The following is a 72,089-nucleotide window of genomic DNA, read 5'->3' as shown; positions in this document are numbered from 1 at the left end:
AGCCTTCGTCGCACACATTCCACCTAGCGACTTTCCCTAATAATGAAAACAATATTCACAGTTATTCCTAAAAATGAGAAACCACAACAACTTTAAAAAAAAAATCAAATCAATAAAAAAAAGGTTTTTGGCTAAAAATTGAAAACTTGATCCATGTCGTTTGAGGTGTTTTTTGGTGCAAAGAAAAGAGAAAAAAAAATTTTTGAAAGAGGTTTGAAATGATAAAAAAAAATTAAGGAATTTATAATCTAAAAAAAAAAAGAAGGCTAAAACGATGTTGTTTCAACCTATGACTCCTTTTAACCCAATTAGTTGGTTCAACTGGATCGGTTTTGATCGGACCATTGACCAGTCCGGTTTAGACAAAAAATATTTTTTGAATTTATTTATTATATTATTTATGTCATTTTAAATTTTATTATTGTTATTTATACATGTTTAAAACTCTTAAATTTGTTAGAATAAATATGTTGTTTTTTATAATAATAATTTATACCAATGAAAGTAAAATGAATAAATAAATAAAAATAAATAATGAGTAATAAAGTTTAAAATTTTTTATAGTTTTATTAAAAAAATTTAATTAAAATAAACCTTATAAAAATAACTATATAATAATAATAACAATAATAAGTTTATATAAAAATAATAAAATGATAAAAAAAATTTCCTACCTAGATGATAGAGGGAATAAAAATCATCTTTAAAAAAAATAATTTCACCTAGATGCTTGAGAATTTTTAAATAATAATAAAAAATAAAAATGTGTAAATAATATTAATAATAATAATGAATTTTTATAAAAAAAAATGAAAACTTTAATTAATTTTTGAAAATCATGAAAACCGAACTTGCTTCGAAAATCTGCTTATATGTTAAGAACTTTTAAAGATGTTCATGTTTTTTTTTAAACATAAACCCTCTAAACCCCCAAAATCTTAAAACCCCATAACCCCAAAATCTAAAAACCCTTTAAATCTTAAACCCTTAAACTCTAAGTTTCAAAATCCTAAAATCATAAAATATGAAAAACCTTAAAATCCAAATTTCAAAACCCAAAACCTTTGAAACCTTAAATTCGAAAAATTGAAATCCTAAACCCTAAATTTCAAAATCTTAGAACCTAAAACATTGAAACCCTAAACCTTCAAATTGAAACCTTAAACTTCTAAACCCTAAAATCGTAATCCTAAAAATTTCCAAACCTTTAAAACCCCAAAATTCAAAACCCTAAACCCTTAAAACCCTAAAACCTTAAATCTCAAACCCAAAAATCCAAAACCTTAAAATCTTGAAACCCTAAAATAATACCCTAAATAAAAAATTCATCAAACCCTAAACTAACCTAAACCCTAAAATCAACACACAACTTCAAATCATCACCAAACCTTTAGGCTCCATCTTAAACCCATACTTAAAACTATTATGAAACTCTAAAGATACGTATAAGAATCTCAAGTGGAGTAATTTGTTCCCAAATATTGCCTAGAATATGAGATATTTAGGAAGTTTTATTTTATTAAATGCAGTAATAATGTGTTTAAGAAAAAAATGAGATCTTAAATATAAATAGTCATACCTAAACTCTACTTAGATGTTGGGAAGTCAAGGTGATGTCATTATATTTAAGAACCTGATTTCAAATTTGCATTCATCACCTTGCATAACATCATTTGGCTTACATGCTTCTATTCATTATTATTTGTACTTGTTTCACATGTTCGCACCTTTAATTATCATTTGCTAACTAACTATACCTTCATTAGTTTTTTTGCACAAAAATATTTTTTTAAATGTAGTTTAAAAATGTGGAATTTTAAAATAAAATAAAAATAACATTTCAAAAGGAATAATTCTTAGTACTTTGCCTAGATGTTGGAGAGTCACCAACAATCATCTTTTACAAAAAGTGTTATTTTCATTTTAAAGAATGTTGTGATAAATTTTAAGGAAAAACAATTATTTTAAATTCTACCTGGATGTTGAAGAATTTTAAAGTAATTCTTTAACTTAAAGAATTACCTTATTTTTTTTAAAAAAAAATGAAAGGAATTATTATTAAATTTTAAATCGAAATCATTTTACCCAACATCGAAAATAACACATGATTAATTGATACCAATTTATGAGTGTTGTAGGGGTGCTAATATTTTCTCACACGTACCGACTCTCAAATCCAATCTTGTTTTTTATGAACCGACAATTGTCTTTTTAAGAAACTCTAAACCCATTTTTATAATTTTATTAAAAAGATAAACTTTTAGATGACTAATCATATCCTAAAAAATATTAGTGGTAACTTTCCTTTGTTTTCTCAATTTTTAAATCTTTACGTCTAGCGGCCCCAAATTCGTTATGACAAACCCTAAATCCCAAACTAAACCTCAAATCTTAAATCGTAAACCCCAAACCCTAAAAGCCAACCCTAGACCCATTCTTATACATTTGCATTCATTTTAATAGATTGTTATATGTATTAACATTCTTGAATTGTCATCCATGCACTTTTATCTATCATCACATTTTAATTGTCATACATATACTATGTATTATTATGTTCATACATATAATTTATATGGTTTATGAATAAAGTATTTTAAGAACATGTTTTAAAAATGGTAATAAGGTAATATTTTAAGTAAAAACAACCCTTGAGATCTGGCCTAAATATAAAAGAATTATCAATGATTATCAATGGTTATCATTTATACAAAATATTATCTTAATTTTGTAGGGCATCTTGTAAACTTCTAAAATTAAGGACATTTTTTTAAATTTTGCCTAAATATAGGAGAATGAAGGAGGCATTTTGATACTTAGGATTTTTTTCATCTTGTTCCAAAACAATCGATTTTATTTTTCAAGATTTCAAAACAATATAATGATTTGTTTGTAAAACATGAAATTCAAAGTGATTTATTTTCAAGAAATAATTTTGAAAGGAATAGAAAAAATTTAAAGAATTAATTTACAAACATTAAAGTTAAAACTATTTTTACAAAAACTTAAGAATAATATATAATTAATTGGTACCATTTTTTCTAACAAGCGCAGTGATGTGCTAATCTTTTTTCATGTGTAACTGAATTTTCAAATTCAATTTTATTTTCAAAGATCAAAATATTTTTTTAATAAATTTTAAACTTGTTTTTAATATTTTATTAAAATATTAAATTTTTTTGTGACTAATCACATTATAAAAAAAATTAATAACGACTCCTTAATTTTGATGTTTTCTTGATAAAAATGCTTTTTAATTGATTTCCCACATTTAGTGGTTGGGTTCACATACTTGTATGTCATGACAGACATTGAATCTCGAGTCAAATGATTCAATCATTGTATCATTCGAATCAATTTGTATTAATAGAAATATTTTAAAATAATATAAAAAATTATAATATATAAATATTTTTTTATGTGCATATTATGATATAAGAATTAAAAATATTTATTTATTACTTAAAAAATTTACAAACAAAACTAAGCTTATAAAGTTTTTTTAATGTTTAGTTTTTTAAAATGTGTTTTTTTTTTAATTTTTAACTTCCTTTGAAAAAAAAATTTTCTTTTAGTGAAAAAAATGAATGAATCAATAATTAGTATATAAAAAATCATATTGGTTTGACTCGGAATGATAAAAAAACTCAACAATCTCCATTTTTTTCATAAACTTGATAAATCAATTCAACTTTTTCCTACTTAATTGCATAAATAGTTCAAATATGGAAACAACTCGAATTAAGGGCCAGCTTATCAAATTGTTCAGTTTGACCGCGTAGGTCCGATTGAGTTTAATAATGATGTAATTACTAATTATGCACCAAATTAAAATTTTGTGATAGACCTTGTAGCCTACAAATAATCACCTAGTGGCTTACAAATAATCATTTTTAATCCTCAAAAAGACAATACTAAACTTAAAATTCTTAATACTTAAATAGATTATCTTGAAAATTGAACCCTTTGTAAATTGAAAATAAAAAATCCCAACAAAAAGTATTGTCAACTATTCTACTAGTTAGTTTCCTTGCCATTATAGATGGATGGAGCTATGACAAGTTCCGAAGTCATGTGCTACATTTACTTAGATTTAAGTCTTAAATTTACATAAAAAAAATGTTTACATTTATTGTATTTAAGTCAACTGTTCTTTATTTGATTTGGAAAAATTCGAAATGCTCTTCGGTTTTAATAGAGTGAATAAAAAATTAAAAAAATAAAAATATAGAAATTATTTTCTTTCACAAATTCCAAAAATCATGGGCTATATCTAATAAATATTAATATGTTACCCGTACTTCGGGTTAAGATTAATAATAAATACACGTTAAGATTAATAATATATATGTATTATTCTATTAGTGGTTTTGGAGTATTGAGGATTATATTTCTCTTACACAATACATTCATACATTAATTAATCAAATAATTAAATTGAGATAGATAAACACATAAGTGAGAAATATATTAAAAATAAAACATATTATCAAGAATTCTTAAGTACAATTATTAAGTGCATTAGAAGACTCTTTAGCACATATATTTTTAAAAAGTTGTAATTAAATATATACATGGATACTTGAATACATTAGATATTTTATAGTGAAGAATAAGAAATTTATATTGGTATATTGCTTAAATAATAATTCTTTAAGAGTTAGAATTTTACGATCTATTGATGATAATAATCTCACCTCAAGTATCATATCTTTGAAAAAAAAAAAAAGAAATTTGGTTCAACAACAAAAAAGTATTAAAGAGCAAAGCTCCAAAAGATTGCCCGCAAAAATTTTTAAAAAAAAATTTAAATCTTTTTTGTATCCACATAAACAAAAAAAAAAAAAGAAAAAAAATGCTTAATACATACATTTTTTTTTCAAGAAATCAATATACAATACCTAATGTTAAAACTTAAAAGTAAAATATGGCTTTTACTAAGAATAAGAGTCATATAAAAAAAAAAGAAATTTTATAAATAAAATGGGATAATTGACCTTACCTTCATAGTTGTTCGCATTTTAATGTGTATACATACATTAAAAGCTACCCCCTTATTTTCATTTTCTGTACACCTTATCAATGTAATAAATATAACTTGGAGGATAAATTTGGAAAGAACAAACTAAAGCTTCTCCATAAGCTTCTGTTGAAATAATCAATGTTCAAGTTGTCCCAAAGCTTTTCTCTCCCCCTTTCTCTTCGGGCTGCCGATCACCGGTGCTTACTCCTTGCTCTTCCACCAGCGGCAACTAAATTCTGCATGTACGGCATGTTTTCCCTAAACTTTTTTTATCGTGACTGTTGATCAATTCTTGATTTTCTTGATTTTGTGATGTTGGGGTTTTCATTGATTTACCCAATGATATTCAGCTCAAGAAAGTTTTTCTTCCTTAATCACTTTTAAAGTTTATTTTATTCAGTTAATAATAAATTCTCACTCTTTTTATATATATTTTTTTTCTTCTTATTGGGTTTTGTTTTAATTCACTTTTTAATGGGTCGTTTTTTTTTTTTTTTTTTTTTTGCATGTCTTCTTTAGCTTTTTTCTGATTCCTCTGGATCTTATCTTATAATGGGAGATATCCCCATCTTATAGTTCGGCTTTAATTTTATGAATTCACTGTGTACATTTTTTTAATTGTTCAAGAAAAACAGCCGTTGAGTTCTTTGTTAAAGAAAAAAAAAAGCCATGGCGTTGAACGGTGGGCCGAGATCGGCTTCTATGCTTCTGACTTCGTCATCTCAATCGTTTCTCTCCAAGTCAGCCAATAGAGGGTTTCATTCCAATGGAGTGAAGAGGATGGGGGGAGGCCATGCGCATGGCCATGATGAACCATATTACCTTCATACTAACGTTTGGGAATAAGATGTCTTTGCAGGCTGCCGATGTTCCAAACTTGGATGCGATAGCATCAGCGAGAGTTAATGGCCTCTGGACCCTATGGAAGTAGGTTTGGGTTGTGGGAGTGACACGGCACATCTTTCGCGGCTATGACCCGAGAGTATATTACCGAGGGCGAGGATCATTTAAGTCCATGGGGGCTGGGTTGGCAATGTCACCTGGAGATATTGCATTCAAGGTGTGTAACCTGGTTTAGCTCTCCTTTTTTCTTTTTTTTTTTCCCATTCATTCTTCACCTACACTTCTTAATACATTATTTGCTGGTACTATTTCTGTAATTGGACCATTTATTAAGCCTGCCTTGATACTATCCAAATACAAATAATTAATTTATGATTCAAGAATTTCAATATATTAGCTTAAAGCGTAATGTGGACATTAGTTTTGATATGAATGAAGAAAATTTTGGTCATAAGCTGTATTTTTATTTTCAGATTTAATATAAAATATTGATTAATAATTGTTGCCTGAGATGGTTCTATATGATTAAACTTACAGTTCCTTTCTCCTTACCAGATATGATCTAGCTTCTGACTTTATCACTTACATGACGGGCCGATCGTCTTAAAGATGATACTTATTCTTTTTTCCAACAAGTTAATATGCTATCGTTCCGTATATTTTCTTCAGAACACCTTGATGATTTTGTTTTTGTACATGATTACCCATTCCAATAATCTCTTTCCAGTCAAATTTTGCTACCTCGGATGAGAAAACTGGCATAATTACAAGTAGGAAAGCTGACAGGCATTTTGAAAAGACGGGCCTATACTTTGTGCTGCCCTGGATAGAATGAAGCTCCATTCTTTTCTTGAGTATGAAGTAAAGAGTTAAGTACAGATGTTTTTAATTGCTGTAATTGTCAATTTATGAAGTTATATTCTTCCACTTTGGTTCTGCTGGATATAAAAAAGTTTAGCTTACTCAACTAGGTTTTATTTTCACATAGCCATTTCGGTTATGGACTTTACTTTAATTGACAGTTTTGAACCTTGAAATGTCTTAGGCACAAATGCTTATAGTTGTTGGCTAGATGGTCATGAGAAGGTTTTGTTCTTTGTGAACTCTGTTAAGAATTGCTGGAAGCTTTAAGCCCTATTGTTCAATATGTAATACTAAGCCATGTACTCAATCACTTACAGGCATGCAACAGAACACCGATGTGGAGTTGTTGTTAAAGGACCAAGACTAAGTGGAAATATATCAGGAACCGACCCATTGAAGGACAACCGCTTACTTCTGGAAGCCAAGCCTTTAGATGATACTGATGAAGCAAGACACACAGCTGTAGTTGTTAATAAGTTATCCAGGGAGATATCGAAGATTTTGGTTTCTCACCCTTTGAGTGCAAAAAGGTTAGCAGAAGGGAAGAACATCTAACATTGTCCTTTTAAGATGTTGTGCTATCCGAATTGAGGTGTGTTGTCCTAAAACTTCCCAAATATATATTCATTTTACTTCTTTGAATGTGGAGAAAAAAATATCTGCATTTTTCATTTTGCTACTTGATGCTATGTTACTCACACTTGGGGATGAGTGTTGTTCTATATATTTTTTTATTTTTATAATCATTGATTCTAAAACTCTTAATTGAAAAACAACAAACCTTAATCCTTGCACGGTCTATATTTATTTTACTTCCCATGAATGTTAACAATTATATATTATTCTTACAGTAATATGTTGCTCCAGTGCAAAAAAAGCGAAGCGCGGGTAACCCCCTAGTTTAAGTGAAAGTCCTTTTTTTTTTTTATAATTTATTAATGAGATGCAAGAGCAACTTTAATGTCAACTAAACATTATAGTAGTGCACATTCACTAATGTCAAACATTGTAGTATTACATATTCAATAATGTTAAATCTATCTTTCGCTCATATTCTAACCACTGAATTTCAATGATCAATTTGTTCGTCTGTCGATTTTGCAAGCAAACAATCCAACTGGTTTGTTATACTTTATATCACGTATAGCGTAAAAACATAAATTTTAAAGAGTTTCTCAAGTCACACCTGATGCAATAGGCTCAGTCACCGACTCAATTGCAGCCAGACTTAGTCTATTAGCATATCGTTAAGAAAAAAAAAATCTACTTTTCATTAGAAATGAAAAGCATTCAAAGTGAAGAGATTGGCCCTAAATATATGATTAAATCATTTTCGACAAATAATAGGACGAACCCAACAGGTATATTATTCTTTATCTAAATTATTTCGGGAAAAAAAATCAATTAAAGCTTACAACAACCTTATACGGTACACATTGAATAATAAGAAAACTGACTATTTAAAATAATAATAATAATAACAAAATAGAACCCATTGACCATTGTTTATAAAATAGATCATAAATATATTACAATCACCTTCACGACAATCTCAACAATGACAGTATATGACAGTCTATCAATAAGAAAAACATATATGAAAAATATTTTTAAAATCTAAGACCATAAACCCAAAAGAAATCTAATGTTTAGAACAAAAACAAGGTCTAAAACCCAACAAATACACTAAGTGTACAAATAGAACTTCATAGTTCCAATACTTGCTTGTTTCTCTAAACACGTGTTGTATAGCTTGTCTCAGGTATGCAACTTGTCGAAACAATAGTAAAATAGATACAAACCATTTCACAACAATTAATGGGGCCTTCTTGGGTAGCAAATCACTCAACACAGGCTCAATCCTGTGTACAACATAAATTCATCGATGCATTAAACAAAACAAAAACATAATTAAGTAAAGTAATTTTAGAATTCAACTATTATGACAATTTTTGAAACCAAAATAGTCACAATGTAGTTTTATACCTCCTTTTGCAATGCTTTGCTGAATTTTTCTCTGCAGAGATGATTTGACATTGTTTTGGAAAGACACATTTTCAGATGAAATTCTACAAAATAACGAACACTTTTTATAAAATATAAGTATTCATGCAAACTAAACTAACTCAAACATTAAATTAAGACGTTGATGGTACAATGTGGAGATCCATGAGATTTTCATTTCCAACAGCTAGTGAGATTTTTTCATCAAGATTTGAGCCTGATAAGTTACCACAATGTTATAAACAGAACAAACAAATATCAAAGAAGAAAAAAATTGAATTTTCTTAAAAGCTATATCTAACTGTGTTCACTTGACTTTACTAAGGATGAACCCAATCAAGGAATAACATTTGGATACTTACCTCCCATTTCTTTGACATATGCCAATCTTTCTAAAATTTTATTAAAGAAAAACCCAAGTTTAATATCGTTACAAAAAAATAAAAAAATAAAAAACAAAATTGATTGAGAAAGACGAATTGAAAAACCTTTAAAAAATTGTTGCAAAAGTAAAGCATTAACTTTAAAGACACCATTAACAGCAAAAGTTAAGGGTCCAGAATCCCATTAATTGCACGTCAATTGCACAAACCCTTTTGGGATTTTTTAATGTATAAGGTATAGATTATGCATGCATCCATCCACTTATTTATTACTAAGAAATACATGGTGAGAGAGAGAAAAAAATGTTAGGCAAAGTGTGGAGAATAAGGAAGGAGACAAATCAAAGAATGGAAGAGTACTCAGAATAACTGAGGAATCATCCACTGCTGCTGGTATCGTTGGTAGGATGTCCAGCGTAGCTTGTGGTTTTGTCGAGCCACCTCCTCTCCCAGTAGCCTTCCATCGACACCTCGGCTTTCCAATTTCTATTTCATTTCCCTTCTCTCATTTATGTCTCTCTTTTTTTCTTTCCGACTCTATCGTCGACCCTGAACTTTTTTCTCTCTTTCTTTTTTTCTTTTATTTGGAAGCAAAATGAAATCTTTTACCACATGTCAAAGGAAAAAATGCATGAAGGTAAGTGTATACTCCACAAAAGGAAAAATACATATGTCTAACAGGTGTCAATCCTCCCTTTCAAATTCTCACAAATGAAAATTAAAATCTCCGAGATATCTTACATTAACCAAACAAAATAACCTGACCCATGCCTTACCTTGCAAAACTCAACAAACTCAAAATTCAAAACTCAAATTCAATCACTTTTGCTCCACAAAACTCATAACCCACCCAAAATAATAGTACACAAGTCATCCATTAATCCCATGAGGATCCTTTTAATGCAAGGGAGGATATGGAATGCTGCAAATGTTCGCCACGTGTCAGTTCTTATATTTCTATTTTTTTTTCTTTGGACGGCATGTCTCCCTTTTTTTACTTTCTTGTTTTTTAAATTTTTTTTATATATTTTACTTTACAATTAATTTTTATAGTAAGACCCACTATTTTTTATGAAACTCATTGTTTTTGTTTTTGCTTTTTGCAGTTATTTTTTATTTTTTAAAATATTTTATTTTTATGTCTTTCTAAATTTTCTTTATATATTTTATTATAAAATTAATTTTTAAGTGGGGCCATATTTTATTTTGGGCGGTACCATCTTTTTATATTTTATATTTTAAAATTTTTATATATTTTACTATAAATGCAATTTTATTTTATTTAATGAGGCCAATTGCTTTTTAATGACTGGACCATTTCTTTTTGTCTTTTTCAAGTTATTTTTTTATTTTTTAATATTTTATTTTTTTACTCTTTAATATATTTTATTATAAAAATTTTATTTTTAATAAAATTCAATAACAAAATACTATTGAGATTCTGCTAAGAGAATGTATTGATTAAACTTTGTGGCTTGAATATACTTTTTTAGAGCTTGGTATTTTGGTTTTAAAAGCATTTTTATGGATTTAGGAAAAGAAGTGTAGGTATTGAAAAAAGCAATAGAGGGATTTATAATATGAAGGATTGTTTGTTGGGATTTTGTCTATTCTGAGATATAATCCATTTCATAAAGAAAATTTAATATAGAGAAAGAAGATTTTTTAATCACAGAAAAAAAAAAGGAAAAGATAAACTAATGGAAGATCTAGAAGTGAAAAGTTATGAACTACTAATATCTACTAAATCCATGAAAAAGAAAATTCTTTTGGCTTTTCCTATCCCAATCAGTGTTAAAAATAAAAAAGAAAAAGAATTTTATATAGAGTTGTACTCTAATACCATTCTAACGGAGGGATCAATTGCCACATTAAAGAAATACCAAACATAAGCAGTCTATGGTTAGATATATAACAAAAGTATTCTAGCCAGTGTTCAAGACTTAGCACCCTCTTTGTATAACGTCGAACTAGTAGCTTGACCTTTATGGAGACATATATTTTACTATAATATCCTATTTCAGTAAGACCTTAGTATAGTAGCTTTTCTTTGAATTTTTTGGACAAATTTGTCTGAATGGTTAAGGTAAAGAGGTTTGAAAGGTTTTTTAGAGGTTTGAAATAACTTTCAAATTTGATACCTTTCCACTAAGTCTTAAACTTGGTATACTGGTAATGATATCAAAACTAATAACGAGGTCTTTCTATGGAAGTGGTGATCCTAAAATTCTTTGGGTTATTTATAACCTGAGAATATTTAGAGGCTAACAGTGGTTATTGATAAATTTGTAGAGAATACAATCTCATTAGCTATTTTGAAAAAGGTTTTTTGTTTTTTTCAAAGTGTTTTGGGTAATACAATGGGATTAGCTATGGTTTGAGTAGCACTTGTATGAAAAAAAACTATAACTGTTATAAGAAAAGAGTGTTTATGGGTGACAATCTATACTATGGCTAAAGGCATCTTTGGAGGTTAAAGGGTTTGGATTTTTTGGAGTTTTTAGATTGTCATGTACTCAAGATAATGATCATCTGAATAGTCATTTATATCTGACTTTGAGCTATCATCATCAAACTATTTGATCATAAACAATGATCTTTCATTTTGTTTATCATCAAAAGAGAAGACTGATTCAAGGTCTTCATTTGAAAGATTAATGCTAGAGATATTAGCAATATCCTATATCATCTTTACTGACTTCTTATTTGACTTATGGTAGGTCTTTACATAGTGTCCTAGTTTTCCACAAAAAAAACATCTTGTTCCTTTTTGCTTTGAGACTTTTTTCTTTATGTCAAACTTGAATTTTTGAAATCTCTTGGGCTTTTTTGTTGGTCTAAACAGCTTTTTATGTTTGAAAAAGTGGGAGCTTTTAGGAGATTTAAATTTTTTGAGGTATTTTTTTTCTTTTAGCTGCAAAGACATGTGAAATCCTTGGAAAAACATGTGATCTGTAATCCTGTATAGGAATAAAAACATGGTCTTTCCATTTTCCTGGAATTGTTTACCAAGTTTGCAATTTATTTGTGCTCTTTATAAATCTTATCCAGTGATTTCATCATTATTTTGTAAATATCACCAAAGTTCATGGTTCTGACATTAAGGGACTTGAGGTTGAGCTGAGTTTTTATCTGTTGGACAAGTTCTTTTAGAATAGAGTTGAGAAATGCTTACTTCAGGTTGACATTATCAAATCCACCAAGTATGTAGAAATACTAGGATACTTGTTAATAGTATCTGTCAAGATCTTTTTTATGAAGTGAATAGCATTTAAGTTTAAAAATTATTCTTTGATTTTTTTCAATCTATGGGTTTCTTATTCATAAAATATTACTGAAAATTGATATACAACTTCTATGAGTGTCAGGCATTAAAGAAACTGTAATTGTCTATATTCACCAATATTGTCCTAATAGTTTTTTAGGGTTTCAACCAATTTTGAAATAAATCTGATTAAAACCATATTCATAGTAACATTGGGAGTAAAATTTAACTTAACAAGTCCTTATGCTAGGAACTATTAAAATTTTGAAGGCCATTTTGAATGAAGAATTCATCAGTAGTGAACACTAAAAACTTTGATGTAGAATGAAAAACTGTGTGTGTGTTCGAAGAAGTTGTTGTTCAATGTCAATTACATCAGGGTTATGTATTTTTGGATTGTCATCTAGTACTTCAACTATTTGTTCTGTCATGAACATCTAAGGAAGTGTATCATCTGAATCCTTTAAATGAAATGACTCATGTAAATCTTTATCACTTTTCATTTAAGATTATGAATTATATCTATTGGGAAAGATATCTTCAATAAAAAATTAAGGAAGATCTTTTATGCCATTTGTTAGAGCATTTTACGTATAAGAGTGGTATTTGGAGTGGGTGATATCATGAGTTGTGTTAGAGATTTTGGTTCTGGTATTTTTGGTTCTAGTGTAAGGTTTGAAAAGGTAGCAATAAAGCTTGAGCTTGGTTTTGGTTTTGGGGGTTTAAGAAGTGGTAGTTCTGCCATTCTTTTGGGTTTTTGGTCAATTAACTATATTTCTCTAAATATGTGAATCCATTTTTCAATTGTACCAAAAAGAGGTTGGTCTGAAAAAGGAGTTTGGAATGGTTGTTCCGACATTGAGGTAAAGAATTATCTTAGTTGTGTAGAAGAAGGTTTATATTGAAAAGTGATGAAAAAGGTTTAGGAGGTGAGGTTAAAGGTGGGTTATATAATTGGTAAAGAGACAGAGTATAGACTTGGTAAGAGATATCTTGTATTCCAATGTTGATGGGAGTAAAGATACTATAACTGAAAACTACTTGTTGCTATTGTTTTTGACAGAGTTGATTTTGGAGATCAATAAGTTGGTTTTTGAGATTTTTCATTTCTTTTTCTATGAAAACATAAATAAAACCAGTGTTAGTTTCCTCCATGTATCAAAGTTCTCGATTTAAGGTTATTATCCTTGTTTGAATGTCAAGAATAATATTCTATAGATTTGTGAGGCTTTGATCAAAGTGGTGACTGACTTGTTCTAGCTTATTCTCTATCCTGTACAAATATGTATTCTATTGAATAGAGTTCTCTGTTTGCTAGTTTAAACTGCTTCTGCTTGAGCAATGCTTTTTTGGTTTCCATATTGATCTTTGTTAATGAGGTTTAAGATTTTTGGGATGTGTCTATATTGGTTCTTGTTAAATTCTTAAAAGAAAGGAAAATCTTAGTCATGAGACTATCCTTGTTGCATCATGTACATTTGGAGTAAATGTTGGTTTGAGTCTGGTTTTTGTGGAGGTTGGATTTTGTAAGGTTTGGAAAGTTTTTCTAGTTTTTAATCTTTTTAGGATAGATGACATAATAGTCAAATTTTCCTAAGGATTCACCAAGGAGATTAACTTTAGGGTCTTTTTTTTCATACTTTTCTTTCAGTTTTTACTGTGAAGACTTTTTCTTTTGCTTTTTTGCAAAATGATATCATTATCATCAAGAAACCTTTTGTATGTGTCTTTCTGACATCCTTTGCATCTGCAATCAATGTTTTAATAGCGATGTCCTTATGAAGATTGTATGTGTGTACAGGCTTTCCATCAGATTTTAAGTGTGTAACTAGAACATTTATCTTAGCTTGACAAGCTTGTATCATAAATTGTGTAGGAAAGATGGTAAGGGTAGCAGTCTTTTTTTCTTTGCTGTGATCAAACTCAATTGTCACAGCGCCACCTTGGTTTGTCTTATAGGTAAAACCAAAATGTTGGATTGGTTCATCATTTCTCCAAATCTTTTGGTAACTTGTTGTTCATGATTTTAGAAGTAGAGTGGTAAGTTCTTCATTAGAGATCTATTTTGGAATGTAAACATGTTTGGAATTTTTATCTGTAGCTTTTAGATTTACAAATATAGCATTATCAGAGTTAGATAGAAGTAAGTTTATGGCATGATCTTGGATTTTGTATATCATTTGGTAGTTAAAGGTTGCCTAGAATTCTTTCATCTCAGTTCCTACAATTTGTATTTAAACTTTTAAAACAGTTGCAGTATCGGATCATGAAAAGATATATGTTGTAGTTTGGGAAGATTGTGAAGAAGACAGTTCCTACAATAAGCGTCATATCAACTATGCCAAGTACTACGTATTTATAGTCTTTGAATTTTGTATCTAGCAAGGCCATCTTGGTACAATAGGAATCCCTCACCTTCATCTTTCTCAAAAAATCCCTTTATTCTTCTTTCAACAAATCCTCACTTTGGTGATGAATTTGACCTTCCTGATAAATTTCACAACATCCTAATTAAAAAAACTCTTTCTAGAGTTACTAAGATTAATTGCAACCAAATCTCTTGACCAGAAAACCTTACATCTCCTAGTCAAATACCAATCCAAGATACTCAAAAGATTTGCAAATATCTCCAATCAATCTCTTGGAATACACCCTGAATACCTTTTCATTCACCCCTTTAAATTTCTTAACCCATTTTGGTTCTTAAAAGAAACTATTTGTTTCATATGATACCTTTGTCACTTTTATTACATTGTGTAGAATTCCACTCTAGAAGCTCAAAAAACTCTTCCATTTTTTTCAATAGTTAACCATCAATCCAAAAAAAATACCAACATGGCACTATGACAATTAAGTTTGATCACAACAAAGGAAAAAAGACTCCTAACCCTACCATCTTTCCTGCACAATTCATGATACATGCCCGTCAAGCTAAGATAAATGTTTCAGTTAAACACTTCAAGTCTGATGGAAAACTTGTATATACATACAGATCTTCATAAGAACATTATTATTAGGACATTGATTGCAGATGCAAAGGATGATAGAAAGACACATACAGAAGCTTCTTTCATGATGATGATGATGATCATCTAAAAAAGCAAAAAAAAAAAAAAGTCTTCATAACAAAAACTGAAAGAAAGATATGAAAAAAAAAACCCTGAAGTTGATCTCCTTGGTGAACTCTTAGGAAAGTTTTACTATTATGTCATTTATCATAAAAAAGAAAAAAAACCAAAAAACTTCCCAAACCTTGCAAAATCCAAGCTCCATAAAATTTAGACTCAAAATAACCTTTACCTAAGGTGTGCATAATGCAACAAGGATAGTCTTATCACTTAGATTTTTCTCTTTTCCAAGAATTTGACAAGAACCAATACAAACATATCTTAAAAATCCCAAACCATACTGATAAAGATCAACATAGAAACCAAAAAAGTGTTGCTCAAGTAGAAGTAGTCTTAAACTGGCAAACAAAGAACTCTATTCAACAAAATGCATATCAGTATAGGATAGAAAATAAGCCACAATAAATTAGTTACCATTTTGATCAAAGCCTTACAAATCTACAGAATATTATTCTTGACATTCAAATAAGAATAATAACCTTAGATCAAAAACTTCGATACATGGTGAAAACCAACACTTATTTTACTTATGCTTTTACAGAAAGAGAAAAAAAATGAAAAGTCTCAAAAACCAACTTGTAGATCTCCAAAATCAGCTCTGTCAAAAACAATAGCAATAACAAGTAGCCTTTAATTACAGTATCTTCACTACTATCAACATTAGAATGCATGATACCTTTTACCAAGCCTATACTTCACCTCCTTCTTACCAACCAAACAACCCACCTTTGACCTCACCTCTTAAACATTTTTTCACCCCCTTTCAATATAAATCTCATTCTACACAACCAAGACAATTTTTTACCCCAATGTCAGAACAACCATTCCAAACACTATTTTTATACCAACCTCTCTTTCGTATGACTAAAAAATAGATTCACAGATTCAGAGAAAAATAGTCAGTTACCCAAAACCTAATAGAATGGTAGAACAACCAAACCCCCAAAACCAAAACTAACCTTAAGCTTTGTTTCTACCCTTTCAAACCTTACACCAAAACCAAAACCTCTGACACAACCCATGATATGACCCACTTCAAATACCACTCTTATACCTGAGATGCTCCAACAAATGGTATAGAAGAATCTTTCTCAAGTTTTCATTGAAGATATCTTTCCTAACAGATACAAATCAAAATCTCAAAAGAAAAATGATAAAGATTTAGACGAGTCATTTTATTCAAAGGATTCAGATGATACACTTCCATAAATCTTCATAACATAACTAATAGTTGAAATACCAGATAATAATCTAAAAGTACACAACCTTGATGTAATAGATGCTGAACAACAACCTCTTCTAACACACACACATGATTTTCTTTTACATTAAAGTTTTTTGTGTTCACTATTGATGACATTTCTCCTTCAAAATGGCCTTCAATATTCTAAAAGTTCCTAGCACGGGACTTGTTGAGTTAAATTCCACTCCTAATGTTACTATGAATATGATTTAAATCAAATTTGTTTCAAGACTAGTTGGAATCTTCAAAATTTTTAAGACAATATTGGTGAATACAGACAATTACAATTTCTTCAATGCCTAACACTCACAGAAGCTATATCTTAATTTTTAGCAATATTTTATGGACAAGAAACTCATAGATTGAAAAATATTAGAGCATAGTTTTTCAAACTTAAATTCTATTCACTTCATCCAAAAGATCTTGATAGGCACTATCAACAGTTCTCTCAATATTTCTACATATTTGATGAATTTGATGATGTCAACCTGAAGTAAGCATTTCTCAACTTTGTTCTAAAGAAACTTGCCCAACAGATAAGAACTCAACTCAACCATAAATCTTTTCATGTCAAAACCATAAACCTTAGTGATATTTACAAAATGATGATGAAATCACTAGATAAGATTTACAAAAAGCATAGATATATTGCAAACTTGGTAAATAATTCTAGGAAAATGGAAAAACCATGTTCTTCTTCCTCTACAAGTTTACAAATCAAATGTTCTTCCAAGGATTCCACATGTTTTTGTAGCCAAAAAAAAAAAAGAAATGCTTCAAAAAATTTAGACCTCCCAGAAGCTTCCACTTTTTTAGACACAAAAAGTTGTTTAGACCAATAGAAAAGCCCAAGAGATTCCAAAAATTCAAGTTTGGTAGAAAGAAAAAAGACTCAAAATGAAAAAAAACCAAATGTTTTTTTTCTGGAAAACTATGATACTACATAAAGAGCTGCCCCAAGTCAAACAAGAAGTCAATAAAGATGATACAAGATATTAAATCAATTTTCTTCCTTGATGATGAACAAAATGAAAGATCATTATGTATGATCAAACAGGTTAATGATGATGGCTCAAAATCAAATACAAATGACTATTCAGATGATCATTATCTTGATTACATAACAATCTAAAAACTCTAAAAAATTTATACCCTTCAACCTTTAAAGATGCCATTAGCCCCAATAGAGATCTTCATCCACAAACACTCTTCTTCCATAATAGTTACAGCTTTTTTTGATACATTGTTGCTTAAACCATAGCTAATACCATTGTGTTACCCAAAGCTCTTTGGTAAAAACAAAAAAACTTTTTTCAAAATAGTTGATGAGAATATATTCTCTATAAACTTTATCAATAACCTTGTTACCCTCCAAATATTCATAGGTTATCAAATAACCCAAAGAATTTTAGGATCACTATTTCCATAGAAAAACATTGTTAATGGTTTTGATGTCATTACTAGTATACCCAGTTTAAGACTCAGTGAAAAAAGTATCCTCCTAAATTTCCCTACAGAACTTCTTTCTTTTAAAAAAAACCTTAGTGGTGGTACCCTTCAAAACACATTGAAGAGCTATACAATCACCTTGACAAATGGACTCTTAAGCCTTTCTTTAATAACTGGTGAAGTGACTTGTTTCAAAGATTGGTAAATTTTGACCTCTATAATCTAGCTGAATTAGCCTAACTCCTAACAAATCCTTACTTGTAGAATTCAAAAGATGTTGCAAGAATAAAAAAAAATTTAAACATAAAATGTATGGCTAGCTATTTCAAAACTGTGACAAGGATCTTTCAGACTTTAAAAAATAATTATTTCAATGGGTAGACAATTGTATATCCATCCAGTACCTTGAAAATTTTTTAAAATAATGCTAATCCAATCAAAAATTCATTCATAGTGCTAAAACCAAAAGAAAATTGTTTGTTTCAGTCCAAATATGTTTAATTATGTATGATACTCTCCAGAAATGCTTTCCAAACTCCTTCAAAGACTTCAGGACAAGATGATAGCACATCAAGCTTTACTTTTATCAACTTCAACTTTGGCGTCAACTTTATGTCTACATTAAGTCATTTTTTAGTCAAGTCCACTTTTTTAAAGTTACTTTAATAAAGCAAAAAAAATATTACTTTTACTTTATTACAACTACTTTATTAAAGTTACTTTAAGTCAAGTTAATTACTTTATGTTTAGTCATGGATCAGGTGTTATTATTATAGGTCTTATTTTATTACTATTTACTTACTTTTTCTTGTATAAATTTGTAACTCTTTTCTTGAGAAGATAGAATCACCCAACTTCTCTAAGAAGTCACTTGTAAAAAATTCTCCATTATAAAATATGTTTGGCTAAAACCTCTCTTCTCTTTTAATGATTTCTTCCTCTTTCAATAGTTAGGTTTAGAATAGAATGAGTTTTTTATATTATGATTTGTAGTGATACAAGTTAAGTATGCTTTGTAGTTGCTATAATATTATGAATCCTCTGCATTAGAAAGCCTTGTAAAGTTGACAAACAGATTATTGATCCACTTAGCTAAAGAAAAGTTACTGTACTAAGGTCATAGTGAAATACATATCTTCATAAAAGTTAGGCCACTAGTTCAACGTTATACCAAGAGAGCACTAAGTCTTGAATACCAACTAGAATATTTTAGTTAGATGTCTGAACTATAAACTGCTTATATTTAGTATTACCTTGATCCGATAATCAATCCCCCCAAGGAGGTCTAGATAACATGTCTGAGAGAACATTATCCTTTCCTTTTATATGTGCTATGGTAAAGAAGTACTTTGAAAACCATTGAAAAAGTCTGAGCAAATATGCATTTGGCATGTTTTCTTTTGAAATTAACCATCTGGTCAAAGGCTAACATATTTAATTCTATGAGAAAAAGGTATCCAATAAAGTGAAATTCAAATTTTTGCATTTCATTCTTTACAACTAAAATCTCTTTTAACGTAAAGTGGTAATAAATTTTTGAATCTTTGAATCTACTGCTTTTATAACCACATATCTATCAAGTTCCATCTTTTTTTTTATAAGGATTGTTGATAAAAATTTATCGCTTGCATCATCTACAATATCTTTTTATCATCTGAAGGAATCTTTAAAGTTGAAAGTGACTACGATTTTATCTTTAACATCTAAACTGATTTTGTTTGCTTTTGGAACCACTTGGGAGGTTCTTTCTTCAACATTTATCTGAAAAGATGAGTAATCTGAACGAGATCAATGAGGAATTCATTCATGTAGTTGACTACACTGAGGAATTGTTGCACTTACTTTTTGTTAAGATTTATGAAAAAAATCTTCAAGTGACTTAGTAATAGGTGGTTGAGTAATATACTATCCATCTTTTAAATGTATGCCTAAGAAATCAATTTCTAAGGCACCAATGATCATTTTTTTCTTTGTGAGCATTATCTCATACCTTTGAATAATTATCTAAAACTTATCCAATAACTGTGTATAAGATATGATATCTAGAAATAACAATAAGATATCATCAATATAAATAAGTACATTATCAAGAATAAGAGCAAAAATCTTTGTCATTGCTTCTGAAATAGTAACGAAGCAACTTTTAGGCTAAAGGGCATAGCCGTCTATTGAAAATGGTGTTGTGGGATGCAAAACTCCGTTTTGTATATTGATGTATACCTAATTGCTAAAATCCTACCTTGAGATCAAACTTTGAGAAGACTTTAGCTTATTACAGGTTTTGCAAACAATGACTTTCTATTAGAAAGAAAAAATTTATCATATGCAAAAAAAACATTAAAACGCTTGTAGTTAATCACTAATCTTAATTTTTACGAACTTGTTCTAAATGTTTATTGACATAAAACACTTCACATACTCATGAAAAAGAAATTGATTCAATTAATCCTTGTGCTTGGAGTTGTGAATATTTTGCAATTGCTAGCTTCAAATGGTCTAAATTCATTCTTATGTGACTAGCTTTTGTAGGGTTGACATTTTTATCTTTTTTGAAGGGAAGAGAAATGAAAAATTAGGGTTTTGCCAGAGTGGGCTTTGACATTTCTTAAGGAATTCTGAATGACTTTCTGCATATGAAATCTAAATGAATTTCTGTTTAAATATTATTCCAATAATCTCCATCATGAATCCTTCACCTTCACATTCATCCTCCTAACCCTCAAAATCATTAATAAACCTTTTTCTTTACCTTCGCCTTTACCTAGTAGGTTACAAACCTTTTACCCTAGATGAAAGTCTCCAACCTATATTTCTAGTAAGAAATCTTCCTTATGAGATCCAACAAATGATTGCACAAAAAACCATTGAAAGCCATGCAAAAAATCTCATTGTCAAAATGCAAGCCGTACTTATCAGAAAAAAAATTGACCATGGAATCAAACCCATTGGGATACACCCTCAATACCTTTTTTTTCACCTCTTTTAGATACTTCATATTGGCAGACTATTCAAAGAAGCCTTAATTCTTTTATGGTATCCCTATCAGCTTTACACTATTACTATTAAGTTTAGTTCAGTAAAACTTACATGGGTTACTGTGGTACTAACCAATGCAAAATATTTAGAACCAGAAGACATCACACTTGGAAAATTCTTATGATGGTTCAACACCCTAAACAAATGGTTTAACTGCAACAAAAAAAAACATTCCACAATGCTACCATGTCATCTTTATATTTCACAGACCCTACTACATAACAGATGATGGATTTGCCATCTTTGAAAAACACTCAGACATCAGTGTATGCAATTTATACTTTTTGTACAAATTAATATTCCTATATGCTCATGAGTACAAACTATTACTCAAAAAACTTTGTAAAATAAACCAAATCTCCTAGATCCCTGCAGAATTTCCTTTTTTTAAAAAGAAACATTGGTAGTGGTACCCTCTATAATACATTCAAGAGCTATTCAGTCACCTTAGCGAATGGACTCCTCAACCTCCTTTCAATAACTGGTAAAGTAATCTATCTCAAAGATTGGTAAATTATAACCTTCACAATCCAACTAAATTAGCCCAACTCCTAACGAATCCTTACTAGTAGAATTCAAAAGAAGTTGTAAGAATAAAAGAAAGATTTAAACAAAGAATGTATAGCCAGCTGTTTCAAAACTGTGACAAGGATCCTTCAAACTTTGAAAAAGAATTATTTCAATAGGTAGACAACTTTTATCCATCCAATACCTTGAAGATTTTCCAAAATAATGCTAATCTAGTCAAAAATTCATTCAAGGTGCTGAAGTCAGAAGAAAATCCCCTGTTTCAATCCAATTATGTTTACTTATATATGATATTTTCTAGAGATGCTTTCCAAACTCCTTTAAAGACTCTAAGACAAGACGATGGCACATCAAGCTTTGCTTTTGTCAACATCAACTTTGACGTCAACTTTATGTCTATTTTAGTCATTTTTTAGTCAAGTTTACTTTTCTAAAGCTACTTTTATAAAGCTTTGATTAGTATTTGCTTACTTTTTCATTGTATAAATTTATAACTATTTTCTCAAGAAGACAAAATCGCTCAACTTCTCTAAGAAGTCACTTGTAAGAAATCTTCGCTTATAAAATATGTTTAGCTAAAACCTCTCTTTTCTTTTGGTGATTCATTCCTCCTTATTTAGTAGTTAGGTTTAGAATCAGAATAAGGTTTCTATATCATGGTTTGCAATGATACAAGTTAAGTATGCTCTACAGTTACTATAATATTATGGATCATTTACATCAAAAAGCCTTATAAAGTTAACAAACAGATCATTGATCTTCTTAGCCTAAAAAAGTTATTGTACCAAAATCTTACTGAAATAAGCTATCATAGTAAAAGGCATGTCTCCATAAAAGTTAGGCTACTAGTTTGACGTTATGCCAAGAGGGCACCAAGTCTTGAATACTGACTAGATTACCTTGGTTATATGTTTGAACTATTAACTTCTTATGTTTGGTATTACCTTAATGCAATAACCGAGCATGGGATCCATTTTTCTTTTTTGAACTTTTCAATATTATATGTTATATGTTTATTTCAATGCGGTTACAATTTTTTGTGAAACCTACATTTTTGTTTTGTGTTTTTTTTTTTTAATTTTTAAAATTTTTTCATATTTTTTTAACCATAGGCTTACTTTTCTATTATATCTTTTGTTGGACTTGCTATTATATTAAATAAATAAAAAATGTGTTCAAGGAAGTGCTAGGTGTTTTTTATTTTTTATTTATTTAATATTTAATAATTTCTTTCATTTTTTTAGTTTGGACCTACTTGATACCATTTTTTTTTATTTGTTGCTTTTACAAAACCTTAATTAATTTTTTTATATTTGATTATTTTGTTAAACCCACTTGATAACTAGGGTATGTTGCGTGCTTTTTTAATTTTTAATTTTTTTAATTTTTATATATTTAATAAACGATTTTTTAGATTTCAAGTTTTTAGTAACTCATTTGATACCAAAAGTATGTCATGTGTCAAATAATTTAATTCTTTTTTACGCTTTTATTTTTTATTCATTTTTTCTATTTCAAAATTTTTTTCCTTTTTCATTTAATAAATATTTTGAAATGTTTTGAATCTTTTTTAATGTTAGACCTTTGGATATTATTATTACAAATATATTTTTTAGTTATTTTTAATTTGATAATTTTGATATTAAAGAGGTGTCAACATCACTCTAAATTTGGTTTTTTCCTTTTTTTTAAAAAAAATTTTAAATCCATGATATAATTTAAAAAAAAAAAATCATTAGTGATGTTATGTGCCAATTCAACTTCCTTTCTTTTTTTATTTTTTTCTTTTTATATTTAATAAATATTTTTAATTTTTTGCTATGGATATATTATTTATTACAAATATTTTTGTATCTTTTTGTAATTGAATAATTTTGTTAAAAAAAAATTAATGGAGTTGTTAACATGTCATATAGATTTGATTTTTTTTTTTTAGTTTCAATTTTTTTGGGATCCGATAAGTGCATTCTTTTTTATTTGGAATCGAATCAAGGTTTTTCACAAAAAAATTAAGGTCAAATTGAAAGGGTTTATGATGTTCCCTTTTGTCTTGACTATAGATATTACATTATATTTTAAATTATTTTTAAAATTTTATATTTATATATATTATATTAATAAAATTATTATTTAATATCTTAATTTAATAAAAATATTATATTTATTCATAATTAAGATAAAATCCATCAATCTAAAAAATCCATTATATAAATTTAATTCATTTAATAAATATTTTGAAATGTTTTGAATTTTTTTTAATGTTAGACCTTTTGATATTATTATTACAAATATATTTTTTTAGTTTTTTTTAATTTGATAATTTTGATATTAATAGAGGTGTCAACATCACTTTGAATTTGGTTTTTTCCTTTTTAAAAAAAAAAATTTAAATCCATGATATAATTTAAAAAAAAAATCATTAGTGATGTTATGTGCCAATTCAACTTCCTTTTTTTATTTTTTTATTTTTATATTTAATAAATATTTTTAATTTTTTTCTATGGATATATTATTTATTACAAATATTTTTTGTATCCTTTTGTAATTGAATAATTTTGTTAAAAAAAATTAATGGAGTTGTTAACATGTCATATAGATTTGATTTTTTTTTTTTAGTTTCAATTTTTTGGGAACCGACAGGTGCATTCTTTTTTATTTGGAATCAAATCAAGGTTTTTCACAAAAAAATTTAAGGTCAAGTTGAAAGGGTTTATAATGTTCCCTTTTGTCTTGACTATAGATATTACATTATATTTTAAATTATTTTTAAAATTTTATATTTATATATATTATATTAATAAAATTATTATTTAATATCTTAATTTAATAAAAATGTTATATTTATTCATAATTAAGATAAAATCCATCAATCTAAAAAATCCATTATATAAATTTAATTCATTTAATAAATATTTGGAAATGTTTTGAATTTTTTTTAATGTTAGACCTTTTGATATTATTGTTACAAATATATTTTTTAGTTATTTTTAATTTGATAATTTTGATACTAACAGAGGTGTCAACATCACTCTAAATTTGGTTTTGTCCTTTTAAAAAAGAAAAATTTTAAATCCATGATATAATTTTTTTTAAAAAAAAAATCATTAGTGATGTTATGTGCCAATTCAACTTCCTTTCTTTTTTTATTTTTTTCCTTTTTATATTTAATAAATATTTTTTATTTTTGCTATGGATATATTATTTATTACAGATATTTATTGTATCTTTTTTTAATTGAATAATTTTGTTAAAAGAAATTAATGGAGTTGTTAACACGTCATATAGATTTGATTTTTTTTTTTTTAGTTTCGATTTTTTGGGATCCGATAGGTGCATTCTTTTTTATTTGGAATCAAATCAAGGTTTTTCACAAAAAAATTAAGGTCAAGTTGAAAGGGTTTATGATGTTCCCTTTTGTCTTGACTATAGATATTACATTATATTTTAAATTATTTTTAAAATTTTATATTTATATATATTATATTAATAAAATTATTATTTAATATCTTAATTTAATAAAAATATTATATTTATTCATAATTAAGAGAAAATCCATCAATCTAAAAAATTTATTATATAAATTTAATTCATTTTAACTATTGTTTAACCCTTTTTCAAAGTTTGAATGTGTTATGTTATGTTTCTTTCTTCTTTTTTTCAAACTTTCTAAGATTTTTTTATATAGATTAATTTTGTAAAAAAAATAATAATATAGGTGCTAACGTGATATCCCAATTTGCTTTTTTTCCTTTTGATTTTTTTAATTAGATAAATTTTAGAATAAAAAAGAGTTGATAAATAAGAATAGTAAAACAATTTGTATCCAATTGATCTCCACTCAATTGAGATGTCCATTTAGTACCACAATGAACTTTTTTCTTTTTAAAATTTTTTCTTTCATTTTTTTTTCATTTTTTCCCTTCCTCATTTTTTAATAAAAGTAATTTTTTAAGAAAAAAATTGTAGATGTATCCAAGTGATACCCCATTTGAGTTTTTACACATTTTTGTTCTTATTTATGTATTTTTGTAATTGGATAAATTTTGCATTGGATGGTGTTAATTGATGAAGATACCAAAACAATCCATATGAATAGGTTTTGATTCATCTTAATCTGATAAAGGGTGATTTTTTAAATCAAGATTGAGTTGAGTCAAGTCGAGTTTTTTAAAAGAAAATGAGATTAAGTCGAAAGCATGTTTATGGTGTTTTATCCCAACATATTTTGAGGTGTGTATAAAAAATATTTTTTATTATTTATTTAGTTATATATATGTATTATAAGTTATGTTTTACCTTATTTTAAAAAAAAATGATATTTTAAGCTTAATATCATATGTCAATGTAACACCTTTTATTAGTTTTTTAAACTCATTTTTAGTTTTTACTACTTCTTTTGTTTACTCTTTTCCCACTTTTTTTTTTTTTGTTTTTGGTATTTTTTAGATTAATTTTATGAGAAAAAAGGTCAATTAAGCTATCCATGTTTCATTTCATTTCTTTTCTTTTCTTTTTTTTTACTGTCATCGATTTTATTCAATAAATTTTATAAAAAAAAAATACGTGAATAGATATAGCAAAACAAAAAAAAAAAAGATTCATGACTAAATCAAGCAATTGAAAATACGAAATGGTAATGAAACACAAAAGCAATACAAAAAAAGGTATGAAAATGACAGGTTAAAATTAAAAAAAAAAGCATATACACATACACGCAAAAAATGTGTTTTGTGTCTATAAAAATTATGACATATAATTTTCATATAAAATATAATATGAATATATGAATTCTTGCTGTTTACAGGATATAAATATATGAATTACTAAATTTACTCTCAGCAACGTGCAAGCACCTTTTAGTTTACATGATTAGAGTTTGCATTTAATATATATATAAGTCAATTTTTTTATAGTTGATATGAAAAATGCTCTTCATCTTTAGCTAGTGTAGTGGATAAAAATTGAAATTATAAAAAATTAAAAAAAAAAGTAAAAAGATGAAAAATATACTATTGCTGTCTATAATATTCTTTTTAGAAAGAAATGAAAAATAAAAAATAATATTCTTTTAATTCATTTGAAAAATAAAAATAATATTATTTTACCTAATACTCTTTATAAAAATAATTCATTGCGTTAATTCATGGCTTTATATAAGATCGAGCCAGGAGAGCAAAAGGCGAAAGGGCTATATCCCCTTGGATTTTGAAAGTTAATTTCTATGCGTTACGTTATTATGTAGGCATAAATACTTGTTTAATTTCTATTAGATGCCCCCTTAAATTTTCTTTCAACTTTTATAACTAAAAAATGTTAATTAATTTACTTTAGACCTTGATTTTTTTTTTTTTTTACATTTGGACTTATATTAACTATTTTAAAATTTGAATTAAAAAACTATTTAAAAATTATATTAACTGATGGTTTATTAGGTAAAATTGAGTCTCAACATTTTAAACTTGATACTATGAAATTCTAGAATTAAAATATCCAATGTCATGACTTAACAAGAATTAGGGTAAATTTAGCATTGTTATTGCGGTTAAAAAAAATTTGAGTTGACAAAATACGTTTAAAAAATATGATTAAAAATTTTTAAGTGTTTAATATTGTTATGAAAAAAATACTATGAATAATTAAAATATTAAAAATCAATATGAATAAAATTATAAAATATTAAAAATTTAGGTTAATATAGTGATTTTCTACTCCAAAGGCTCTTTTCACCGTAAAAGTAACTTTTTTGTTTGTGTTGCAAAATTAGGGTTTTAAATGGAAAAGCAATATTTTTATTGTTTATTACTGATTTTGGGTCAAAAACAGCTTTTCAATACAAAAACTACATTTAATAATAATATTAAATTAGGCCTTAAAAATTCAAGTATTTTATCTCATCAGTGATAGATTAATTAGATTTATACTCACTTTTTATAGTTATACAACAATTGCAGAGCAAGCATTCTCGACCATGAAGATTGTGATCCCAGACTTAACAATAAAATAAAAAATCAATTACTAAATGGTTGCTTGCTCGAATGTCTTAAAATGAAAATTATTTGCTCTGATTTTTATTTATTTTCTTTCCAGTTTTTCACTCCTCTGTTCAACATCCTATTTTTTATTCTATCAAACACATTTTTCATCCTAGAATTTTTATGTCAATTATTTTTTTCATTTGAATCTAAAAAATTATAAACTTTTATTACATTGGGTGAGGTGAAAATTTGGATCAAAAAATTTTGGGGCAAATATTATTTACTCATTTGATAAAAATTTTTACAACTTCACATAGTATAAGCCCTTAACATTAATATTAGGTGGTATATGATAAAGGTAATTATACAAAAATTATGATAATTTATACATATGATTAAATTATTATATTTGATAAATACTCGATGATCTCACATGAAGGTGATCGAAGACATAGCTAAAAATATTTTTATTGGGTTATATTTTAACTTCCGTTATATAAACACAATATTATATATATATATATATATTACATTATTAAAAAAATTATGTTAAATCTAAAAGGTTTTAAATTTAGAAAACTAAAAGTATTCTCTAGTTACTTCATTAAAAAAAAAAAAATTTAAGGGCTAATGTTATAAATGCATTCTCAACTATAATGAAATATTTAATATAGTATCTAAATTTTAAAAATCTTTACTATAATACCTAAATTATAAATTTGTTAACTAATATGATACCTACCTTTAATGTATCTAGCTTCAAATAATGATATATGACGCATAAATAATCCTTCAAGTACCATATTAATTAACAAATTCATAATTTAAATATTACATTAAAGATTTTTAAAGTTTAGGTATCATATTAAGTTGGTTAGATTGGAAAATCTATATAATAAATCTATTTAAAGTAAACCCCACATAAATTAATATAACACTCCTCTAATTACTTGATTAGAGGTTGACATGTGTCTAAAATTATTTTAATTACCCTTATCTCATGAATAGTCACAATTATTGTAATTAGTTTTTGACCCCTATGATACATAGGATTTTTATTTTTTTATAAAAATATTTTAATTAATTAAATTTAATATGATAATATTATATTTCTTTTAACTAAATTTATATGCTGTGATTGTATTTATTTCAATTTGAAATCAAAATATAAAAAATTCTCCATACAAAATTTCATTTAAAATTGGAAAGCATATTTTGTTTTTATTTTTTTCAACAACTTATATATTAGGATTGGTAACTTAGAATTAAAAGAAGAGATTTGGATTTTAGTGTAAAATGTGTGATAAAGCACATAAAAATATAACTTTAATACATGATTGGATAATTGCTCATTTTAAAATAAGTTATTTTATTTTTTATAAATTCACCAATCAAACAAAAATATTAAGAGAGTTTATAATCTAAAAATATATGTTAAAATGAATTTTAAAATTTTTTTTTTATATGTTCAAAAAATCTAATAATTTGATTGCAGTCAGTCTATTAATACTTATTTTTGTCAATTAACCATTAAATAATAAAATTAAAAAATTTCATTGGCAAGCACATTTATTTCATACTTGTACATATTACTTTTTCCTGCTGAAATATACATTTATTTTAAGATATATTTCAAGATTATGTTTTAGGCTAGATTATAAATATAAAATATTAAATAATATAAAAATCAAATCAAGAGTACGTAACAATAATTTAATATAGGACAAAATTTATCTAAATAAGCTAAGGAAATTAATAAAATTTTTATAAAAAGTATATAGTTATTAACTTAATGACTATATAGTTTTCAAATTTTATAAGCTTTTTTTCGAATGTCAACTAGTTGATAGATAATAATTTTTTAAAATATGTTATTTATATAAATTCATTAATTGAAAGTAACACAAATTCTTTTCTCATGAGATAGAAAAAAAAAATCTTTCATTTAATGTAGTATTGTAATATTAGAAAGACAATATATAAAATTGAAATTTGGTCTTCTGATAATAATTTAAATTTAATTTTTTTTCAATATTAATTATTAAATGGTAATATATCAAAAGCAAACTCCTATTCTTATATGGTGTCAATGTTGAATGTTAAAAGTTAATAATGAAATTTAATTTTGAGCAAGTTAAGGTAAACAATAATGAAAAATTAAATTTTAATTACAACTTGAATTGTAACTTATTTATAAAAGGCAAAAATATTGGCTATTTATAAGGAAATGATTGTAATATTATATTTACTGCATAAATTATTCAAATAAATCAATTCTTAACTCTTAATTTCTTGAGAGGTTTAAACCTTTATTTAACTTTGCTTTGTCAATAACACTCAATTTGATTAATACTAACATTATTTGAAAACTTGATTTTTACTTTAACTTTTAAAAATTAAATTTATTCTTAAAAGCTTTGTGCCTATTAAAACAATTTTTTATTATTGGATTCATTTTTCTAAACTGTCAAGACCTATTGATGGGTAAATAACAAATTTTTAGTAATGTAATAATTTATTATCTCTATTGTTCAATTCACTCCAATGAATGCCAACACATTTCTAACGCATTTTTCAAATTTAAAAGACACTAATTAATTTAGTTAAAGATAATTGATAGAGATTGTATGTTAAGTGATTAATGTGAACTTTAATTTCATTTTGAATTTTCAAAAGAAATAACCAACTAAATCAATTACCATAATTCTCATTACATATAATAATATTTAAGAAATCAATACATTTATAATTTAAATAACAAATTAAAATTTTGTTTTTATTTATATGTATAAGATAATTGAATTTTATTTCGTATTGGAATAATTGAAATTTAGAAATTGTTAATCATATGCAAGACTAATTAGTGTAAGCCATCCATATTTGTTTGGATATTATCTTGCGTACCATATTCTATTTTTCTTTTGGTAGTAATCCTCCGTTATAGTATTTGAGATAAGATGTGTTCTTATTAACAATTTGTTTCCAATTAGAAAAGCCCGTAAAACTTTGTAACCAATATTAATCATATAACATATATATATATATATATAATTGCACATGAATTAAAATTTTAAATTACTTCATTAAAAAATAAACTAAAAATTAAATATAAAGATAAAATAAAGTAAGCCATTTTATATTGTGTATGAAATGTTTAGATTAATTTCTAAGGCATATCAACTTATTTGTATATTATACTAATATTGTTTCAAAAACCAAAAGTAGATTAGTTTTTTTTGCTAAAAAATGAATTTTAATATTAAAAACAATAAAAGAAATCACACTTTGAAATAAAAAAGCATAAAACAAATGAAAGAAAAAGAAACATATCAATGGAACAAATATAAATAAAAAAAGAAAAAAGAGAAATGAAACATAATAAACTTATAAAACAAACGCCCAATACTATTATCTCAACGGACAAAAATATATTCCTATTCATAATGTTGAAGTTGATGTTAAAATTAAGAATAAAATTTATTTGAGAGTGATTTAATGTAAAAAATCAATTAACTTTGATTACAAATTGAATTGAAACTTATTTATATAAGGTAAGAGTAATGAATATTTAAAAGAGAATAAATGTGATAATCTAAATTAAATAAATTTACTTTTTTTACATTACAAATGAATCAGATCAAATTAAGTATATTGATTTTTTAAAATTAAAAATGCATAAAATAAAATAAAATATATTTATTAGATAACATGTCATTTATTCATAATTGCATATGTGTAAAAAATAAAACATCCATAGTAAATTTTTTTTTTTTTTGTCGAAGGCTTTGATTTTTATGTATTAATATAAGATAAGATATAAGATTAATAAGGTGTTCAAGGTATTTAATATTTATTATATTAAGTCGACTAAAAACTAAAAATGAAAGTAATGACAGTAATTTATAGAATGTATAAAAACTATTATTTAATAAAATTTTAATTTTATTATCATTATTACATTAATTTCAAAATCCCTTTTTTCATCTCTTTTAAGCGTATTAAATACATATTATATTTTACTTTTCTAATTATTAGGCATAAATTACTCTCAATTTAAGATACTATTACTCTTGATTTAGTTTTTAATTTATTTTAGTTAATTAATCATTTAAAAATAACATGTTAATAAAAATCATTGAATGTGTTTTATAATAATGAAAATAAAATATTTTAAATTAAATTTATTTTACCATTAAATTTGAAATGCATAAGTAATTTTAAACACATAAATTTTTTATGTTGTCCACATGTCAAAAATGTAAACTATCCAATTCAGATTATTTCCTTTTTTGTTAGAGGCTTTAACTTTTATATATTTATATAATATGCCCTTCCAATCATAATTAAGGAAATGTTTATAGTTCCATAATTAATCAAAATTATTATAATGTTATTTTTATTATAATTATGAAAATATCTCTCTTTTTATAATTGACTAAAATTATTATAATATTCATGCTATCATAATTATAAAAATATTCTTATGATTGATTTATAAGAAGCTTAAGTGTAGTAATTTGTTTAAAAATTATTATGATATTCTTATTAAATTATGTATTAAAATTTTAATATAATATAAAATTAATCGCATATTAAATTATTAAAATATCCTTACCATTGTTTTATGAAAATATGACATGTGACATTTTATGAAAATTACTAAATGCCTTTATTAAATTATATATTAAATTAATTACATTTTAAATAACTATAACAAAAAAATTTAAAAATATAATATGATAAATATAAATAGAAAAAGACATAACAAAAAATTTAAATCATTTTTATTTTATTTTAAATACTTTTACAAAAAATTTAGAAACTACAATAAATTGAAAATCATACATTTGATCATATGATTACTAAAAAAATATAAATATAAATATATAATATAACAAATTAATAAAAAACTATAATCATAATATATGACATACTATATATATTAATTTTAATACTTTTATAATATTTTTATTTTTATATTAAAATAATTATAAATATATTTAAAATAATAAAAATATGATAGTTAATAATAAAAAAAATTTTAAAAAAATAATTAACCTCAGCATTAACCGTGGCTATTTCTAGTAATAAACTATTGTTTGATTCCCATCCCAACTCCAAGGTGAGTACAAAAAAAAAAAAAAAAACGGTCCTTCAAAGAAAGAAAAAAAGGAAAGGGTACAAAAAAGGCAATAAAAGGCAAACAAAATCAATGTGTGTGGACGCAGTGCAGGAGATCAGTCCTCCTTTAATAGGCATCCCCTAGGGTGTTCTCCACTTGGATTCTTCAACCTTTTGCTGCCATTCATCTCTCCCTAATTTTTCTGAATCGAAATTCTCAATCTTTTCTAAGCAACCAAAACCCGATTGCCCTGTGATATCCTTTTCCTTTTGCTCGCTTTTTTTTTTTTTTTCTCTTTTAAATTCATAGAATCCCAAATTCTTTCCTTCAGCCTTCATATAAAGTCAAATAAAATTCCCAATCATTTTGTTTTGCCATTCAAAGTTAAAAGATTTTGAGTTTTGACCCCTTTTTTCATGGCTGAATTTGAAGATATTGGAGCTGATATTGGGTAAAGCTTCATTTTTTTTTACGCTTCTTTTTTAGTAAAAAATTAAACCCATGATTTTATTTTATTCCTTTTATCAATTCTTTATTTAATATTGGACGATTTAAGGAGCATTGGATTGGGACTTTGTTTGATCTTGTTATGCATGGAAAAATTAAGGAATTATTACGGGGTGCATTTGTTTGGAATGTATTTTTATTTGTTTAGCAACTTTTGTTCATTGTACCTTTGGAAGCAGGCTCTTTTGTGAATAAGAAATGGGGTTTTGTCATTATTGTATTTGATTTGACATAACGCCTGCGAGCGGTTGGAATTAGTGAGTAAGAGATCAAGATGTATTTTGATTGAATATTGTAAAGGGATATTTTTGGTAGACTATATCAATCCTATAAATGAAAGTTAGATAAAAGATTTCTTCTATATTTGGGTTTATAAAAGCTTAAGTGAGTAATTTGGGTATTTTGGAAAGAGCTATATGTAGTTTAAGAATTTGTATTTTAATTATCCAAAAAATAAATAATTAGTATTTTTAATAAATAGTGTTATGGCTATAAATGAAAGTTAGATAAAATGTTTATTTCTTTACAAGTGTCTTTGGTATATATTTGGGTTTGTGAAAATTTAAATGATCAATTTTTGCAAAAGCTATAGTTGTAGTTTAATAATTAGTATTTTTCTTTATAATAGTTTATTTACTTAAATATTGTACTAATTTGCTTACATAGTCACATATTGTGATGTTAAGTTGTGCTGGTATTTCTTTATGCCCTAACTTTTGGTATTGCATTATACTAACTTCTACCGATCTCTTTAATATTTCATGATTATATAAATATTGCATATCAACTTTTACTGATCTCATTCACATTTGATATTTACCTAATTGTATCAGATTATATAGGATTCAAAGCAAAGCACGAACATATGTTCTATTAATATATTACAATGTTCTCAAATTTTATTGTTTGTTTTATTAACTTTGGTAAGATCCAAGTTTCATGCCAAACACAACTATTTGCACCACTTTAAGTGAGGGTTTTTGTTTATTGCAGAAAAAAAAAGCAAAAATTAAGGTTCAAAATTTGGTTTCATCTTCTATTTTTTGCTTTTCATCAAAGAAGAAGAATTTTATTGTTGTTTGAGATAATGGAGCATATTATGATGGTTGTTGATTTGTTTTTGACAGTTCCGATATTGAAATTGATATAGCAGAAAAAGATGTCAGTGACGAAGAGATTGATGCAGACAAATTGGAAAGACGAATGTGGAAAGATCGTATCAAACTCAAAAGGATTAGGGAAAGACAGAAGATTGCAGCCCTACAGGCTGCAGAAAAGCAAAAGCCCAAGCAGACCTCAGACCAAGCTCAGAGGAAGAAAATGTCCAGAGCCCAAGATGGGATTCTTAAGTATATGTTGAAGCTAATGGAAGTTTGTAAAGCACGTGGATTTGTCTATGGCATCATTCCAGAAAAGGGTAAGCCTGTAAGTGGTGCATCAGATAATATAAGAGCTTGGTGGAAAGAAAAGGTGAAGTTTGATAAGAATGGGCCAGCAGCCATAGCCAAGTACGAGACAGAGTGTTTAGCTATGAGTGAGTCAGATAACAATAGAAACAGAAACCCACAGAGTAGTCTCCAAGACCTGCAGGATGCTACTCTTGGATCCCTCTTGTCTTCTCTGATGCAGCATTGTGATCCCCCTCAGAGAAAATATCCACTTGAAAAGAGAATTCCTCCACCTTGGTGGCCAACTGGGAATGAAGAGTGGTGGGTAAAACTAGGGCTACAACAGGGTCAAAGTCCTCCTTATAAGAAACCACATGATCTTAAGAAGATGTGGAAAGTTGGAGTGTTAACAGCTGTGATAAAGCACATGTCACCTAATATTGCAAAGATTCGGAGGCATGTACGCCGGTCAAAATGTCTACAAGATAAGATGACAGCAAAGGAGAGTGCAATTTGGTTGGGTGTTTTGGGCCGAGAGGAAGCTCTGATTTGGCAACCTAGCAGTGATAATGGAACATCCGGCATAACTGAAATGCCTCAAGGTAGGTGTGGTAATAAGAAGCAGCCTGCTATCAGTGGTGACAATGATTATGATGTTGATGGTGTTGACGACGGAGTAGGTTCAGTTTCTTCCAAAGATGACAGGAGAAATCAACAAACAAATGCGGAGCCTGTGGCTTATATCAGCAATGATGATTCCCACCCAGTCCAAGAGAATGAGCCAGCGGAAAAACAACCTAGGAGGAAGAAACCTCGTATAAGATCAAGCTATGGTGATCAACAACCTGGATTAAGCCATGGTGAACAACAACCTGTTTCAAGCCATGGTGATCAGCATCCTGGACCATTGCCTGACGAACACATAAATGCCGAGTCAAGAAACACTTTGCCTGACATCAACCAAAGTGATATATCATTTCTGGAACATCAGATGCCTGGCACTCAGCAGGAAACTGATGCAAGCACAGTGTTGAGGCATGTGGAGAAAGGTTTAGATGTTCAGTCATATCTACCTGCGACTGAGTACTGCCATTATCCTGCTATTCCTTGTGCTAATGAAATTTCCACTCAGAGCATGTATGTAGATGGAAGGCCCATGCTCTATCCGTTACTGCAACATTCTGAGCAGCACCATGGTGCTGCATATGAATTTTATAATCCACCGGTTGATTTTAGGCCTGGTCATGATGGTCAGCAAACTCAGATGGAGATGAATGTAGCACAGATTAGGCCAGAAAATGGGGTTGATGTATCTGCACCAGGTAGAATTGAACATGAAATTACTGGGGGAGAATTGCATCATTATGTGAAAGACCTGTTTCATAGTGAGCAAGATAGAGCTGTTCATAATCCCTTTGGGTCACCGACAAGTGATCCATCATTTTATGGTGGATTTAATAGCCCCTTTGAACTTCCATTTGATGGTACAAGTTCACTGGAGGAACTACTTGATGATGACTTGATACAGTACTTTGGAGCTTAGGCTGGAAAACTTGAGATGTCAGAGAATAGATTGCAAGTAAACCTTTTCTCTTCGACCCCCTGTTTCATTTATGAATGGTACATAATATGGTCTCATGTTTTATTTTGATGTTAGTTTTGCAGGAACTGCGAAATTATGCATTCATTACTGACCTGGATGGAGGAATTTCTCTCATTCATTAGTCTTTCTAGTACAGGTATTATCATTTGAACATGCAAAGACTGTAAGTCAAGTCAAATTTTCTATTTTCTCATCATTCCCCTGTTTCATTTATGAATGATTCATAAATCAGTCTCATATGTTTTATTTGATGTTAGTTTTGCAGGAACTCGAAAACAATGCATTCATTGCTGATCTGGATGGAGGAATTTATCTTCTTCATTAGTCTTTCCGTATTGGTGTTATCATTTGTACATGCAAAAACTGTATGTGAAGTCAAATTTTCTAATTTAGTTTTGCTCATCTTTTCAAAGAAAAAAAAGTGATGTTGGGCTTTCATGTAAATGTGTCAATTGTAGAAACAGTCCATATGTCAAACTTGTGACATTTTCCTTGTTTCCTTCGGACAAAATAGCTCATCAGTCGATCTATTTCTTTCCCTGTAAATGAGTTTATATCTGTATATGGTTATTATTTATACAACATATCATTTCCCAACCTCCCCTCCCCTCAACAATACTCCCCTTACGAATGACATAAGTTGGAGCTTTTGGTTATTTGTTATATCTTCAATGCTTTTGCATTTGTATGGGGTTAGTTTATTGCAAGATAGATGCTTTTTGAGCTTTGTATTATTGTGTAGTACATAGACATATTAGATTAGGGCCTTTTCTTAGGGGTAATTCTTAACGATTCCAATCCTCGCTTGTAAGTGTGGATAACTTTATTCAAGTTGTTATACAGTTATACTACTATATTTTGCTTCCCTGGGTCGCTTAAGGCCTTGAAACCTTGATTCCTTCCAAACTGCTTCCTGATCAGTTTCCTGAAAGCATACCACACCCAAGTTAAAAAAATATAGGAAAAAAAAAATGAAGCTAGGGTGGGGAAGGGAGGGAGGGAGGGAACAGAATAATTTTGGACCTTGATGATATTCTACAATTTTTGAATGAGGTTGAAAATTCGATTTTGTGAGCAAGGCTACATGGAGAGTGGGAGAGAAGAATTTGGGACCCTGGTGATATTCTACAATTTCTCATTGAGCTTCAAAAAGCAAGGCCATCTGAGCTCCAATGGAGATTTTAGTAAATCTCCAACTCCAAAGATTCGCCATTTGTTCCCCATTTATGAAATTTGGTTTCCTAGTTGGTCATTAAACTTTGTTGACCAATGTAATCTTAAATTAGGTTGGGATAAGGTTTGATTACATGTTCGTCCTTTCTTCAGGTTTATCACAGTCAAAAGTTTTGAGATCTTATTATTATTATTATTAGTAGATACATTTTAAAATAATGACATGATGTGAATTAATATAAAAAATAAAAAATTTAGATTAAAATTTTAATAAAAATTGTATGAATTTAATAAAAATAAAAAATATATTTTATATTTAATATATAAATATAAATTGTGATATAATAATTTTTTGTATAAGATGTTAATAAACCTAAATATATTATAATAATTGCAGAAGAAAAAAATTAATGTGAGAAGTGGGATGACACATGACGGTGCTGATCGTTATGTGGAGTTAAAATTCCATTTGAAATGTCCAATTTACCTCGTTCAGAAGGCCGAAGTAACCCTCAATTGAAACGGGCATCAACGTAATTGCATGATACGGCAAGAAAGGACAGCTGATCATACCGATTGTTGAATGCAAGACAAATCAATCCTAGTACAAGGCCGCCAGCCAACAAACGAAGATGTCTGTGGAGACACGTACCAGCCTTCAGATGGCTTTCCTTAGACTCGGAACAAAAAACAGGCCTCCCTTCATACATTTCTCCTATGGACATTCTTGCCCTTCCTCAGCGCTTGTTTAACTTACAAACATATTTGTAGGATAAAATTGTCTTTTCAAACATGAGACATTTATACACGATCAGACAATAATGCCTCTAAAATATAAATCCAATCATAATTTCTTTTGCAACTGCAAAAATTATTAATCAGAATTAAAAAAATAGTTAAGAATTCTTTTTATAAAAGAGGTTATATAGGATAATAGAGAGATTTTAAATGTTAAGATTTGAATTATGAATACATTAGATATCATTTTTAAAAATAATTATATAATTCATTAAATTAAATTTTGGATACAGTTTATTGATTCTTAAATTAATTGACATCATATCAAAATCAACAAGTTATGAATTTAAAGAAACTTATTTATATGATAATTTTTAATCTAAAGATCGGAGATTTAATCATTTAAGGTAAATTATAGATTAAAAAAAGAACTTCCAATTCAAAATGGGAAGAGTTTTACAAAAGAAATGGTATAAATTTTTAATCAAAATGCCACGTTTTCAAAGAAAATGAATATTATCACCGTTGATTATCAGGCACTATAAAGAGCATTTTCGAAAAAGGTTATCATTTTGTAAATGTGATGCATAGTGTATCTCTCTCTGCTTTTGCAAACTAAAAGGTTTCTCATTTTTATGCCCGTTTCAAGAATGGCGTTCACCAGGGTTTTCCAAATGGTTCTGATCATCTTATTGGTGGCTTCAACGCCTTTTCTCCATTTCTCTTATCGCACTAGTAACAGTAAGCTTCTCCCTTTCTCTCTGCTGTTGTTTCAGGCCTTCTCCCTTTCTGTTTCTTCTTCTTTTGGTGAAAAAATGGTAACTTTATATGTAATAACAAATTTGGCATGCCCAGGACTGCTTTCACAAACAACAATGGCAGAAGAGACCTCCACAATCACAGAGGTAAAGAAAACCCATCTTCCAAAACCCCACAAAAAAAGTTGAAAAAATCCTTCTTTTTTCTACATTTCTCCTCACGTACAGTTTCTTAGTTACAACTAACTTTTTTGGCTTAAAAACCTTAGCTTTCTTCTTTCCGTGAAATACTCCATGCTAAAGTTTACCCTTTTGTTTTTGAGAAATAGGAGCTTGAAAGCAACTACCAGTTCAATAGATTTAGGAGAGGAAGTTCAGTTCTCATTGTAGAGAAAAGGGAAGTTCCGACTGGACCAGACCCTCTTCACCATAACAGTAACCCTGCAGGACCTTAATCAGCTTTCCTATTCATTGGTGGCATATGGGTTTCTAACCAGTTTTTTTTTCTCTCTCTCTTTTCCTTTATTTAGCCATGGTTTTTATTGTTCACTGGTCTTTGTCTTTGTATAGAATTAGTTAAATTTGTATTTATTCTGATGATGAAATCTTTTTTTCCATTTTTAAAACAGGGTACTTACATAGCTGTATTTAGTTACTTGTTAGCTTTCTTTGGTCTGAAATATCCTGTTTTCCTCTCCATTCCTTCTTTGTTTGAATTAACTTGTGGAAATTGATGAATGTCAGAAATAAATTCTTGAAAATTTGAAGTAGGAATTAATATTAACTAATATATTCATACTTGTGATGTTTTACCGCTTGATATATTTCTCTACTAAAGAAATGCTATAGAAACACACTCCGTTGATGAGTTTCTTAACGGTTAAAGCTGCTTTTTTCACCTTTCTACCAAAATGGTGAAAACAGGAAGTCTGGAATAGATAATTTTTTGCTTAATTATTGTCAATATTGGCAGTTTTTCACTTTGTCTTTCCTATGGCATATGGCTATGGTGACAGTTGGAAACAAGTGTAATTTTTTTTTTTTTTTTGGTGAAAAAAAGGGCAGCCTGTGCTATTCTGTTTTTGTTTTTGCCGGGTTTTGAGTAGTTTCCGGTTCGGACAAACCTCCGGTCCAAATTATCTCGGGTTTAGATTTTTTAAAAAATTTTTGTAACTTCAACTTTTTGGTCAAATCAAAATTGACCGAATTTAAAAATGGATTTTTCCAGGTTCAGGTTGATTTTAAGCCATATATTTTGTTTTCATTCAAAGCTAAAAAAATTTCAAAATTATTGGTAGGGTAAAATAAGAGAATATTTATGAAATTGAAGAAGGGTAGTAAGAATTATGGAAAAGAAAAAGAAAAGAATATACCGGAGTAGTAAGAATGTTTTCAGCTTTGCTGGAATTTTATGCCGGTACTATTGTACATTGTACAACCTGCCAATGCGACCGGTAATTATTTTTTGGGAGGGGGGGGTTTGGTATATGATTGTATGAATTCCACAATTTATGAGTGAGTCCTAGGTATATGATTATGGACAATGATGATAACTGTATCAAAAAAATAGTGGACAAAAACCTATCTTACTTTGAAAGTGCCATTTTTTTTTTTTTTGAAAATTTAGATGCGCTTTATTATTATTATTTTTTAGAAAGATTAATGTATAAGTATTAAATTACACTAATTTTTGGCCATATACCAAAAAAAAAAAAAAGAATTAACAATGAAAGAAAAATTAGTTATCCACTTATTCATTTTAAAATTTCTTTACCCTAACTCTATCTTCTTATTGCAAACTTAATGATATTGTGGTCTAAAATAAATTATAATAATGTAGAGGTTTTAAAAAGGCTGAATTGGCCGGTCCAATCCATTTAAATATTAATTCATGTATTAATAGACTGTGTCGATTTAACAATGTGCAATGTTAGTACGGTCATGAAAGTTAAATGATATAATCTAGTACAACACATAATCTGTAATCTTTATGGACTGTCTTTTGTTCTGCGATAGACCAAGTATAACTTATTAATAGTTTTTTCAAAATTTTAATTATTTAAAATATTTATCCATTACTACTAGAACAACAAGTGGGAGAAAAAAAATAAAAGTAAAATGAAATAAAAAGACACATAATTTATGTGATTCGGCAAAATACTTATATCTATGGAGAGAGATAATAGAATCCATTAAATTAAAATATTGAATTACAATCTTAATATTAAAAAAAAATACACACACGTACATATAAAAAATATTATAAAAGATAATATTATTATTCTATTTTTTATTCTCATCATATAATAATTTACTTATATAATGTATTTTGTCTTATATAATGTGTTTTGTTTTGTACATTTATTTTATACCTTTCATCTTATAATAATTTATTCTATTAATTGGATTTATTTTAACTTGAAGTTTTAATTTATTTTTATCATTTTATTTTTACTAATCACTAGTTAAATATAATTTTTCTATCAATAATTTAAATATTTAATAACTTTATTTATTTAATATAATTTTATTTTATAAATTACCAACAAAATATTAAAGTAAGTATAATTTTATTATGATACAAAAAATAACATGAATATACTTAAAGGTTATAAACTCACTTATAACAATTATGGGTTAACGTGGCAAGACTAAGCTTGTATGTCGTGCCATGTTAGCCCATGCACCACGTGCTAACAATGACTCTTAATAAGTCGTGCCATGCTGATCCATGCACCTAAAATCTTCTAACCTAGTATGACACATATATATATATATATGTATCGTACTTGGATCACATTGACTACTTAATAATAGATCGTGCTAAGCATGACTTATACCTTACCAAATAGTCTTATGTCATAAATTGTCCAATTCATTTAACATTTGTGTTTTGAGTTTTGAATTTGAATCCTCTCTACCACAAATAAGGAAGTATTTTTTTTTTATTATCAATTTCTTGATGTTTAATATAAACATTTTTTGTATATACAAATATATACAAAAGACACTTCTTTACTCTTAATGTCAATGTCATCATAAAAAAGATATATGGTACAAAACATGTTAAATAATAGGAAATTAATTAAGTTTTAGTTTAACATTACTATTGTGATTGCAAAAATGTGTTTGAAAATTGTTGTGAAATATTGTGATTTGAAATTTTTAAGTGCCTGGTATTATTATAAAAAATGTAGTAGAAAATTAAAGTGTCTAAAAAAATTACAATGCTTAGAAGTATAGAATAAGTCTTTTTAATATTATTAAGTATATTATATTAAGATGCATCAAAAAATGATTGTGAGACTTAATTTTAAAAAATTATAAAAAATAAAATTTTTAGATTTAAAAAAAAAACTATATTACTTCAAGCTAGAAAATAAATAGTTATATTTCCTCTATATTTTTATTTTAAGTTCAAAATACATCAATATATCTAAAGATGGTAATGCTATATCTATTAAAAAAAATAAAGAAAAAAAAGATAATTTTATTAAAAAATGAAAAAATTAGTTAACGTATGATTTTGTCATAATTTCAAAATAAAAAACAGTAAATGGTAAATTCAAAATAAAAACACTTCTCTTAAATGTTTTTTTTGTTTGGCTTAAAAATTACCGTTATAAACAAATTTTGGATCAAATCACAAATATATATAAATATAATATTTGATTATGATTGTTAATTTAAAAAAATATGTACACAATTGGATGCATTTGTTCTAGCTAGATGTAGAAGGGAAGAGCGGCTCCTCTCAATTATGTTTCGAACACACATATCATAATCACCATTTGTATATGTGGAGATCGACAATCAAACAGGAGGATTGGGCCCCAAACTTATGTAAACGGTGCTAATTAATGAGAATTGAGCAGTACCAATAAAAAAAAAAAGAATTATGAAGGGAATTTATTAGATTCGATTGGTAAAATGATTAGTAAATGACCATTTACCATTGATCCAATTTTTTTTATAAGTTTTGATGTCATGAATCCGGTTCTATTTGACGTGAATCTTTAACTCATAATAATTAATAGATAAGTTTTGTTTTAGATATTTTCATTAGATAATTATATTTTTTATTAATAAATATGATTCAGTCAAGATTGTATAATCGTGATTAAACCACACTAAGATTTTGTGATAAATCCAATGAAATTGAGTTTATGGGATCAAAATTTTTAATTATTTTTCTTAATTATTATAACTTATAAATGAACTCAAACAAACTGAAAAAAAAAAAAAAAAAAAAAGGAAACAAGAGACAAAACACAAAATTATGATTGGTTCTCTAGGTATTCAAGAGGATAATTAAGGATAGAGAAAAGAACAAATAACCAGAGAAAGAAGTCCACAATTTATTGTAATATTGCGGGGATACATAAAACTTGGTGGATTGCCACCGCACCTTCATTTGAGTACCCTTGCATATACATAGCTATTACAATATTACTTGGGTGGTGGTGGGCTAGACCACTAGAGTTCTATTAAAGCTCATAAACTGAAGCTGGCAATCGAGGTTTGGGAATGCTAAGCAAGCTCTTATCTTTCTGAAGAGTAAGCCCGACCCTTTCATTCATATCATTTAGAATCTCAGGCGGAGAGTCCCATTCAAAAGCATGGAGGAATGCAGCCAAGTAATAATGCACCATCCGGTGAGCGAGAGGCCATCCAACACAAGACCTTCTCCCTGTCCCGAAAGGCAAGAGATTAAAGTCTTGACCCTTTACATCTACGCTTGACCCAATGAACCTCTCAGGCTTGAATTCTAAAGGATTTTCCCACTCTTTGGGATCCCTTGCCATTCCCCAAATATTCACATAAACAATGCAATGCTTCGGAATGTGATAGCCAGCTACTTCACATGCTTCGTTGGCCCGACGAGGGAGGATGAGCGGAACTCCAGGGTGCAGTCTAAAAACTTCTTTAACAGTTGCTTGAAGGTATGGCAGGTTTGGTAGATCACTCTCTACCACAAACCTGTTCTTCCCGACTACTTGGTCCAGTTCCAGTAGCAGTTTCTTGTGTATACGAGGTTTCCTTAGGATTTCTGTCATGCCCCATTCCACGGTGCTTGAGGTAGTCTCCGTTCCTGCTATAAACATTTCCTGCCAAAACAAGATTAGAAAAGATGCTCAAAGTAACATTGCTAATTAATTTGACTTTTTTTTAATTATGAGACTGTGAAAAGAGTGGTATAATTCCTTTTATTCTTTCTTTTCTATTCCCTACTTATCGAAATTTCTAACAATTTCAAATCAAAAGACATCTTACCAAATTTCTAACAATATCCAATCAAAAGATATTTTAAGACTATGAAGGGAGGTACAATTCATTTTATTCTTCTTCTATTCCCTTCTTAACAAATTGCATATATATTTTCCCTTCTGTCCCAACCAAACTCAACAATTTGGAGTTAACTATCTTGCAAATAAATCAAATGCATCAATAAAAACAAGTAAATTTCATCTAGCTAGATACATATAATACAAAAATATAGAACTTGAAATCTTTTAGTTTGTTCAAAATATATAATGGTGAATGTTTCAATAATGATCTATCTAGATTTTTAATTTATTCTTTGAATTTAATTACCTAAATTCATGTATATGTTGATCCAATGGTCTATCAATAATTTAAAAATAGGCTACTGATACTACATACAGTTGTAAACAGGAACGGATCCAGGATATTTCTTCAGTGGGGGGCAAATTTATTATATAATATATTTACTTAAAAATTTTTATTTAATGTAAAAATAATGTTTTTAAATGTAAAACAGATTTTTAATAAAAGAATTTGAAATATTTCTTACAATATCAAATAAATAAAAAGTTTAAATAGAAATTAATACAAATATAACAAAAACTTATAATATTAAATAAATAAAAAATTTAAGTATCAAATAAACACAAGTACATAATATTGTCAATTTTCAAATGAAAACAGTACTATATAATTGAGTTAAATAGTTTTCATAGGTAGAAAATGTAAGATTTTCTTTTTCATTATCAATATTAAAAGATATATAACTTTATTCAATTTCAAACATTTCCTTAAAAATTCATTTTCTCTTACTAATGATATTTGTTTTTGACTAACTTAAATTAAATACTAATTTAATTTCTCTATAGTTTATAAGACATAAGTTAAGATATGAAAATACAAAATAGGACCAACAACATGTTACTTGTATATATATTTTAACTTTTTAAATAATTTTAAAATTGAAGCTAGTTTTTTTTTTTTTTTTTTCTAAATTTTAGATTTTGTTAGATTACATTTCTACAAGTCTATTAGGTTACATATCTACAACATTATTACATTTCTACAAGTTAGTTAGGTTACATATCTACAACATTATTTTACATCAAATATATATATTATTAAATATTCTAAATAATATTAAAAAAATACCTTGTTACATTACCAATATAAAATAAAAACAACAAGAAAAGAAAACACTTTGATATGTTAAAAATAAAATTTTAAATAATGAGTATTTTGTTGTAGTTTCATTTTACCCCTTATCTATATTTTATTATACAAAATTAGTTTAACTTTAATTTGTGTTTTATTTCCTTTTTACTAATATTTTATTATTTTATGCTTGACTTTGACATTTTTTATAATAATATAACTAAATTTCATACAGGTAAAAAAAATGAAGTCCGCAAATGGAAAGAAAAGAAGACTAGATAGATGGAAGCAAAAGAGAGAAAAGTAATATTAGGTTATCACTTAAACTAGTTAGAATGAAACTTATATAAAATAATTATTTATAAGTCAAAATTTATTAATATTTACATATAATAATTTATTTTGAAATGAGTCCATTTTTTTACTAAAGTATATTTGTACTTTATAATATTTTTAAATCTCCCCTTTATATTTTTTCTTTTTCAATTTAACGAACGCAAAATGTAAAAATATTAAAACTTTTGTCTAATATCATAATACATTTAAAAAGGATTTTAGGATTTCAGCGGGGACACTGCCCCTACTGCCCCAGTGTAAATCTGTCCTTGGTTTTAAAGATATACTTACAGAGAGCATTCCTTTGATGATAAATCTTGAGAATCGGTCCAAACCATTTTCTTTGTCGTTACTCCTGTAACTCAAAAGAACATCCAACATATCCATTTTCTCATTGTTGGCTGTTGTCTCAAGCTGACCTTTTCTCTCAGCCAACCTCTCCTCAATTAACTTCTCATAGAAAGCATCCAATTGGTCAAAGATATTTCTAACTTTTCTCTTGAAGCCTTGTGGGTCAAATGGTTTTACAATTGGAATGAGATCAGCAAAGTTTGGGGTTCCAAGGACCTTTATCATCTCCCAAAACATCTCTTTCATTTTTTTTCCTTCCGGTTTTGAGTTGTCGAAAAGGCTTTTGGAGCATAGAATGTTACTTACAAGGTTGGCCAATGCTGTAAAAGCTGATTCTGCTATATTCACTTGAGTGTTGGACTTTGAGATTAAGTACAAATACTTGAGCAAACCATGGACCTATCAATACAGAAAAACAAGCAAATCAACAGCTTTAAATTCCTTTTTTATGCTCCTCGAATAGACAATCGTCTTGAATGTTCTTTAAGTTTTAAATAATATTTATAGCATATATAAGAAAATCAAGTGATATTGAACTAACCTGTTTGGTACGAAGTGGCTCGAACTGCTCAAAGGCCTTAGGAGAAAGTAGTTCAGTGATCAAGATTTTTCGAAGAGCCTTCCACCTGGGACCATAGGGTGAGAAAATGATGGAATGGGCATCATATGTGACGACTAGAATGGCCTCGGTTATGGTCCGACTAGAGAACATACCTTCCTTTTCCTTCAGGAATAGGGCTGCCATTTCTGGTGATGAGACCACTATGGCTGGCTTTATTCCCATGTTAAGACTAAAAAGTGGACCATAGATCAGGGCAAGGTGAAAGAAATCTTCATGGAGACGATGGGAGAGATGTGGAAGGCTTCCAAGGATGGGCCAACCAGCAGGGCCTGGTGGTGCATTCTTCCAATTTTTAGGGTGACCACCCAAGAGTTTAGGGATAACAAAATAGGAAGCAATCGACAATGTTACTGCTAAGATCATGGAGCCTGAAAGATAGGCACCGAAGCCCACAATGAAAGAATTCAGCAAATCCATAATGCCAGTTTTCCTTCCCCGCTTTGGCTCTAAGATGATCCTTCATACAACCAAATATTAGACCTGTGTCTGGTTTTTAAATCACATGATTCAACTAATAACGCACATTGATCATCATTAAAGAACCTTACCTTTACTTTCCTTAACAGACTTGAAAAATATAGAAATTAGGGTAATAAGATAAAAAAGCATTTATGGTCTGACCGTCTATAATTAGTTAATTTATGTTATCTGACTAAAATAATTAAATTAACTCCTACATTATAATTATTATTTATTAATTTTTTTAATTTTTAATTTAATTTTATGCATTTAATTTGAGATGAACTAAAATTACATTATTATTTATCTATTTATTGTATTCAAAATCATTATTCACAAACTCCTAAAATTAATAGATTTATCATAAATATTAGATAACACTCATTCAAACTTAAAAAAAAAAAAAAAAAAAACTAACTTTTTAGATTTCACCTATGTACTAGAAGTGTATTTTTTTTGTCCACTACATTTATTTTCTCGTATCTTTGTGACTGTTTATTTTTTTTTATTTAATATAACTTCAAATGAATTATGTTAATTGCCAAAAATTTTCATTTTACTTGAAGTATTTGACACATATATGATAAATGTGAGTATGAAATTTGAACAATCCAAATATATGTAAATAGTTAAAAAAAAATGAGTACATTCATGTTAAATATATACTTGTATTTAATACTGGCTCTTAAATTTGATTAACATAGCAAACGAAAAATATATATTATATAATTTTAATTGATCCCTTCAAAATTAATGTCAAGATCTGTCACTGGGCCTTTGGTCAATGCATGACTAAACTTATATACAAATTATGACTAGACAGTCTAGACTACATGCTCTTGTGATGCATACATGCGTCAACTTTTTATTTGTGTTATATTTGTGCAACTAATATTATATATTCTAGTTTTTGGCATGTGTATGATGCGTGTAATTCTTATCTTTAAAAAATAAAAATTTATTTTAATAAATAATTTTTTATATTATGATAATAATGATAAATACTAACAATTTAATTTTGATTTGAATATAATATAAGTAAATTTTGATAACTTTTAATATAAATTTGATTGTTTATAACTTTTGATAAAATTTTAGTAACCTTTAATATAATTTTAATAACCTCCGATACTAATTTGGTAACTCATAATATAATTTTGGTAGCCATCGATACAAGTTCAATAATCTTTGATGAAATTTTGGCAAGCTCTTAATGTAATTTTGATAACCTTTGATAACTTATGATATAATTTTGGTAATTATTAATAAAATTTGTTCCATCATATATTTAATAATAGATTCTCTTAGAAAAGCATCAGTTTAGTTCTAGTATGTAGACACCTAATTTTGTTTATGACAATTTGATTTTCATCTATTTTTCATTTTATTAAGGAATATTTGATTTGAGTATTTTTGAGCATTTTAAATGGATTTATCCAATTGAACTCTTTTGAATTTTGTTTTGGGTTAACTATTTTTGGATCATTTTGCATTCAATTTAAGGCCAATCCAACTCAATTTTAGGTTAGTTGATTGAAGGCCCAATTGAAGCCTAATGTAGACACCCTATTTCATTCGGGGCATGTGAATTCTCTGTTTCAATTTTGTCAGTTTTAATGGGCTTTCGAAAGGCCTATTAGTTTTTAAATTAGGCCAGTTTAATTGGATGATGAAATGATTCTAGGCTTTTAGCCCAATTTTGGTTCGTTTGGTGTATTATTTTTATTTTATTTTTATTTTTTGGTTTATTGCCTTAATAAAAATGAATAAGAAATTGATAATTAATTAAAAAAAGAAAAAAAAACAACAGAAAAGGAAAATGAAATCAGGATTTTTTTAGGAAAGGTTAATCCTGAAATCAGGGTCATATATTAATCAAAGTCAGAGCCCTAAATCAGATCAAGGCTCTAAAGATAAGAGAATTAACAAATTAAGGCATGGTTTAAAACCAAGCCAAGAATCACGCGATGACTAGGAATTAATTTTAATAAAATCGTAAATCAATTTGTAGGATTTGATTGAATAAAATCCCTAAAATCTATGTAAAAATGAACCCTATAAATGAAACCTTAAATCACACAATGTGGAGGAGAAAAGGCAAAATTTTGGCATAAGGGAAATTTTTGTTTTCTTGCTGGGATATTTTTGTAGTTTTGGGTTCTGTTTGTGTGAAAATTTGTTATGGGATTGTGTTTCTAGGAGGATTTAATCTTTCATTATTACTGGTTTTATTTGGAAATGTTGGGATTTCTAGAAAAAAAAATTGAAAAGTCTGGGTTGAAGTTTGAATGTTTGAATTTTTTGTTTAAATTTTTCAGCCAAAAGTTAAAGATTTTGGCGATATTTGGTGATTCGTGCAGCCAAAAATTGAGTTTTTTTTATCGTATTTTGGCATTTTCATACTATTGTTCATCTGACATCTAAAGAGAAGGTAGAGAGAAAACTAATAAGAGAGAAACGGTTGAGGCAGTACGAGGAAAAAGTAATTTTTTTGCTTTTATAGCATTCCAATATGATGCTATTTCGTGCAACCCAGGACCCACATGAACCTGCCTTGGATCTGGGCACAAGTCGCTTGCACAACTTAATCCAATCGTAGGTATTTTTTTTTTTTTTTTCATTTTATTTTCTGTTTTGATTTTATTTTTATTTTATTATATATATCTTTCTTTTTACTATTATTTTACTCTTTATTATTATTTATTATTTTAAATCGAACAACACATTATTTTATGAAGTTCATTTTATTTATTTATTTATTCAAAATAAAAAATAAAAAAAGGTTCTAAAATAGATTCATGAATCCTACCAAACTATTAGAGGATTTTTCATTAATTTAAATTTTTATGAATTTTATTAAACTATTGGAGAATCTCATAAATCAATTTTTATAAAAAAATTATTATTAATAAAATATTTTATTTTAATCCTACCAAACTATTGGAGGATTAGCATCTTAAATTAATTCTTATCAAACTATTAAAATATTTAATATATTTTCTAAAAAAAATTTACAAAAAAATCTCACCAAACTATTGAAAGATCTGTATCAAAGTAAATCTTATCAAACTATTGAAAGATTTTACTAATTATTTTTTTGAATAAAATATATTAATGAATCTAATGACGGAGCCTCTTCAGAGTAGAACCCTTATCTCCATGAATACTCCTGAGGTAAGAGAATTAGCTTAAATTATTACCAAACTATTAGAGTAATTTTAAGATCAATTTTTAATATTAAATATTTTGGTAAATCATAAATATGGTTAGTGCTTGGATAATTTAAAATCAAACTGGTATCATATTTTGGATAGACGTTATAAGAGTGCTATAACCTTCCTAATGAGTAACGGCATTTTCAAACCTAAAATCTAGTTTCGTGGACTAGAATATATTATTTAAAGATACCTATGTAAATCTTGAAACTCATCTTTAAATGGGACAAATTTAGTTTGGTGGTCAATTGTACCTAAACAAAAAATATTATTGGTGATTCCTTAAGTTTATGTCTAGCGATAGGTCTACAGATCTATATGTTATGACATCTAAGGTAATTTTTAAATCCTAAAATCCATATGAGACCAAGTTACCTTAGTAAGGCCCAAATTCATTTAGTAAATTAAAATTATTCAATTAATTAAAAATTAAATTAATAAAAAATCAAAAGACTTGAAAAAGTCAAAGGTTGTGGCACCCTATCCTCACTTTTTCTTATTCTCATTGCTTCCCCATTTCAGCTTTTCATTTTCCTCTCTCATTTTACTCCACTGACATTTTAACTTGAATTAAACAAAAGCCTTGTAACCTAGGTTTTGCCAACAAGTTCATCGCCCCAAAATCTAGTCATTGCTACCACTACAACAAGACTCAAACAAAAGTAAATAGCCATGTCCTTTTTGGCAGAAGGGGTTCTTCAAGAACCTAAAATTTCTACATAGAGCTAGGGGGTTTACATGAAGAAATTTCTAAGATTTAAAAATTCCAACAACATAAACCTTTCACTGCCAATTCATAGAACAAAAAGCTAGAACACTTTCATCATGCACACCATCACCCTTGCCCACAACTACCAAAATCTTATCTCACCAAACATTCACCAAACAAACCAACCTTATTGACAATGGCAGATCTTGACATTTAATTTTGAAAGAGCCAATTAAAATTATATAATATATATTTTTTGTTTTCTATGTTAATCGAATTCGAGAGCAAGTATTAAATACGAGTATATATATTCAACACGCATGTACTCATTTTTAAAAAATTTTTACATATATTTGGATTGTTCAAATTTTATACTCACATTTATCATATATATGTCAAATACTTCAAGCAAAATGAAAAATTCAAGCAATTAACATAATTTATTTGAAGTTATATCAAATAAAACAAATAAAATAGTCACAAAGATATGAGAAAATAAGTGCAGTAGACTAAAAACAATACACTTTTAGTATATGTGTGAAATCTAAAAAGTTAGTTTTTTTTTATAAGTTTAAATAAGTGTCATTTAATATTTATGATAAATCTATTACTTTTAAGAGTTTGTGAATAATGATTTTGAATGTAATAAATAGACAAATAATAATGTAAATTTAGTTCATCTTAAATTAAATGCATAAAATTAAATTAAAATGAAAAAATTTAATAAATAATAATTATAGTGTGAGAGTTAATTTAATTATTTTAGCCAAATAACATAAATAAACTAATTATATGATGATATAATATATATATATATATATTTAAGGTTTTGAAAACTTTTTGGGCGGTAAGGCCTCTTTTGGTTACAAGGATGGTTTGCCAATGTCCATTGACAGCCTATTATACAACCATTAACACTCAACAAAAACACCATTAACCACCTTCTAATAGCCTTCACTGGCACTATCTAATAGAGTTGAAAAAAAAAAAAAAACTAACACAAGCTCCGCATCACCTCACCATAATCCACCACTACCAAAACCAAACAATCTTAAACCTTTCATTCCAAAAAACGAAACCTGAACCTACAAAAAAAATTGGTTACTCCTTTTTTATCATTGAAAAAACATTAAAAAAAATAGCAAATTAACCACAATCCTTAATGATTAGTGAGGAACCTAGCAAAAATTAAAAAAAAAAAAAAAGAGTTCAGCAGTGGCAATTACACAAAAAAAAATCAATAAATAGCTTGGGATAAACAGCTGAAGCAAAAGAAGGATAAAGAATGAAGAAAAAAAGAAAAAAAGAAAAATAAAAAAGAAAAGAAAGAAAAAAAGAGAAAAAAAGTGTTGGTTGGGAGGTTTGATAAAAGAAGAAAAAGAAGAAAGAAAAAAAGAGAGACTCTTAGCTAAAAAATTGTTTAGTGAAAAAAAAAAAAGAAAGAAAAAAAATGAAAAAAAATGAAAAAAAATGAAAAAAAATAAAAGAAAAAAAAGGGGAAAACGTTTGTGTCATCTTGAAAAAAGAAGAATAGGTAAAAAAGAATAAAGAAGAAGAAAAAGAAAAAGAAAAAAAAGATGAAGAAAGAAGCGAAAGAAATGAAGAAAAAAGAAAAAAATGGTGCTATTTGCACCTCAACTTATTATTTTCACACTTTATTATTATTAACACCCAATTTTTTACTTAACATAACCTAAACCCAAAACATAAATTTACTAAAAATCTAAACACCCCATCTTTTCACACCCCATTTTCTTTAATCAAAATTCCTAAAACCCTTAAAAGATTAAACCCTAAATCAAGCCCTAATCACCCATTTGACATTATATAGCTTAGATCATAGGAAATTATTTTTTTTTATTTGATTTTGTGTTTAGTTTCATAAGATTTAGAATTTTAAGTTTTGGAGTGCAATTTAAATATTTTGGAAATAAATTTCTGAAAATTATTGAAGAATTCCAAAGATGGATATCCAAGATAGTTTAAGAACTTTTGAAAATTCATTTTCAAAATCCCTTAAAGACTTTTAGACATCTATTTTTGAAAGCCTTTAAGAGTTTTTGGAAATGTATTTTTAAAATTTCTCAGTGGTTTTTGAACATTCATTTCTAGAAGCCTTTAAAAACTTTCAAAAATGAAATTTTTGTACATAATAACTTGGTGCCGGAAGAAGCATTGACCCTAATAATGTCATTAACATATTGACAAATCAAGCAATAGAGACCTCTAATCTTTCGACCACTAAGTACTGTTCACTCAATAATGTTTACAATATTTTTACAATTCTAACAAACATATATTTGAGAAGAATCGATAAGTGTTTAGAGACATTCATGCAAGTTGGCTGCTACACCATGTGTAATGAAACATGTTGTTTCATTGCATATGGTACAATAGCCAACTTGTAAGAATGCCTATTCATAATTACTGATTTATCTCATGTGTACATTTGTTAAATTTGAAAAAAATGTTGCAAATATTATTGAACGGACAATACAACCAGAAGCTTAGAGGTTTTTATTGCTAGATTAAACAGCCCATACCTTAGAGAAATCATTAAAGACCCGTTTGGAGATTGTTGCAAAGGACATATGATATTTTCATGTTAAACACTAATTAAGAGATTGCAACAAAGAAACTAAAGTAAAAAATTACTTCCAAAAATGGATTTTTAAATAATTATAATGCTTTCCATAAATGCATTTTCGGTACAATGAAAAAGTTTTTGAAAATGAATTTTTGGTATATTGAAAAAGTTTTTGAAAATGAATTTCTAGTACATTGAATAAGCTTTTGAAAATAAATTTTCAATAAATTACTGAAAAGAAGAAAAGGCTATAAAGGACAAAAAGGTAATTAACTAATGGGTGTTTAAGTAATTTTTTAAATGTTAATTTTTTATGGTGTATTGAGAATTTTTTAGGGTGCAAATAGAACCACTAAAAGAAAGTTTGAAAATTCAAATGGGATTTTCAGTTTTTTTTTTTTTTTTAAATAAGTTTGCAATTAATGAGGTGTTAAATGTACCATTTAGGCAAAAAAAAAAAAAAGAGTAGCTGTTGATGACCTGGTATTAAACCTGACCCAACCCATATAAATAATCAACCTAGGCACCTAACAGATTTGGGCCATTTTATTTTAGTTAACTTTAGGTCAAGCCTAGATATTTGTTGGATATGTTTTCTCCTCCATTTTGAAGATATCATTATTATATGAAATTATTTGATTGACAATTATTTGTGTTCATTTTATTTAATAATCTTTGAAAATAAATTATTGATATCATAAAAAGTGAAATGAAAAAAAAATATGATAGCACTAAAATATATAGTGATTTACAAGTTTTTTTTAGCTCAAATTTTTTGAAATTTGAGTGAATTTGGTGCTTTTAATGTTTGTTTTCTTGATTTTAAGGTTTTAGGTACTTGGACATGATTTTCATGCAAATTCATGCAAAATTCATGCAAGATTAGGACAAGCCTAATATTGCCTTGTTCAACCATTTTAAAATGTAGAATAGCCAAATCCTTTTGATGTTGGTTTCTTAAATTCACTTGGTTTGAGAAATCCTAATGACATTGAAACTCCTACATGTATTTAGTTATCTTATTTACAATAAGACTCCTTTATGTATTTGAAAATTGAAAACTTATATTTGAATAAAGATTCCTAGTTAAAATTCGACCAAGAAGAGATTTTACAAAACAAGGACTCTTTGATTACTATTGACAGAGTTATTATAGAATAAGGATTTTTTTTTTATCTTTATGCAAAATAGTTTAGCTTAGAAGCAATCACATGGTATTGATAAACCAAGTTTTAATCGAACTATTTTTTAAGAATGCAAGATCAATCATGCAATGTAAATGGATGGACAAGATCACTTCAAGAAATACCCATTCCGTTAAGACTCTTTAAGATTTAAGACTCCATAATTGGCCAACAAGTTGAAGATTAAGATAGCCTTTATCTATTAGAGTTTAGATCGAAAAAAAACTCTTGTAATTCAATCCCCTCATAGTTGAAACCCCATCTAAAAATAGGAAGGCTTTTTCTTATATTCAACATTCTATTCTTCATAACTTTTCTTTTTTTTTTTTTTAATTTCTTAGTTCTTTTTAGTTTTCCTTTAGTTTGGCTAAGGTGACAGATTAGCCATAACTAAATTGTTTTTTGAATTCTTTTCTTAATATAAGCATTCTTTTATTCAAGATTTAGTTTTCTCCAAGAATTATTTCTTTACTAGTTTCGATTTTCAAGTTGTTTTATTGTTTTTAATTTTCAACAATCATTCATTCATTCATTCTAAACTTTGGGTTTAATGCAATCTTGTTCAAATCGTTCTTTTATGCTCTTTAACATATTTGGCCACAATTTTTCTTTCTTTTCTCTTAAAACATTATTTTATTTTAAGTTCTTGCTATATTTGGCCAACTCTAATACTTACCAAGTAAGAATTGGATAACTAGATCTAAGACTACACAATCTTTCTTTCATTTTTTTTATTTGCAATCAAATCAAACCAATCTTTCCATTAGTTTAGATATAAAGCATGTGGCTTATCACATTTGGTACTTGATTTTCACCTAATGATTCCAATTCTATAATCCTCATAGGAATGATATTCTACTAATTTATTCTATTACTTGATTACGATTTGTGCACTTGTAAGCATTATAGAATGTAGCAATCAAGTTTTTAGTACTGTTATCGGATATTATAGCAGTGTTTGAATCAATATCAATAAGAATTTTTTACTCCTTTATAATCTAAAAAATTATTTTTTATTTGTTTTAAACTATTTTTATCTTTTTTTTATTTGTATGTGCAAATCTAGAAGTATTGACCTAACTCCACTCAATAAAGAAATTGAAAAACCTTTAAGCATTTGAGAAGAGAGCAAACAACACCACTAACATCAATCTAAATGGCGAATGCAAACAATGAAGGGTAGAGAACATTGAGGGACTATGCTGCTCCTAATGCTAATAGAATTTTAACCTTCAATAAGAAGGCCAGCTATCTAAGCAAATAATTTTGAGATTAATCTTTTGATTATTCAAATGGTATAAACTTCTATACAGTTTCAAGGGTTACTAAGCAGTGATTCAAATATTCGTCTTTCTAATTTTTTTTAATTATGTGATATATTTAAATACAATGGTGATTCAAATGATGTAATTTGACTATGACTTTTTTCTTTTTCTCTTAGGGATAAGGTAAAAAGTTGGTTATCTTTTTTATCATTTGAATTGATCACAACATGGGATGACTTGGTATAAAAGTTTCTCGCTATATTCTTTCCATCAGCCAAGACAGCCAAATTGAGGAATGAAATAACAACATTCATGCAATTTGATGGTAAGAATCTGTATGATGCATGGAAAAGATTTAAAGAATTGTTGTGCAAATATCCATATCATGGTTTTCCATATTGGTTGCAAATTTAGATTTTTTACAATAGACTAACACCACTAATGAGAATTACACTTGATTTGATGGCCAACAATTATAATGAGGTATGAAATATAAGGTACATAAAAAAAACTGTTGGTGTGTATGAACTTGATACTTTTATTTTTATCATTTTACAGCTAGCTAGTTTAACTAAAAAAATAAAAATCCCAAGAATCCTAACCCAAATTGCCTCTGTCCATGCTATACAAAACTTATTTGTTTCTTGTGAAATTTATGATGGATCGTATGCTACTAAATATGTCAATTTAAAATAGATTCGATCCAATATGCATAACAATCCAAGCCTACCTGTAATCGATATAGCAACACTTACAACCCAAGTTGGAGAAACCACTTAAACATTTTTTAAAACCAACCTAACCAACAAGCCACCACAAAAAAATATAAACTTTCACCCAAAGCCACCACTATACAACCCATCCTAAGAAAATAAACCTAGATTTAAAAAAATGTTAACCTAATTGACGTAATCTAACAATGCAACCATACAAAACCAAGCCACATCAATTAAAAACCTTGAAACCTACATATATAAACTAGCTTAAGCCATAGCCAATAAACGCTTAAGAGCTTTGTCTGGTAATAACTAGTCTAACTTTAAAAATAAAGCAAGGAAGCATGCAATGTCGTCTATTCCTATAATGAAGGTGATATATATTATTCTAATGATGATGATGATTTTATGGATGAGCCAGTGGTGATAAACTTGCTAAATTTTGTAAAGCAACCTAAGGTATATTTCATTAAGAAAAAATCAATTATGAATGATGAAAAGTTATTGAGATATGGTAGGGAGGTTTTGAATAGTTTTGATCATATGACCTTAGAAGCCCCTAAAAATGTAGAGCTGAATGAAGGGATGAATGAAAATTTTAAGATTAAAGAAGATCTCGAAGAGTATATTCAAGATAAAGACCCTGAGGAGTACATTTAAGAGATTTGATTAAGCAAGATAAAATATTAATTCAAGTTGGAAAAGCATTTCTTAAAAGTATACAACTTGAAGAGGAGAAGAAAACGTAAAAAAAAGATTGAAAAGTGATAAAGATAAAGATGACTATAAGGATGTCAACCCAAAGGCAAATATTCAAAGTAGCATAACTAATGCTAAAGCCAGTACCGAAAAAACTACTTAAGGAATTGAAAAATGTCATATTTGTTGATGAGTGTAGCCTTACACTTTGACAATTTCTTCTCATTAAGTAAAATGATATAGGTAATTTTTTTCATATCTTATGTTATTGATCATTTTCGATTTAATGAAACTTTTTGTGATCTTGGTTCTGGCATAAACTTAATGCCTATGAATGTTTTTGTGCAAATGAGATGTGGCATAATGAATCCTCCAACATTTAGTATCAAATTTGCTTATCAATCTACTAAGAAATCATGAGAAATGTTGAAGAATGTTCTGATGAAAGTAAATATGCTTTTTTTATGGATTTTCTTGCTTTGGATGTGAAAGATAATAAAGCCCTCTTACTTTTAGGTAGACCTTTCCTTACATCTAAAGCTTTAATTGATGTGTACAACTATGATATGACTTTAAGATTTAAGGATAAAATGATACAATTTATATCTGTAGGATAAAGTGTCTTTAAAGATGATAAGAATGTGCAAGCTGTGTCTAGGGTCAAGGAAAAACTTAATGTTAATTAGTCAAACTTAATCTTTCAACACTTAAATCCAATGTCATAACCCCATTAAATTAGCCCACTACACCCTAACCCTTGCAAGCCCAAAATCGATCCCACTAGTCTTATGTCAAATGTCCTTATAATTAATCTAAATCAACTTATGTTGTACCTGCAAAGAGAGTTAGTATACTTTCTAGAGCTAGTTCTATTTATGTAATACCTCAAAGGCAAATCAATAAGAAAAACTCTCTACTGAAGGGATAAGGTAACTTTAGATTTTAGGTATGGTCAAGCTTGACCAAACCTAGCGCTGCTTGGGAGACAACCCAAATTTTACATTAATTATTAAGCTTACATTTATTTTCTTGAGTTTTGTTTTCTTTGTTTTTGATAGGATAAGTATGCTTTTATCTTTTTGTTGTTTTTGAAATATTTTTGTAGGATAAAGATATGTAAATGGATACCATATGAAGAATTCAAGTTTCAACCTTAAGGGAAACCAAAGATAAGGAAATGTTTATTTTGCCCTAGTTATTCAAAGTTTGTTTTTAAATATTGTCCAATTTAAGTGTGGGGGACAAGATAACTCTTTTGTGCTAAAGCATGTTTTCAAAATTTTTTAAAAATTTTCAAAAGGTTGTCGTATATGCTTTATTTTCAAACCAAATTAACTTGCCATAATCATAACAATGCTAGCTTCGTTAACATTTCATGAATTGTTCAAAATTGACTTGAGAATGATATAAGGAAAATTATAAATGTAATGAAGCATGGGATGATTGATCTTTGTGAGAAGCATGTAAGGTATAAAGTTGCATACAAAATTTAAAGTATGAATACGACTTTAGAATTTACATACTTAATCTTTGAGGTGAAATTTTAGACTTTAATTCAAAAGATGATTTAGGCATTTTTTGAACAGTTTGAGCCTTTTCAAACCCATATTTAATAAACCATCCCTAATACCTTTATTTTGAGCTTTTATGTATATCATTTTCTTTGTTTTATTTAGCCACATTAATAAGCCCAAGCTTTTTACTTTGAAATCATCCCTTTTTATTTTTTTACCTAACCTAGTATTGCTTTTGCATATTTGGACAATTTGAGACAACAAATTTTCATATTTGGAATGAAGGTAGGAGCAAGGAATTGAAAAAGAAAAAAATATATAAAAGCCAAAATGGCTAAAACTAAAAATGTCAAGAAAAAAAATTTCGAAATAAAGCGAAGCCTTAAAGTCTTGAAAAGTTTTCAAGTTCTCAATTCAAAGACACAAGTCCAAGAAAATTCAAGAAAGTAAGCAAAGGATTATGAACCTAAAAATTTTCTTTTTTCTACCTTGACCAAACCTTACATTACAAGCCTAAAAAACCTTTTAATCATGAGTTAAGTATGTAAGTCTAACATTAGTGGATAAGGGATAAAGAAAGTAAACATATGAAGTATGTTCAATCTTTATATTGATATGTAATGGCATATTTTAAATTCTTTTTGCTTAGATTGTATGTATAAATTAGAGATGAATTAACTTCACACGCATAAAGTTTGTATGAAATTAAAAGCTTACTTTTGAAAGAGTTTCTTGTAAACTATGTTTATAACTATGTTTATATTATGCTATAGTACATGATTGATGATTTGTGTAATTTTGACTTTGTGTGCATTTGTTTTGATTTTTAGTATTGTTGTTTTGATAGTTTTGCTTGAAGACAAGCAAAAAAGTTAAGTGTAAAGGTGTAATAGTACTAAAATATATAATAATTTACAAGTTCTTTTTAGCTCAAAAATTATGAAATTTGAGTGAATTTAGTGCATTCAATGTTTGTTTTCTTGATTTTTAATTATTATGTACTTGAACATGATTTTCATGCAAATCCGTGCAAGATTAGAACAAACCTAAACATTTTCTTGTTTGGCCATGTTAAATGCAGAATAGCTGAATCCTTTTGATGTTGGTTTCCTAAATTCACTTAGTTTAAGGAATCCTAATGGCACTCAAACTCCTACATGTATTCGATTATCCTATTTACAAAAGGACTCCTATATGCATTTAGAAATTGAAGACTTACATTTGAAGAACTCTTGATTAGATTCAACCAAGAAGAGATTTTACAAGATAAGAACTCTTTGATCACCATTGAAAAAGTTATTATAGAAAAATGATTCTTTGATCTTTATTTAAAAAAGCTTAGATTAGATGCGACCATATGGTCTTAATAAATCATGTTTAGTCGAATCACTCCTGAAGAATGCAAGATCAATCATACAATGTAAATGGATGGATAAAATCACTCCAAGAAAGACTCATTCAGCCAAGACTCTCCAAGATTCTAGACTCCATGATCAACCAACCACTTAAAGATTAAGATAGCTTTTATTTATTAAAGCTTAGATGGAAAAATGACTCTTGTAATCCCAATCCCCCCATCTATAAATAAAGAGGCTTTCTCTTACTTGTATTCGACATCATATTCTTCACAACTCTTCTCTCTCTTTTCTTTAGTTTCTTAGTTTTTTTTTTTTTAGTTTGGCTAAAGTGACAGATTAGCTATAACTAAATTTTTTCTTAATATAAGAATTCTTTCATTCAAGATCTAGTTTTATCCAACTATTCTTTCTTTACTGGTTTCATTTTTCTAGTTGTTTTATTGTTCTTAAGTTTCGACAATCATTCTTTTTTTTTTCCTAAATTTTTAGTTTACTGTAATCTTGTTCAAATCTTTCTTTTATGCTTTTTAGCATATTCGGCCTTAATATTTTTTTTCTTTTCTCTCAAAACATTATTATTATTATTATTATTATTATTATTATTATTGTCATAATGTATAGATCCATAGACCTACCACTATATATGAATTAAAGAGAGTCGCTATCAATCTTTTTTGTTTAGGTGTGATTGGCCACCTAATTGAATCTATCCTATTTAAAAAAGATTTCTAAGATTGACTTAGGTATCTTTAAATAGTAGATTCTAATCTATGAAACTAGAGTTTAGGTTCAGGAGTATGGTTATGTGTGGAGAAGGTTATAGCACCCCCACAACACCCATCAAAAGATTATACTAATTTGATCTCAAATCATCCAAGCCTTGAAAATGTTTTTATTTTACCAAAATAATTAGTATTGAGAATTAATCTTACTATTGTCCCAATAGTTTGGTAATAGTTTAAGATAATTCTCTTACCTTAAGAGTATTTATGAAGACTAATGTTTCAGCCTGAAGAGGTTCTATCACCAGATTTATTAAAGTATTTTATTCTGAAAAATTAGTAAAGTCTCCCAATAGTTTGGTAAAACTTACTTTAAAGTAGATCTCTTAATAGTTTGATAAGATTTTATTGTAAAAATATTTGTAAAGATTTTTTAGAATTTCATTAAGTCTTCCAATAATTTTGTAGAACTTAATTTGAAGTAATTCTCCAATAGTTTAGAGGATAAAAATTATTTTTTATTATTTTTTTTATTTTTATTGAAAACTGATTTATGAAATTTTTCAATAGTTCGGTGGATTTCATAAAAATTCTCCAATAGTTTGGTAGAATTTATGAATTCATTTTGTAAGGATTTTTATTTGAAAAAGATTTTTTTTCCTTTTTTTGTTTTTATTCTTTCTTTTTTTTTTACTTATTTGAAAAGATTTTTTTATTTATTATCAAAAATAAAATAGCAAAAAGAATTTTTACAAATAATAAAATTTCTCAAATAAAAATAAAATCAATAAAAAAATAAAAATAAAATAAGCTTAAAAATAAAATAAAATCAAAAAATAAAAAAAAAAAAACCTGCAATTAGGTTAGGATAGAACGTGAGTCGGGTCAATGGGTCAGCGCGTAAATCCTGGGCTGTCTAAAACGACACCATTTTGGACTGCTATAAAAGGCACTTAACATTTTTGCTTCAAAATCCTCTGCCATTTCTTTCTCTAGATCGAAAAGCTTTGACTTCTCTCTAGAAATCCCAAAAACACCCATAAAAAATTGGAAAATCCACTGGTTTCTAAAAAAGTCACTAAAAAATTCAATCGAAAATTGAAACATCTATCAAGTTCTGAAAAACTGACCGTAATGTGGCCGAAAAATTGAACCTCTCATCGAAAAATTCATCAAAAAATTCATGTTCTTCCCAAAAACCTAGATTTCTCAAAAAAATCCAAAAATTTTCCAAATTTACCTAGACTTTTCCAAATCTCTGCAAAAATCTTTCAGAATCTTAAACGTAACTCTAAAAAACTAAATCCAAGCCAAAAACTTCAAATCGAACCCAAAATTCCAAAATTAAAATCTTAAAAATTTTTACTACCCAGAAAACAACCAATTCATCCTTTTTTTTTAAAAAAAAATCAATTGTATCCCCTCTAAAATCCACCTTGTGTTGTTCTGTCAAATTGTGCTCAATTTATAAGCCCCTTTAAGATAGATTTTAAGAAACAGATAGAATCAATTTCAGACTCGAATCTTGAAATTGGATTCTACCCAAGCCTCAAATTAGTTCTAGGTTCTTTGTTGATGATCTGAAAATCCTTTGATTATGAATTAAAGCCTTTGACTATTAGAGATTGGATTCCTTTGATTCAGAAAATTCAATTCTTCAGTTACCTTAATCGATCAGCAGTTAATGAAAAAGGAAAAAAAATAAAAATAAAAATAATAAGAAAATATAATATGGAATAATAATAATATAAAATATAATATAATATTATACTATAGTACTTATAAAATATAAAATAATAATATAATATAATATAAAATAATACTAATAATGAAAATTGATTCGATTGACCTCGAACATAGATGGGTGTCTACAGTTGCCCTTCTTTGCACATTTCTATGAAATAATGATGATGCAAAGATTTAGACACCCTCTCTATTCTACTTCAAGAGTCAAATCAGTAAGCAATAATGATCGGATGAAACTACGAATCTGAAAAATGATCTAGACTAAATCGAGATCAAGTGACTAAGATGAAACTGCGAATTTGAAAAGTGATTTGGACTAAGTCGAGATCAAATGACTGGGATGAATGGCTAGTCTAAAGATAAAGCGACAAGGATCAAGTTGAGGTTGAAAATGAATTACCGAGACAAAATTGCAAGTCAAGAAAAGGATTTGGACTGAGTCGAGATCAAATGATCAAGATGAAATCATGAGTCTAAAGATAAAGTGATCAAGACCGAGTCAAAGTCAAAGATGAATGACCAAGATAAAATCGTGAGTCAAGAAAATAATCTAGACTGAGCTGAGATCAAATGACTGGGACACAACTGTGAGTCTAAGAGATAAAACGACTAAGATCAAGTCGAGATTGAAAATGAATGATTGGGATGAAATTGTAAGTTAAAAAAATGATATGGATTGAGTCGAGATCGAATGATCGGGATGAAATCATGAGTCTAAGAGATAAAGCAACCAAGATTAATTGAGGTAAAAAATGAATGACTGAAACAAAATTACGAGGTAAAAAATGATCTGAATTGAGCTAAAATCAAATGACTAGGATGAAATCGTGAATCTAAGAGATAAAGTGACCAAGATCAAGTCGATGTAAAAAATAAATAACCTAGACAAAACCATGAGTCAAGAAAATGATCTAGACTAAGCCAAGATTGAGTGAGTGATAATGATATTGCAACAATGCAAATGCATATCCTATCTAGGATGCAAATGTAAATACAATGTAGGTAATATTGATGTCATGAAATTTCAATTGTGGTGACAAGGTTCTTAAGACTCTATCAGTCTTTTTTAGCTTTTCAGTATTAATAATCTCGAAAAAAATTTTGTCAGCTAATCCAAGTTATTTTTCTCATTTGGTCACAACTCACTGGTTGTGTCAACCAATCTATCACTGGATTCCTTATTAGGTTACCTTGTTTGCCCCTTTTTTTAAGCATCTTTTCAAGCTTTTTTCACTCGTCTCATCTTTGACTTCTTTCAAAAGAATGATAAAATCTTTTATAACAAATTTGATTCATTTATTTACCATCATTCAAATCAGTAACAATCATGATACATTTCATTGGTTCATTCAAAGAATGTTCATTTAGTGAAGGATAAAAAAAATGGGTCATTATTACTAAAAGAACAAAAAGTGTGGTTAAGAACAACTCAGATGGTGAATAAAGGCAATATGTTGTTATTTATTCAAATAGGATATTAACATCCAAAATAATGATCGTTCAAACAATTTTGAACTCTAATTCAGAATTTTCTTTCAAAAACGTGATTTCATCAATATCATCCTTATTCTTGAGATCTTCACATGAAGTTTTTTTTTTTAAGTTTTTATCTTTACTTAAACTATCCTTTCGGGTTTTAGGTTTAAGTTTTCTTTTTTTCTCCTTCTCTTTTTTTTTTTACACACTTTTTTTATTTCTTTTTTTCTTTTATTCATCAGTGACACTTTCATCAAAGTCTCAATCTAACAACAAATTTGCCTTAATTTAACTCATAATTATTCAAATCGAGTATTCACATTTAATCAAAATGAACTTTTAAGAGACTTAATATAGGCTAGGGTAAAAGGTGCCAAGAAAAAGGATAAAATAGGCCTAAATTGTATTTGAAGGATAATCAAACCAATGATCATTTCTTCATGTGAAGCGCATTGGCATTTTTCCCTAACAAATTCTCTTTGTTTTTTTTTGTTTTTTTTTCATCATTTTTTAAAAAACTTAAGCACAAAAGGGCTTTACCCCAGAAATTACTAAGGGTAAACAAACTTCTCAACTTTTTTTCCTTAGTGGGGGTGATCTTTGGTTAGGGTTCCTTGAAAAAAATTTTCAATAAGCTCAAATAGGGTAGCAAAGGATAATTTTACTTTTTTTTTTAAAGATAGAAGAAAGATGGTCATTTCTCATTTCAAACATGAATACTCTTAATGAAAAACATTTATTGATTAAGAATACACTTGTGAGTGAACAATCATGAAGCTCATATGTTGCATCACTTTCACCTTTCAATAAGCTAAACTTTCACTAAAGTCATCTTTTTTTTTTATCTAACAATCCTAATGAAATAATAATCTTAAATTTATCAATCATGAATGGTATCGAATCCTGAATATCATCATCATTATTTGAATATTTATTATTTAAAATTAAAAAATGGGTATGGGAAAAGGTATGAGAAGGTAAAAATAAATAATAGGTATTCACACAAAAGAAAAATGTTATGAAAATGCATCAAATTTATCATTTTTATTAAAATGATGAAAAATAAAATAAAATTCAAGTACATAAAAAAAGATTCATATTCTCAAAAAATCTCAAAATGATGAGCAGTTCCAATCAACCTTCCTAAAATCATGCCCTTAGGTGATTAGGTAATGGGTTTACACTGACATTAGAAGCCAAGTGTCCATCGGTATTGAAATTTATCAAACCTTATTTGATCAAACTTTGCACTATATATTTCAAAATGATATAATTTTTAGTGGAATGTCCTGCTACCCTAAAATGGTAATCACAATGAGCAGTGGGGTCATACTATTTGGGATAAGAAGGTTCAGGTTATTTTATAAGAACGAAAGCATCAAATGGTTCTTGTAAAGCTCTCAAATCTATATAACTCATAGAGATAGGATCAAATGTAGGCTTTTTCCTATTCTTTGATTTTCGTACACCACTGGTTGGAGTAGTTGGATGAATAGAAGACTTAGCTATGGCTAGATAAAAAGGTCATGGAGTTTATTAGTAAACTGCAATAGAAGCATGACTTGCAGGAGAATGATATATGGGATAGATTGACTGAGGGTAGTTTCTAGATTATTGTCTATCAAAACTCATAGCTTGAGTCTCATTTTTTTTGACATCTTTTTAGCAGCAAATGATTCTCTTTCTTTTAGTTTACCACTTTTGATTGCATTTTTAATTATCTCTTTTGAAATCACCATATTGATAAAATTCTTAGTCATGTTCCCTATCATCTTCTCATAGTACGATGATTTTAGTGCTTACAAATAGCACTATCATTTTTTTCTCTATTAGGAAAGGTTGTACCTAAGCAGCGATGTCTCACCACCTTTAGGCATATTCTTTGAAAGATTTAGATTTTTTTTCTTCATACTTTGTAATGAAAGGCGATTAGGAGCATGTCTATGATGTGGCGATATTAGTTTATAAAAGATTGTGTTAAATCCTTCCATGATTTAATGTGAGTCTTATACAATTGAAAGTACCATCTTATAGTAGACCCAATCAAGCTGTCTTGAAACACATGCATAAGTAGTTTCTCGTTGTTGGCATATGCTATCATCTTACGATAATACATTATGATGTATGTAATAAGACACTTAGTACTATCGTATTTTTCAAATATTGGTACTTTAAACTTTATAAAAATCACATCTGGCACCAAACAAAGATTGACAGCATCCATAAATCCATAAAACTCAATATCTTTCACATCCCGTAATCTTTTTTTCAATTATGCTCATGGCTTGATCGATCTTAAAGTCTTCTAGAAGTGCAACTGTTTGTAATTTCACTTTTTCTTTTACCTCATCCATTTGGAAATTTGGATGGGCCCATCTACCTTTCAGCAAAGACAAGATTGATATAACTTTAAACATTCTCTTGATCGAGTGCATAAGGCATTCTATAATTCAGGAATATGGTCTGCTGTGGCTGAAGACTTGGAGTAATTTGGGTCTGGTGTGGACCAAAACCTGATGGATATAGTGGTTTAGTAACTTCATGTGAGTTATCTTTTTCCAACTACTTTCCTTTACTTATCTTTTTCAAAGCATCCAGAATCTTGCTTAATTTTCCCTCAAGTATCTCCTAGGCTTTTTTTATCCTTTTGAGATGATTTGTATTATCCTGTTCCATTTTCTTAGTTTTAGTCTAAGTATAATACTGGTGTTGAGTTATCCTCTAACCTTGATTTTTATAATATGCAAATTTAAGATGATGCTTATGGAGCCTTCAAAATTAGGTATGAAAATGAAAACAAAGACAAAATGCATGAATGCAATAAGAAGAATTTACCACATAACAATTGTTATCAAAAGAAATCTTTATTGAATTAAAAGTTATTACATCCATGAAAAGTCTAGAACTACTGGGAAAAGAAACCCATGGCTCATCGATACTAGTTTGCACTTCGTTATGAAAATCTACCAATTTTTAACTGTGTACTTCCACTTGTGGCACCCTTACTTTCCATTTTTCAATCCTGTCTATCATATCCTTGGCTTTGTAAATGGCCACCAGGATTCGGTCAAGCAGAGACTTCATTAGTTATGCTTATTCATATATGCTTCTTTCATATGCTCATATTCTTCAGTTACAGCCTTCATTTGCATTTTGATTCCTATCATCACTTCATTTAACATCTAGATGTGCTTTTGTGCTTCAAAGACCATTGCTTTCTTTTCTTGTAATTTTGCTTGCAATTGTATATTTTCTTACAACAGTTAGGCCAATTCCTAATTAGTGGATGACCTTATTGTATTAAGGTCAATGCATAAATTCCTTCATCCATCCTTTTCTTGCTCTAGTCTTTGGACTTCCATTTTTAGCCTTTTGTTTGAAAGCTTCAACTTTTTAGACTCTTTTTTTAGGCCAATAAAAGATTTGCCTAGGCTTTTCATTGATGTAACTGAGATTTTTTTTTGTTAAGAATATTTTATGACGAATATTCCTTATGATGATATGAATACATGATGAAAGAAAAGAGTTACTAAAAATAATATACAAAGAGTAATAGATAGGGTACAAACATATACAAAAATAAAAGACAATACATGGCCTTACAAGTAAAATAAACATCCAATCATCTGTCTTATTTAGGATTCTCTAACACAGGGGAAGGCATGGCTCTACCTAGGTTCGGACACTTAAGGTTAACTATATATAACTCGAATTATTTCTAAAAAGTTCTTAAATTATTTTTTACATCATTATCCATTATAGACTAGTAAGGCACCCCGATCCTCACCCATTATAGACTACAAGCAAAAAGGGTTCAATTTGAGTGAGAGTGTTTTGCAGGTCCATACGGAGACATGAAATCTCATGAGGGTATAGGTACTTTGCTCCCTCTTAAAAGTAGAGCTTGGGTGGAGAGCTTTATACACATGCAAATGAATGACAGATATAGACAATAAATAAATGAATAGCTAAACAAATATGAGCAATGAAAAGAAGTAAATAGGAAAGAAAGAAAATAAGCTCAAATTTATTAAGCAAGGCTTTGATAATAAAAAATCATTTACTGGCTTGACTCTTGATATCTCTAGTGAAATCGTTAAACTATCATAATGTATAGATTTGTGGACCTATCGCTAGATATGAATTAAAGGGAGTCGCTACTAATCTTTTTTGTTTAGGTGTGATTGGCTACCTGATTGAATCTATCCTATTTAAAAAGGAGTCTTAAGATTGACTTAAATATATTTAAATAGGCGATTCTAATCTATGAAATTAGAGTTTAGGTTCGAGAGTACGATTACATATGGGGAAGGTTATAGTACCCCTACAGCACTTATCTAAATATGGTACCAATTTGATCTCAAATCATCTAAGCCTTGAAAATATTTATATTTTACCAAAATATTTAATATTGAGAATTAATCTTAAAAGTATCCCAATAGTTTGGTAGTAGTTTAAAATAATTCTCTCTTCTCAGAAGTATTTATGGGGACTAGTATCCCACTCTAAAGAGGTTCTGTCATCGGATTTATTAAAGTATTTTATTTCAAAAAATTAGTAAAGTCTTCCGATAGTTTAGTAAGACTTACTTTAAAACAGATCTCTCAATAGTTTAATGAGATTTTATTGTAAAAAGATTTGTAAAGATTTTTTAGAATTTCATTAAATCTTCAAATAGTTTGGTAGGACTTAATTTGAAGCTATCCTCCAATAGTTTAAAACATAAAAATTATTTTTTTGATTTTTTATTGCAAACTGATTTATGAAATTTTTTAATAGTTTGGTGGATTTCATAAAGATTTAATTCATGAAAATTCTCTAATAGTTTGGTAGAATTCATTAATTCATTTTGTAAGGATTTTTATATGAAAAATATTTTTTCCCTTTTTTTTGTTTTTATTCTTTTTTTTACTTATTTGAAAAGATTTTTTATATTTATATTTATTTGTTTTTTCATTTATTGTCAAAAATAAAACAGTAGAAAGAATTTTTACAAATAATAAAATTTCTCAAATAAAATAAAATCAGTAAAATAATAAAAAACTAAAAATAAAATAAGCTTAAAAAATACAATAAAATTAAAAAATCAAAATCAAAATCAAAATGAAAAAAGGAAAAAGGAAAAAAGAAAACCTGCGATCAGGTCGGATTAGAGCACGGGTCAGCACCCTGGTCAACAGGTCAGCGCCTAGATCCTAGGCTATCCAAAATGACATTGTTTTATGCTGTTATAAAAGGTGTTTCTCAGCATTTTTGCTTTAGAATCCTCTACCTTCTCTCTCTCTCTAGATCAAAAAGCTCTGACTTCTTTCTAGAAATCCTAAGAACACCTATTGGAAACTTCAACCGAAAATTAAAAAACCTACTGGTTTTTGAAAAATTTAACATCTCGCCAAAAAATTTATGTTCTTCCCAAAAACCTAGATTTTTCAAAAAAAAAACCCAAAAATTTCTCAGATTTACCAAACACCCAATTCATCCTCTTTTTTTGTTTAAAAAAAAAATCAACCGTATCCCTCTAAAATCCACCTTATGTTGTTCTATCAAACTGTGTTGAATTTATAACCCCTTTTAGGATAGATTTTAAAAAACTGGCAAAATTTGATCTCAAGATTCTTATCAAACTGTGTTCAATTTATAAGCCCCATTATGATAAATTTTAGGAAACGAACAAAATCAATCCCAAGCTTGAATCCTGGAATTAGATTTTGCCCAAGCCTCAAATTTGGTCTAAGTTCTTTGTCAATTGATTCGAAAATCATTTGATTATGAATTAAAGCCTTCAACTGTTAAAGATTGGATTCCTTTGATTTAGGAAATTCAATTCTTCAATTACCTTAACCGATCGGCAGTTAAAGAAAAAGAAAGAAAAAATAAAAATAAGAAAATATAATACCGAATAATAATAATAATAATAATAATAATAATAATAATAATAATAATACAATATTATACTATAGTACTTATAAAATATAAAATAATAATATAATATAATATAAAAATAATAGTAATAATGAAAATCGGTTCGATTGATCCTGGACATATATAAGTGTTTACAATTATTATTATTATTATTATTATTATTGTAAACACCTTATCTAGTTTAATTGAGATAGTTTTTTGGGTTCAATAATTAACCCGATTTTCTTTTGAGTTTTTCAATGCAATTCGAACTTGGTTAATATGAATCTAAATTAAACTGGTTTAAAATTCACTTGTTGCAATTTAAAAGCCATTGGAGCCTTTGAATTATTTGGGCCTTAATTGGATACTTGAGCTTTCAGCTTGGTATAGGTTTTAAAATACTATTTTAAGTAAAATTTTTACATATGCATTGTTTCATCCAAATAAAAAAGAAAATTGCATTAATTATTATATTCTATTTCTTAAATACCATTTTTATCAGTACCGTAGACATCATTTAACATAATAATAATAATAATAATAATGGATGGGACATCAATTTATTAGATTAGGTTGATAATTAAATCGCCATTGATCCATTTAATTTTCTCATAAACTCATTGATTCCAAACAAAATGAAAATAAAAGAAGAATGGGAAAAAAAAAATACAAAAGTATGATTGGTACACCAAATTAGACAATCAAGAGTATATTTAAGGATAGAGAAAAGAACAACAAGTAGAAGTCCATGATTTATTGTCATATGTCAAACATACGGCATACGATTGCTACCAAACATTCATTTCAGCACCCTTGCATACAGCATAGGATATACCACGTAATTTATTAGATGGGTGGTGGTAGGCTAGAATTCTAATGCTCATAAACGGAATCTTGCAGTCGAGGCTTGGGAGTGCCAAGCAAGCTCTTATCTTTCTGAATAGTAAGCCCTACCCTCTCACTCATATCATTTAGAATTCCAGGAGGAGAGTCCCACTCGAAAGCATGGAGCAATGCAGCCAAGTAGTAATGCACCATCCGATGAGCAAGGGGCCATCCAACACAAGACCTTCTCCCTGTCCCAAAAGGCAAGAGATTAAAGTCTTGACCCTTCACATCTACGCTTGACCCAATGAACCTCTCAGGCTTGAAGTCTAAAGGATTTTCCCACACTTTGGGATCCCTTGCCATTCCCCAAATATTCACATAAACAATGCAATGCTTCGGAATATGATAGCCAGCTACCTCACATGCCTCATTGGTGCGACGAGGGATGATGAGTGGAACTCCAGGGTGCAGTCTAAAAACTTCTTTAACAGTTGCTTGAAGGTATGGCAGTTTTGGGATATCACTCTCTACCACAAACCTGTTCTTCCCGACTACTTGGTCCAGTTCCAGTAGCAGTTTCTTGTGTATACGAGGTTGCCTTAGGATTTCTGTCATGCCCCATTCCACGGTGCTTGAGGTAGTCTCTGTTCCTGCTATAAACATTTCCTGCCAAAACAGGATTAAAGAAGAACCTCAAAATAACAATATTGCGACATGCTTTAATTTGTTGCACTAAAATGTACTTCATATAACATATGTATATAGTGTTGTAAATACTTACGGAAAGCATTCCTTTGATGATAGCTCTTGAGAAGCGTTCCAAACCATTTTCCTTGTCATTACTCTTATAACTCAAAAGAACATCCAACAAATCCGTCTTCTCATTGTTGTGTGTCGTCTCAAGTTGAGCTTTTACCTTCTCCGCCAACCTTTCCTCAATTATCTTCT

The 72,089-nt window shown here is 27.9% G+C and overlaps 5 protein-coding genes and 1 non-coding gene across 20 annotated transcripts in view; 3 read left to right on the top strand and 3 right to left on the bottom strand.

The window, feature by feature from the left end:
• The first annotated feature begins 5,105 nt into the window (after positions 1-5,105).
• Positions 5,106-7,520, top strand: LOC111286465 (uncharacterized). 8 transcript variants are annotated; one of them, XR_016342830.1, is made up of 5 exons: positions 5,106-5,265; positions 5,651-6,083; positions 6,594-6,734; positions 6,912-6,952; positions 7,048-7,520. XR_016342830.1 is itself a non-coding variant. In XM_022876446.2 (3 exons), the coding sequence occupies exons 2-3, from the start codon at positions 5,995-5,997 to the stop codon at positions 7,283-7,285; spliced, it is 327 nt and encodes a 108-aa protein (XP_022732181.2). In that variant the 5' UTR covers positions 5,107-5,265; positions 5,651-5,994; the 3' UTR covers positions 7,286-7,520. The 8 variants fall into 8 exon arrangements, 3 of the variants coding, with proteins under 3 accessions (XP_022732181.2, XP_022732182.2, XP_022732180.2); XR_016342827.1 differs by lacking the exon at positions 6,912-6,952; XR_016342826.1 differs by having other exon boundaries at positions 6,912-7,520.
• A 25,432-nt stretch (positions 7,521-32,952) lies between these two features.
• Positions 32,953-36,958, top strand: LOC111285247 (ETHYLENE INSENSITIVE 3-like 3 protein). Of its 8 annotated transcripts, none has more exons than XM_089762115.1 (4): positions 32,953-33,314; positions 34,498-36,337; positions 36,416-36,497; positions 36,627-36,958. In XM_089762115.1, exons 1-2 carry the CDS (start codon positions 33,280-33,282, stop codon positions 36,299-36,301), a joined length of 1,839 nt encoding a protein of 612 aa, XP_089618241.1. In that variant the 5' UTR covers positions 32,953-33,279; the 3' UTR covers positions 36,302-36,337; positions 36,416-36,497; positions 36,627-36,958. The 8 variants fall into 8 exon arrangements, with proteins under 8 accessions (XP_089618241.1, XP_022730320.2, XP_089618242.1 ...); XM_022874585.2 differs by having other exon boundaries at positions 36,619-36,958; XM_089762116.1 differs by having other exon boundaries at positions 36,416-36,524; positions 36,619-36,958.
• A 1,868-nt stretch (positions 36,959-38,826) lies between these two features.
• Positions 38,827-39,728, top strand: CLE40 (CLAVATA3/ESR-RELATED 40). Its single transcript, XM_089763341.1, has 3 exons — positions 38,827-39,013; positions 39,128-39,177; positions 39,360-39,728. Exons 1-3 carry the CDS (start codon positions 38,908-38,910, stop codon positions 39,483-39,485), a joined length of 282 nt encoding a protein of 93 aa, XP_089619467.1. The 5' UTR covers positions 38,827-38,907; the 3' UTR covers positions 39,486-39,728.
• Positions 39,729-43,159: 3,431 nt separating this feature from the next.
• On the bottom strand, positions 43,160-47,184 carry LOC111284323 (iridoid oxidase-like). Its single transcript, XM_022873026.2, has 3 exons — positions 46,679-47,184; positions 46,078-46,536; positions 43,160-44,138 (listed from the first exon to the last, which is right to left on the bottom strand). Exons 1-3 carry the CDS (start codon positions 47,174-47,176, stop codon positions 43,518-43,520), a joined length of 1,578 nt encoding a protein of 525 aa, XP_022728761.1. The 5' UTR covers positions 47,177-47,184; the 3' UTR covers positions 43,160-43,517.
• A 9,279-nt stretch (positions 47,185-56,463) lies between these two features.
• On the bottom strand, positions 56,464-56,570 carry LOC149518421 (small nucleolar RNA R71). The gene has a single exon (XR_016343409.1). It is a non-coding gene; the product is annotated as a small nucleolar RNA R71 (small nucleolar RNA).
• A 14,436-nt stretch (positions 56,571-71,006) lies between these two features.
• LOC111285783 (7-ethoxycoumarin O-deethylase-like) overlaps positions 71,007-72,089 on the bottom strand; it is a 3,638-nt gene continuing 2,555 nt past the window's right edge. Inside the window, exons 2-3 of the mRNA XM_022875383.2 lie at positions 71,923-72,089; positions 71,007-71,807 (exon numbers count right to left, since the gene is read on the bottom strand). The exon at positions 71,923-72,089 is cut by the window's right edge and continues 295 nt beyond it. Coding sequence (XP_022731118.1) covers positions 71,187-71,807; positions 71,923-72,089 — 788 coding nt within the window. The 3' untranslated portion in view covers positions 71,007-71,186. The remainder of the gene's footprint in view (positions 71,808-71,922) is intronic.

The sequence above is a fragment of the Durio zibethinus genome, chromosome 6, assembly GCF_047325235.1.
Source record: "Durio zibethinus cultivar Kanyao isolate XHJ-2024 chromosome 6, ASM4732523v1, whole genome shotgun sequence".
NCBI lineage: Eukaryota > Viridiplantae > Streptophyta > Magnoliopsida > Malvales > Malvaceae > Durio > Durio zibethinus.
The sequence above is the reverse complement of the archived record's forward strand: the minus strand, read 5'-3'. Positions and strand labels throughout refer to the sequence as shown.

What these genes read in the sequence shown, in the direction of transcription:
- LOC111284323 (XM_022873026.2), bottom strand. Translation starts at nt 47,176, where the DNA reads ATGGATTTGCTGAATTCTTTCATTGTGGGCTTCGGTGCCTATCTTTCA. An exon ending in AGCCACTTCGTACCAAACAG is followed by an intron (nt 46,537 to 46,678) that starts GTTAGTTCAATA and finishes CTGTATTGATAG; the next exon opens with GTCCATGGTTTGCTCAAGTA. An exon ending in TCATCAAAGGAATGCTCTCT is followed by an intron (nt 44,139 to 46,077) that starts GTAAGTATATCT and finishes TTGTTTTGGCAG; the next exon opens with GAAATGTTTATAGCAGGAAC.
- LOC111285247 (XM_089762115.1), top strand. Translation starts at nt 33,280, where the DNA reads ATGGCTGAATTTGAAGATATTGGAGCTGATATTGG. An exon ending in GATATTGGAGCTGATATTGG is followed by an intron (nt 33,315 to 34,497) that starts GTAAAGCTTCAT and finishes TGTTTTTGACAG; the next exon opens with TTCCGATATTGAAATTGATA.
- CLE40 (XM_089763341.1), top strand. Translation starts at nt 38,908, where the DNA reads ATGCCCGTTTCAAGAATGGCGTTCACCAGGGTTTTCCAAATGGTTCTG. An exon ending in CTCTTATCGCACTAGTAACA is followed by an intron (nt 39,014 to 39,127) that starts GTAAGCTTCTCC and finishes TGGCATGCCCAG; the next exon opens with GACTGCTTTCACAAACAACA. An exon ending in AGACCTCCACAATCACAGAG is followed by an intron (nt 39,178 to 39,359) that starts GTAAAGAAAACC and finishes TTTGAGAAATAG; the next exon opens with GAGCTTGAAAGCAACTACCA.
- LOC111286465 (XM_022876446.2), top strand. Translation starts at nt 5,995, where the DNA reads ATGACCCGAGAGTATATTACCGAGGGCGAGGATCATTTAAGTCCATGG. An exon ending in CTGGAGATATTGCATTCAAG is followed by an intron (nt 6,084 to 7,047) that starts GTGTGTAACCTG and finishes AATCACTTACAG; the next exon opens with GCATGCAACAGAACACCGAT.